Consider the following 72089-nt stretch of genomic DNA (forward strand, 5'->3'; position numbering starts at 1 on the left):
TGTGGCTTGGTAGTTAAAGGACAATAATTTCATTCTTAGTGTGTTGGTTCTTGAATCATCATTCTAAGACTGATTGTGTTACCTAGTCCTTATTTTCGGTGCACTCTTCGATCAATGAGTTAGGATAGTGTCAATCCTTGCTTATTCGATCGTATCGTCTTGCCCTGAAAAGCAAGATTGTTCTCGAGTTTAGTAACATATCGGTGGTTCATGATTTTCCGAATATCTTCTCGGTAGTATCACCAGGTCGTCACCTGACTGTTATGTTGAGCTCGTGATCAAGTTGGTTTTCTTATAAAACACCCCTTCTCCAAGAATCTGTGTTGGATACCCCTGAGCTAGTTGGATAAGCTGAACAGCAATTTGGAGAGTTGGAAGATAAAAGCTTGCCCGACTTAGTTCATGTTAAGGGATATCTTTTTGTGTGTGTGTGTGTGTTGAAGAAAGATGATATCCTCACCAATTGGCACTCGTGATCAGTTGTTGGATCTATCATCTTATCCGATCTTTGATTTGAGTATGGGCTATCGTCAAATCAAATCAGAACCAACGGTATTCGTAATGTTGTCTTACTCGTGGTTGTTTTCCCTCGAGCATACACCATTACATCCTTTGGGTCTGACCAATGCTATGTCCTTGCTCACATAATTATGGAATTCCATTTATATGGACATCCAGATGACTTGTTGTTGAGCCCATCAGCAGCATTTTATCTTCTCCATGATCATGTTGAACATCCATCTAGCGTTGGAAACTTTTGTAAACATTACCTCCATGTTCCATTCATGAGGTATATGTTCGGATGAAAGAAGTGACTTTCTCTAATTCACGTGCACTTGGTGTAAGTTGCCGCCGTGGATCCGGGAAAGATTGTTTTTGCTTCCTCTGGAATCCTCCCCAAGTTGTTCATGCACATGTGCGAAGTATTCTATGGTTTGGTAGGTTGGCCGCCTCCATTCTATATGTGTTCTTAGCATACCAAGCCACTGATTGAATTGTTCAAGGAGGAGAAGTCTATGCTTGGGATCTAATCCATGGACTTGCGTAAAGACTTCGAAACCCTCGATGAGGATTCCCCACCTGAACTCAGTAGTGTTTTTAGTATAAGACTACTATGTGGTCATGCTTGTCTAGGATAGCGTGTTCACACGTGGTAGCAGAACCAGCTCATGTTTTGGAGTTTGCTATCGTAGTTCATTCCCCGAGAATATCGCAACGTCATCTCGTCTATTTGTGTTGCAAACTTTCATTTTTCTTTCTAGACTCGATGAGTCTGGATTGTTCTGACACCAACCAGATCTGAATCTCAGGCACATATGATGGTTGGAACATTCTCGACATTTGCAATTTGTTCCCAGCTTGCACCGCCTTGTGCCAATCCCCCTTGGACTTCCCTTCTCAGCAATTGTTGTTTAGGATCATCTTCAGAAGTGGTCCTACCATGGGTCCCATCCATTTCCGATGATAAGAAAAATCATCCATCGCGTTGTCTTCAACAAGGTAGTCCACATCATCCATTCTAGCCCGAGTATGTCGTTCTCTCCAACTTCGTCAAACGATCCTTTGAGAAATGCCTTAGGCTGCTATAAAGAGTTTCAATGATCTCTGAATCAAAGGTAATTCTTTTTGGCACTTAAGGGGATATTTCTACAAGTCACCTTCCCTAAGGTGCCCCGTTATGGTATCATGGAAACTCAACTCCTCGCTACGTTGGCAATCGTTTACCACATTATTAAGTGTGGAATTGTTGTCTACCTAGTGAACCCTCGTCATCTGTTCCACTCCATTCATTTGGATAAATGTTTAGTGTCTCAGCTCGAGATAGGTTGCTATGTCTCATTCCGTGAGTTGATCCTGGGTTGTCCGATCTTCAAGAAGATCGATCCTTCTAAAGTTTTCTCTTTCCTCTCATTGTCATGTCAGTTAGAGTTCTCAGGACAAGATGACAAGACAAAGATGGTGATCGAATCAACGCCCTTATGAAGTGCAACCTGGATCTAGAAGATTGTGATAGTTTGTGTCCCCTTTGTCTACTTACCTCATGTCTTGAATCTCGGGACGAGATTCTTGTTTAGTGGGGGCGAGTTGTCACATCCCTGGTCTTGGTATGCAGTAGGCTAGCCCTTCATGTGTGCATCATGTTTAATTTCCAAATGAACATGAAATGGGGGATGTTCAAACCCTAGCATAAAAAGGAATTCACTAGGTTCACCTAAAATATTCTCAGTAAGTCCAAATGGCTTTCAAAAATGTTCATCATTTATGGTTAACATTGTAAACAGTAACCGGAGGTGTTGTACATTTTTCCATGACATATTTGGTCACTGAATTAAATCATATAGTATTTGCAATTGGGCATTTAAATGCTATATATTATTTAATGTGCTCAATTAATTCTGAACTTAAGTGTGGGCTGTTAGGAATAATCCCAACAGAGCCCACAATTATTTGCAAGATTTTTGGAAACGTTTTAGTATTTTTAGAAAAGCCCTAAATTTTATAGAAAATAGAAAACAGGAAATAAAACAGAGCAACCTTACATGGACTTACCTTGAGGCCCAACAGGGACACCAACCCACCTGAGCGGCCCGTTACTGTGCAGCCCAGCTGCCAGTCGTCTTCCTCCCCCTCGCCCTGAAGCAGCTGCGTGCTGGACGCATGCGCGTCGACGCTGGCCACCTCCTGCTTCGCGCTGGAGGCCTCTCCTTCGTCCTAATCCGCGTCTGGCGACGCCACGCACCCTTCTGGACCCCCTCGGCCGCTCTCTTGCCTCCCTGCTCTCTCCCTCTCACTCCCCTGCTCTTTTCCCCTCATGGCCGAAGCCGCCATGGCCACTCCGCTGAGAAACACCGCGGCCAGCCACTCCCTCGCTCCCTCTCCGCGTTCCCGAGATCCGTATCGTCGCCAGCTTCATCCTCGCCGAGCCAAGCATCACCGGACGCCCTGCAATGCCGGCGCCATCATCTTCTTCTTCCTCGGGCACCGAAGGCCGTCATCGTTGATTCGTCGCCGTCGTCGCTTCCCCGAGCTCGTTGACCATCTCGACGTGACCACTGTGAGCTCATGATCCATTTACCCCTATTAACGCACTCGATAGCGCTCCCTAGCCACGTATGTCGCCGAGCCCGAGAGCTCATCACCGCCGGCCATGCCGCCGCCGTCGTTGCAGCCGCTGAAGCTCCTGTCTGAGCGTGTAATCGTGCTCGGTATGCCCCCAGGATCCTAACACACCCATCCAGTGCTCCTGCCGCATGCTGCATCGCCGTAACCATCACCGCCCGAACTCCGGCGCCGCCGCGAGCTCCATTCCGGTGAGCTCCGGCCACCCCACGCCCAGCCGCGTGCTCCCCTGGATGCGGGTGAGCAAGGGCTTCCCCCTGGTGCCCTCCGCCACGCTTTTAGCCACTGGAGGAGCAACCCCCCAGTGCTTCGCCGCGTTTGCCGTCGCCGGCGTCATGCCGCCGGTGGCGTTGACCATTTTGACCGGGGGTTTGACCACCCCAGGTCATCTGACATGTGGGTCCCGCCCCTGACCAGTTTAGTTTAGGACTAATTACCCACCCTGCTGACACTAACAGTGGGCCTAGTGCCTTCTAATTTGATTAGTTAAATTTAATTAATACTGTTATATAACTATGTCACTGATGTGTGGACCCCACACGTCAGGTTTGACCTGGTCAACCGCAGTTGACCTGCTGACGTCACAGTGATGCTATGCTGATGCAGTTAACCATTTTTTGGATTTAAAATAAAACAGAAAATTCCAGAATATATCCAAAACTTCAAAAAATCATATAAATTCAACCGTAACTCAGAATGAAATAATTTATATATGAAAAATGATCAGAAAAATCCAATCTATCCATCTGTACCACTTTCATGCATGTTAGAACAACTTATGACTACTGTTTAGGACAATTCAATTAAATGGCGTTTAAGAAATCACATATGGAGTTTGAATTTGAACCTAGTGTTCAAACCAACTCCATTTAACTTGTTGTTAGTTGCATTAGCTCAATCAACAGCATATTGCCATGTCACATTCATGCATCATATTGCTGCATTGCATTGATTGTGTTTCGTCTTTGTTTGTCGGTGCTTGTCCCCTCTCAGTAGACGTGTACCGACGATGTGATCGATGACACCGATGAAGAACTATACTATCTTCAGAAGTGCCAGGCAAGCAAAACCCCCTTGTTCATTCCGATACAATCCCACTCTCTCGCTCCTGCTCTCTTTTACTGCATTAGGACAATAATGATTCAACTGTTACATGTTGCAGTTGTTGAACCCCTTTCCTCTGCATGACCTGTCATTGCCACAGTAAATAGATGAAACCCACTAGCATGAGTAGGAGTTGTTTGAGCCCTGATGTGCTGACTCATTCATGCTTGTTTGTCATGCCTGCTACTGCTTAGAGTTGAGTCAAGTCTGATTCATCGGGGATGAATCGGAGGTGTGTAAACATGTCCTACTGTGTGTGAGCTAAGTGTGTGAACACGATTTGGTAAAGGTAGCGGTGAGAGGCCATGTAGGAGTACATGGTGGGTTGTCTCATTGCAGCCGTCCTCAGGAACTGAGTTCTGTGTTTGTGATCCATGAACAGCTACTACCACACATTGGGATCCTTAATTGACTCTCTCGACTTATTAATCAACATGATCTCTGTCCAGGAGTTGCAACTAGTTTCTGGTGATTGTAGGTAGTGCTAGTAGTCTACCAAGTGGCACCCGGTACAGGTGGGCATGGGACAGACTAGGCATGGTGGCACGGTGTACCAAGTGGCACCCGGATGGTGGGCTTGGGAACCCTGGTCACATCGTTTGGGGCCGTGAGCGACACCCCGGCCGGATCTCCTTGCGGATGGAACCCGAATAGGCGATAAACCTGGACGAGAGACTTGTGTGATTAGTCAGGTCGTGGCCGACACCCTTGCTGGGCTTCCGCTTGAATTTGCCGAGTACATGTCGTGTAAATGGCGGTAAGTGGTGAGAGCGTGTGTGAAGAAGTACACCCCTGCAGGGTTAATATGATCTATTCGAATAGCCGTGTCCGCGGTAAAGGACTTCTGGGTTGCCTGTGCAGTTCATAGACAAGTGAAAGTGGATACTCTAAAATACGCAAGATAAGCATGAGTGCTATGGATGGCGTTCTCATAGGGAGATGGGAGCGGATCCATAGTGGTGTATTGATATGGCGAATATGTGGACTCGTGTGCGCCACCTCAAAAGAGTTACTCGCAGTCGTAGTTCAGGATAGCCACCGAGTCAAAGCTGGCTTGCTTCATTCAAACTCCACCATCCTCTTGTTGATAATGATGCATATGTAGCTAGATCTGATGTGAGTCTTGCTGCGTACATTTGTACTCACGTTGCTTAATTTATATTTTTGCAGAGAGACTTTAGTCTCGCTAGTAGTACCGCGTGGACTTCGACGTTTAGCTTGTTACCTCAGCTACGATCTTGAGCCCTTGGCAGGATCTGATAGACAGTCAGGCTTCTCAGCCTTTTTCATTTGTAGATGTCTGTACTCAGACATGTTAAGCTTCCGCTTGTGCTTTGACTTGTATGCTCTGAGTGTTGGGTCATGAGACCCATGTTTGTAATATCTCACTGCTCGGAGCCTACTGAATAAATACTTGAGTTGTAGAGTCATGTTGTGATGCCATGTTGTATTTGCACATATCGAGCATATTGTGTGCATGTTATTGAAATGCTTGGTATGTGTGGGATCTGACTATCTAGTTGTTTATCCTTGGTAGCCTCTCTTACCGGGAAATGTCTCCTAGTGCTTCCACTGAGCCATGGTAGCTTGCTACTGCTCCGAAACACTTAGGCTGGCCGGCATGTGTCCTTCTTCGTTCCTGTGTCTGTCCCTTCGGGGAAATGTCACGCGGTGTCTATCGGAGTCCTGTTAGCCTGCTACAGCCCAGTTTACCGGAGTCCTGCTAGCCCAGTTGCTACAGCCCGGATTCACTCGCTGATGACCGACACATTCGTTGCTGGGTCATGTATACCTGTCCCTGTAAGTTAGTGTCACTTTGGGTTCACGACTAGCCATGTCAGCCCGGGTTCTTTGTCATATGGATGCTAGCGGCACTATCATATACGTGAGCCAAAATGCGCAAACGGTCCAGGGCCAGGTAAGGTGCACCCGTGGGAATACCGTGCGTGAGGCCGCAAAGTGATATGATGTGTTACATGCTAGATCGGTGTGACTTAGGATCGGGGTCCTGACACCAGTGTAACCTGCTCTACCTCTTCGGGTCTCTAGATCGTCTTCTCGCCACCAGCGACCTCCCGCTGCTGGTCTCCGCTGCCGTCAACGGCAATTTTCCCCACTGTTGCCGCCGTAGCAAGTTCATCGCCGAGTTAGGGTATGAACTTGATACTTTGTGCTATTCATTAACTCCGATTCGTAGCACATTGCTCTGCCATGATTCTTACCACATATGAAATATTCCTGTCTAGCAAAAACATCATGTAGATTAGATTTGATTCGAAAAGTTAGGGCTAGGTTTCCGCCGAACTCTTCTCGGACCGACCGAGTTGTTGAAATTGGTCTCACCGATTTGTCTTAGGCCATTGCACATGTGATTTTCGGTCTGACCGAGAATTGCAAATCGGTGTGACCGAGTTCGATTCTCTGTGAAACCCTAGCAGTCTCGGTGCCACCAAACTGTGACTCGGTCTGACCGAGTTCACTAGTTTAGGTTCCAACAGCTGCTTCGGTATCACCGAGTTTACAAATCGATAGCTCCTAAATGCTTTTTGTGGAGAACTAAAACTAAGCTTTGAGTCATCTGTTTTGCAAAACTCTATACTTTGTGATGCTCATCTACTCTACCTCGTCTACAACCTATTCACAGGGTCTGCTGACAGTTGATTGCAAGATGTCTGACCAGAGTGACAGCCAGAACATGTTTGAACAACAAGGACAGATGAGTGAGGGCACTAGTCCCTCCAGCAGCTATGATGAGGGCAGCAGGAGCACACCTAGTAACTTGCCCAAGGCAGCTACTAGAACAAGGAAGAAGAGAACTTCTGATTCAGAGGATGAAGATTATATTGCAGCTGATGATGAGGCCATTTCCAAGAGGAAAGTTGTGAAGAAAGAATTTGGCACTGCTGCATCAACTAAGCCAGGCATGAACAAGAAGGCACCTGCCAGGAGAGTGCCTACATCCAAACCCAGGAAGGTTGCCACAGGTGAAACTATGAAGTTCACCATTGAATCTGAAGAAGAAGAAGCTGGTGAAGATAAGAAGAAGAAGAGGGCAAGAACCACTACTGCCAAAGTTCTTGGAAAGTCCACAATGGTGAGATCAAATGATGAAGAGGAAGAGGATGCTACTCCAGCACCCAAAGCTCAAAAGCTCATGGGAGATGCAATCAAATCAGGGGCTGCTCCATCTAAGCCCAAAGCTGCTCCCAAGACCGCTGCTCCAGCTCAAAAGCCTAAACCCAAGAGGAACACTCGAAGTATTCCTGCTGAGGAGAAGAACAAGGCCCCAGTGCCTGAAGCTGCAGAAGAGGAAGCTGAAGCCCAAGTGCTAAGAAAGCTAAAGACAAAGATCCCCGAGCATAATGATGCACAACCCGTTGAAGAGGACATGAGGATTAGGAAGGATGCAGGACTGAGATAGTGGAGAAAGGCTGACCGCTATGCTGTTAGGAGGAGAACTGCTGTGGATTACAGGTTCCGCACAATGGAACAACAAGATTTCTATGAGACAATCCTGCTCGACAAGAAGCCCATAGTGTGTGACATGAGATGGGTGGACTGAACCTACATAAGAGAAAATGAAGAGCACTTCCCGGGTGTATATGACAGCTTCAAGGCATGTGAGGTTGACAAGTTTGTTGGCCAGAAGCTTACCAAATGGAATGATGAGCTGATAATGCAATTCTATTCAACTTCTCATCCAGATGGAAAAATAGTGTGGATGTGAGAGGGTACAAGGTACGAATCTACAGTTGATGAGTGGGCTAGATTGATCAATGCCCCGGAAGCTCATGAAGATGACTTGGATGTCTATGCCAAGAAGAAGGATCACAACTCAATGGCTAGCATGTACATGGAGATTCCTGATGCAGACCTAGAGACTCACAAGTTTGGCTTAGTGAAGCACCTGCTGTCAGGGCTGCCAACAATCAACACCATTCTGAGGCACACTATGTTGCCAAAGTCAGGAGATCACAGAATGACCAGAGGACACTCCATAAACTTGCTGCATATATTTGATGTTCCTCAAAAGTTCAAGGTGATGAGTCTGATTGTGGAAACAATCAAAAGGACAACTGCAGATCAGAAGAGATCGGGTGGGTATGCTCCACAGATTCAGGTGCTCATCAAATCCAAGATGGGCACATGCACATATTTGTTGGACAAGGAGCATATACCCCTCAATCCAAACTTTGAGGACAACACTGTTGTCATGAATGAAGAAGATCCATCATCTGTGCAAGCACATGAGAAGAAAGAGAAGGCAAGGGCAGAGAAAGCTGCAAAGATGCCAACAGCTGAAGAAGCATCTCAGATATTCTTGAAGAGCAAGCAAGATCAGCTTGGATATATGATTGCCTCCACCTTGAGGATTTAGAAGGGCTTGGCCACTGAGGGAGTCCTGGATTAAGGGGTCCTCGGACAGCCGAACTATATACTTTGGCCGGACTGTTGGACTATGAAGATACAAGATTGAAGACTTCGTCCCGTGTCCGGATGGGACTCTCCTTTGCGTGGAAGGAAAGCTTGGATATTCGGATATGTAGACTTCCTTCTCTATAACCGACTCTGTGTAACCCTAGCCCCCTCCGGTGTCTATATAAACCGGAGGGTTTAGTCTGTAGGACAACAACAATCATAATCATAGGCTAGCTTTTAGGGTTTAGCCTCTATGATCTCGTGGTAGATCAACTCTTGTAATACTCATATCATCAAGATCAATAAAGCAGGAAGTAGGGTATTACCTCCATCGAGAGGGCCCGAACCTGGGTAAAACATCGTGTCCCCTTCCTCCTGTTACCATTAGCCTTAGACGTACAGTTCGGGACCCCCTACCCGAGCTCCGCCAGTTTTGACACCGACATTGGTGCTTTCATTGAGAGTTCCACTGTGTCGTCGCTGTAAGGCTTGATGGCCCATTCGATCATCTTCAATGATGCGGTCTAGGGGGAGGTTTTCCTTCCTGGATAAATCTTCGTATTCGGCGGCTTCGTACTGCGGGCCAACTCGCTTGGCCATGTGGAGCAGATCAATAGCTACGCCCCTGGCCATCAGGTCGGGTTTGGAAGGTTAAACTACACTGCCGACATCCGCGGAGACTTCATCTTCGATGGATTCGAGCCCATGACAGGTGCGCCAAATAGTCACGACGGACATGACTTTGATCTGCCGCCGGATAGTATTCGGGAAATCGCACCCGCGTTGGCACCGGGAATCAACCCGGAGCAGATCGCGCCTTCCAAGGACGGGTGGATGTACCCCGCCACGGGGGCCGCACACTCATCAGCGTTGGAGCTGAACACTGATTCCACCTCCATTGAAAGGGGTGTTATCGGACCCTCGGACTCTTCCCCGGTTGCAGAATCCAAACCGCGTGCGTCCGTGCCTATCGAATCAGATTGGGCACCCGTCATGAAATTCACCTCCGTGGATATTTTTCACCACTCACCCTTGGGTGATGTGCTGAACTCATTAAGGTCTCTGTCCTTGTCAGGAGACTCTTGGCCGAACTATGTCCTGCCCGAGTGGGGAGCGGACGACGAAGAAATTCGTCCCCCACCCACCACCCACTTTATAGCCACTGTCGATGACATAATCGACGTGCTTGACTTCAACTCCGAAGACGACGACGGTATGGACGATGATGCAGGAGAAGAACAAGAACCACCGCCTATAGGACGCTGGACCGCCACCTCCTCATATGATATTTATATGGTGGATACCCCTAAAGAAAACAGTGGCGATGAGGCAGTGGAAGATAACCCCTTGGGGAAGCAATCTAGACAACGGCATCATCAGCGCCACTCCAAGCCCCGCCATAGCAATAATAGTGATACCGGCACAAGGGATAACAATCCGGATGGTGCCGAAGACGAATACAATCCTGCCCAGCCAGGCTTCGCGCAGGCCGAGCAAGAGGAGGGTAAACTAGCCTAAAGAACAGGCAAAGGATGGAGAATCAGAGGACGATAACTACATGCCTCTCTCCCAAGACGGGGTCAGCCTTGGTGACGAAGAATTCATCGTGCCTGAGGACCCCGTCGAGCAGGAGTGCTTCATACACCGGCTTATAGCCACTGCAAAAAGCCTGAAGAAAAAACAACAACAGCTTCAAGCTGATCAAGATCTGCTAACTGACAGATGGACCGAGGTCCTGGCTGCCGAGGAATACGGACTCGAGCGCCCTAGCAATAGCTACCCAAAGCGCAGGCTACTAGCCCAACTCGAGGAGGAGGCCTTAAAGCCCTCGCTACCAGCGCATGATACAGCTGACCGGCCACCCCGTGGCCGTGACAAAATGGCGTACCAGCCGAAGTCCAGACCGCACCCCGCCGCCAATCAAGCGACAATACCAAGGCCCTGGGCTACACGAAGGACCTGTGAGATGTATTGGAATACGAAGCAGGACAGTCAAGATCGATTTATGGATCACGGGGACATGCCCCAAAGCGTGACAAGGATCGTCACGCCGGATACACTAACAAATCCGGCCAGGCCGAATACAATGAAGCCCGGCACAGAGGCGCCACACATCCTCTATGCTTCACTGATGAAGTAATGGAGCATGAATTCCCTGAGGGGTTTAAACCTGCGAACATTGAATCATACGATGGTACCACAGACCCCGCGGTATGGATAGAAGATTTTTTTCATCCACATTCACATGGCCCGCGGAGACAATCTACACGCCATCAAGTACCTCCCACTAAAACTAAAGGGACCGGCTCGGCATTGGATGAATAGCTTGCCGGCAAACTCTATCAGGAGTTGGGAGAACCTGGCAAACACATTCCTTGACAACTTCCAGGGCACTTATGTGCGAGCACCAGACGCTGATGATCTAAGTCACATAACCCAGCAGCCCGGAGAATCAGCCAGGAAATTTTGGACCCGGTTCCTAACCAAAAAGAACCAAATTGTTGACTGTCCGGATGCCGAAGCCCTAGCGGCCTTTAAGCATAACATCCGTGACGAATGGCTTACCCGACATCTCGGTCAGGAAAAGCCAAAGTCCATGGAAGCTCTCACAACACTCATGACCCGCTTTTGCACGGGCGAGGATAGCTGGTTGGCCCTTAGCAACAATACAGCAAACAACCCGGGCACATCGAAAGCTAAGGATAGCAACGACAAAATCATGGCGCAACAAACACAAGCGCCGCAAAAACGGTGATAATGCCGAAGACGCGTCAATCAATGTCGTATTCAGCGGCTCCAAGTCTGGTCAGCGAAAGAAACCATTCAACAAAAACAATTTAGGCCCGTCCAGTTTTGACCGCATACTCGACCGTCCATGCTAGATTCATGGCACCCATGGAAAACCAGCCAACCACACCAATAGAGAATGTTGGGTCTTCAGACAAACCGGCAGGTCAGACACCGAAAACAAGGGGAAGGGGTCTCAAAGCAACGACGACGATGAGGAACCCCGATCACCGAATATAGGAGGAAAGATGAAATTCCCTTCCCACGCGAAAATGGTGAATATGATACGCGCAAGCCACATTCCCAAGTGGAAACGTGCACTACGGGAGGTCTATACAATCGACCCCAAGTTCAACCCATGGTCCACTTACCTGATCACCTTCGATCGCAGTGACCACCCCACCAGTATCCGTCATAGCAGTTCGGCCACATTGGTCCTCGACCCCATCATCGACAGACTCCACCTCACACAAGTCCTTATGGACAGAGGCAGCAGCCTGAACCTGCTCTACCAGGATACAGTGTGCAAAATGGGCATCAACCCATCAAGGATCAGACCCACAAAAACCACCTTTAAAGGTATAATACCATGTGTAGAGGCCTGTTGCACGGGCTCAATCACACTGGAAGTGGTTTTAGGATCTCCGGACAATCACCGTACCGAAGACTTAGTCTTTGACATTGTCCCCTTTCGCAGTGACCATCAGGCACTGCTCGAATGAACCGCATTTGCTCGGTTCAATGTGGTGCCACATTATGCCTATCGTAAATTAAAGATGCCCGATCCACGCGTCGTCATCATGGTTAATGGCAGGTCCAAATTCCCCCTCACGGTCGAAGAGGCTACTACGGCTCTAACAGCAAGAACAACGGACGTCACCTCACAGTCGAACCTTGAGTCGAAGGCCATGCTCTCGGACACCACCAAAGGAGTCCGAACTACTGCACGGCAGGATAGCCTGGCCCGCCATAGATTAATTAAAAACACTCCAAAAAAGAATAATAGAAGCCACATACTGCGGGTCAACCGCTAGGTGGAGCAAAACCATTTCTTACGTTTTCTTTACAGGTTCACCTCTATGTAGGCCAGGACGGAGGGCGTGGGAACAGTTCGAGCGCATTAGGGAACCTCTAGATATTCCCCTATAATCGTCCGACTACACCATGGATCCAAACACAACTTTCCGCATGCCCGGTATCAGCAGGTTTTGCAGTCATATTTCTTTTTATCACATCATCGCTACTCATACACATTGACGTATTACTCAAATACAACATGTGGATTTATGTGATGCTCACCTACTGCCATTTCTCATTCAAAACTCTTTTTAAAAGCTGCTGCTTATCACGATACGCCTTAACATGCCAGGGGCTTCATCACGCCCATACTACGGCAAAAAAGTCCGGACACCTTTACGGTAGTCCGACACCCTGAACTTATAGCATTATATGCATCAACTCCGAATCATGTCTTGGGTCAATAGTTGGGTTTGCCCGGCTCCTACGTTTTGGTATCTTACGTTCCGCTATATCGTCTAAGGTAGCACTGGGAGAACTATTGCTATTGTGTCCTGGTTCTTCCGGACGAGCACTTCAGTAGAGAAAGCCGAAAGCTGACTGTCATGATGCAGCGAGAGCTGGTCAGCTGTTCGAGAGGTTCTAGAATCTTTCAGGATTATTTCCGCACAATGCTATAACCAATGCAGCGTGTGACGGATCGGACTTTTCCGATCAGGCGCTTATAAAGCCCCTAGTGCGGTTTTCTGAACACTAGGGGCTGCGCCTACCTTCCTCGAAACAACTCATATGGCTAAGTGAGAGCGATAAAGCCCTATAGTCCAATTGCCTGGTTCGCTGTGCTGAACACCTCCTTTAGGGACCCACAACTGGGATAAAGAGTGCTCAGGTTTATCCCGAACACCCCCGTACTCACTACGTGGGGGCGGAAGCCGACGACTGGCTGACTCTCAGAATTATTATATACAACGGCCGCACAGGATGAAAAACATTCATACGACAAAGCAATAGATGATAAGAATGCTCTTGTTCAAATATTACAACGGACGAACATGACCGTATTCATGGAAATATAATGTCCTTGGTGCATTGCTCCGCCGCAAGGAGGGCTCCTTTCAATACACATTCATAATACAGTTCAGGCTTGCGATGCTCCTTCCCCTCCGGCGGCCCCTTGGTCATCAGCTTCTCCGCATCCATCTTCCCCCAATGCACCTTGTCATGGGTGTAGGACCTTGAGAAGAAGTGTAAGTAAGTCTAGAGGGGGGTTGTCGGTGTCAAAACCGGCGGATCTCGGGTAGGGGGTCCCGAACTGTGCGTCTAGGCAGATGGTAACAGGAGACAAGGGACACGATGTTTTACCTAGGTTCGGGCCCTTTTGATGGAGGTAAAACCCTACGTCCTGCTTGATTGATATTGATATTGTGGATGTTTACAAGAGTGGATCTACCACGAGATCAAGGAGGCTAAACCCTAGAAGCTAGCCTATGGTATGATTGTAAGGGTTGTTGTTGTCCTACGGACTAGAGCCATCCGGTTTATATAGACACTGGAGAGGGCTCGGGTTACATAGAGTCGGTTACAATGGTAGGAGATCTACGTATCCGTATCGCCAAGCTTGCCTTCCATGCCAAGGAAAGTCCCATCCGGACACGGGATGAAGTCTTCAATCTTGTATCTTCATAGTCTTGGAGTCCGGTCGATGATGATAGTCCGGCCGATATAGTTCGGCTGATGATGGTAGTCCGGCTATCCGGACACCCCCTAATCCAGGACTCCCTCAGTAGCCCCTGAACCAGGCTTCAATGACGATAAGTCCGGCGTGTATATTGCTTGGCATTGCAAGGCGGGTTCCTCCTTCGAATGATAGAAGATTGTGAACACCAGGATAGTGTCCGCCTCTGCAAAATAAATTACACATTTCACCGTAGAGAGAATAATATATACACAAGTTCAATCTGCTGACGTTTTTTGCGGCATGACGTCACGCCACTACCAAGCCATTACTTGAATCATTTTTTACTCTACCACCTCAGCGCATTTAGCAAAGCGGTTTCCTTGGCACGTCTTGTCGAAGCAGAGATCGTGTTCCCCCTTAATTCGGGATTCTCATCAATAAGGACGTGGGTAACCCAACCGCGCCCGTCGCCACGCCCCCTCTATCGAAGGCGAGTCCCAAACGGTCACGGAGACGGCTCTTGGTATTCTCCCTCTTTATAACGGGACCAAGGCTTGTTTCTTTTCTTCAATCCTCCATCGAATCCTCTCCCCGCTCCAAGTTCCAGCACCTAGAGCTCCAGATTCGAGCGCTTCAGACCTTCAACAATGTCCGGTTCCGACCTCTAGGGCCGGTGGATGCCCTCCTCCGTCACGGAGGAGGACGTGCTAAAGCTGCGGGAGGCCAAGTACCTGGCTTATGTGATTTCACACAGGTTGCCTGCCGAAGGGCAGGCCATCCCCACCCCCGAGCCCGACGAGTATGTCGTTTTTGTATCCCACCTCCATCGGGGTTTAGGCTTCCCGATGGATCCTTTTGTGAGAGGGCTCATGTTTTACTATGGGTTGGAATTCCACGATTTGGCTCCGGAGTCCATCCTCCATATTTCCGCATTTATTGTAGTCTGCGAAGCCTTCCTCCGCGTCACCCCTCACTTCGGCCTGTGGCTGAAGACCTTCAAGGTGGCTCCGAAGATGATCGGGGGGCGTCAAGCGGAGTGCGGCGGGGCGGCCATAAGTAGGAGGGCCGATGCCCCGTGGCCCGCTGGCTCCTTCCAAGAGGAGCTCGGCCCGTGGCAGCAAGAGTGGTTCTATATTACCGTTCCGAGGGGCTGCAGACAAAAGCCGCCGCCCTTATTCCGCCCGGGACCTCCACGACGGTTGATGTTGTGGGTCAACCAAGGGCTCAACTGGGGGCCATCAAAGGACGTGCCCCTACTGCAGGGCCGGATTCGAGATCTCCAAATGAGGGAGGTTGATATGGTGGTGGTAATGCAGGTTATGCTGATTAGGCGTCTCCCGCCCTGCAAACGCCGCCCTCTCCGGCTGTGGGAGTTCAATCCGGAGGGCCCACGGATTCTTCAACACTTCATGGGTATGACACCCCTGGAGATGTACAAATTATTCTTCGGATCGCAAGAGGCGCGTCCGGAATTGACCGAGGATGCTGGCCTAAGCTGCAATCGCCCGGATACTCAAGTAAGTAGTTCCAAGTCCGGACATACCGTTTGTTTGCCTTTCGATAATTCGCCTTATGACCAACTTCCTTCTAAACAGGAGTGGATAGCGGAAGCAAAATTGATATGGTGTCCGGCCCCCCTCCCCGAGACCGCGCCGGATTCCGTGCTGGTTCGGATGCTTGAGGTTGCGCCTCCAGAGGAAGGCGAAGGGGAAAGCAGGAAAGCTACTGCCTCGCCTAAGGAGGCTCTTGAAAGAGGGGGGATCGAGAATCCCTCCCTCCAAGGGGAGAAGAGGACTGCCTCCGAGGACCCGGGGGCAAAAGCCCCTAAACGGGGGAAGAAATCTTCGCCAGAGGGTCCTGCGTCCGGGGAGGCCCCGGCCGCACAATCTCCCTTAAAGAGTCAGCCCTCCAACGAGCCGTAAGTAGAAAGAAAGGAGTTTTATAATAAGGGACATCCCTATTTGTGCTTCTGAGGATAACTAAAGTTTTTACGTTGTAGTTCGGATCTCCGTCCTTCGCAAATGAGCTCGTCTTCGGGGGACCTTCGTCCGGAGATGATGGAGAGCGAGACGCCCCCGTCCTGGGCGCCGTCGGATAGGGCAGATGAGCCTGAAGTGTCGTCACGGAGGGAGCCCCCGGGTTTGGCAAAGCCGGATAGTTCGGCGCCAACTGGTGTACGGCTGAAGGATCTGCTTGAGAAGGCGTCTATCTCAGAAGATCACCATGCATTGATGAGCATGGTGATTGAAAGGATTTCGTCCGCCGAAGGCGGGTTGCATAATGCCGTCAGGAGTTTGCTGGTGGGGTTTGAGGTACCTAAAAATGACGCACCTTTTAACAGTTTTGCATATAGAATGCGCCCTATACAGATAGTAGCCCCTGAGACTCGGTAGGTTGTCGAAATCGACAGCGTGCCGAGGATCAAAATCGCAGGTTTAAATTTCCGCCTGCCGATGCAGGTGGCGGGTCGTCCGGGGGCCAGCCGGACTGATGGAGTTGCTGAACTAAAGCGGCAACTCGCTGTTGCGGATGCGGACATCACGCTGGTCAACAGGCGACTTGATGAGTCACAAGGTAAGTGTTACTGTGCGGTCACTTGGTAAGGGAGCCGAAGCCAGCTCCTTACAACATGTGCGTGAAATGCAGATAGTGTCGCTGCTGTGGAGAGCCTTCGGACCGAACTTGCTCAAGCCAAGGAGTAGGCCAGAAGGAGTAATGCGGTAGCCTCGAGGGCGGCCGAGGAGTTAGCGGGCGAAAGGGTCGCACACTGCCGGAGCAGGGAAGAGATGGCCGAAATGGCCGTGAAGTTAAAAGATGCTACCGACCGCAATGAGGCTCTTGGGAAGGAGCGCCTAGCGGGGCAAGAAGACCTGGGGAAGGCCACCGCCGAAGACAAGGATGCCCGCTCTGCAATGCGGGCTATAAAGGAAGAGCCGCCCCAGGCCGGAGATATTGTAGCTGGCAAGCCTTTTCTGCTACGCCGAAGGTTTACGGATCCAAAGTATGCTTAGCTGGGCCAACTGTGGACCCTTATGTGTACTTAGCAGCGAGTGCGGCGGATGTCGTTGTGCATTTTCGAAGCCAGAAGGATCACAAGACGGAAGAGCTGTTTTGGTCTCAATTCCATAGTCCAGAGTGTTCACTTCCGCTGACCGACCGTTTGGCCGAGTGGGCTGAGCAAAATAGGTTGTCCGGGCTTGCTATGACGGATATAGTGACCCATGTCTGGCCGGATAGGCCCGAGCCGAAGAGTTACTTTGGCTTATTGCAGCAATTTCTTGGGGCGGTGCCGCATATCAAGGCGATGAAGCGGTCGGCCTGCATAGAGGGTGCGCGGATGGCACTCGCCCGTGTGAAGACACATTGGACAGAGATGGATGCCACCGCTGTTGCGACCCCGGGTTCGGACGATAACCGGTTACCCGCCGAGCACTATTTTGGCGAAGTGCTGCGTGGTGCTCGTGTAATAGAGTCGCAGTGCTCAAAAAATGTTACATTCGAATGAACGTTTTTATGATGTAAAACAATATTTATGATGTAAGCGCCTTTTATACTTGTGCGTTCAAGTAATAGAATATCTCCTATGCGGCCGTTCATGTATACGTGTGTATAACCTGAAAGATGGCAGTCGTCGGCTTCAGCCCCCACGCACAAGGTGCGGGGGTGTTCACAAAAAATAGCACGTTTTCACACTTAATCCGACGTCTCGGTCCTGTAAAGGAGGTGGTAGCATAGCAAACGAGGCAACCGGACTATAATGCTTTATCACTTTCACTTAGCCATGGAGTTCGAGGGTGGGGCTACGACATAGCCCCTGGGGGCACCGCGCTCTCCGAATTTGGGGCGCGTATGTGCCTGACCGGGAAACGGCCCTTCGTCAAAGCGGAGGAATTCTAAACATTCCCATGGTCGATCGAGTGGTTGACCAGTCTCTCGCTGTATCATGACAGTCAGTTTTCGGCTTTCTCTACTGAGGTGCTCGCCCAGCCGAACTGGGGCACAATCGCAGTAGTTCTCCTGGTGCCGCGTTAGCCGATGATACGGAACGTAAGGCAGCAAAACACAGGAGCCGGGCAAACCCAACATTTGACCAAAGACATGATTCGGAGCTGATGCATATAAGGCCTAACTCGAGACGCCGAACACTCCCGAAGGTGTTCGGTCTTTACAATAGCGGGCAAAACAATGCCCTAAGCCCCTTGTGTCCAGGTACGGGCAGGTTCTTCTGGCGCGGCCGATGCCAAAACGCCAGTCTCCACTCTGGTTATAATGAGAAACCAGGGGATTATAGCAACAAGAGACAGTAAGAAAGGTTTACGTAGGGTCTTAGTCTGAAAAGAGTCCTTGCAACGGGTCCCTACTGCACGTCTGCGCCTGTGTCTCCGTTGTGCCGTATCCTGGACGGGTGTGCACGCTGTTCATCTGTAAAAAGAGAGGAACTTAGTTTGGAAAAGAAATCGTGCGAGAAAGTGCATAAAAATTGAAATATAGATTAATAAAGCTGAGCCTATGCTAGCTCATTATGGCTTATATGTACAAACCCTTGTGAAGGGGTGTGCGGCTAGGTAGCCCCTAGCTTATTTATTCCGGACTCGTCCAGCCGTGTCCGGGGTCTCAGGCGACCTTTTAATGAAATGATGCCACGTGGACCGGGCATTTTAAGCGTAAGAGACGCGTAATGTGGTATTGCATTGAAGCGGACGAAAGCTTCCCGTCCCAGTGATGCTTGATAGCTACTTTTAAATGGGGCGACATGAAAGGTTAGCTTTTCTCGTCGGAAGTTGTCAGGTGACCCGAACACAACTTCTAGTAATAATGAACCTGTGCACCTGGCGTAAGGGCCTGGCGCCACTCCTTTGAAGGAAGTGCGGCTATGCCGAATTGTAGTGGGGTTTATCCCGACTTGCGGATTGTGTCCGGATATAGCAGGTTTAAGTCACTGCCGCCGTCCATCAAAACCTGCGTGAATTGCAGTCCGTCTATTATGGGATCCAATATCAGGGCAGTCTATCCTGCGTTCCGGATACTTCTGGACTAATCCAGATGGTCGAAAGTGATTGGTTTTGACATCCAATCTCGGTGTTCCGCTGGGGTGGACCGTGCGACACTTGTCTTAGCGAGTGCCGTGTTGGTTTTCCGTACTATCACATGAAGTGAGTTTACTGTTTTGACTTCTTGTGGGAAAGTCTTTTGACTTCCGGTGCTCTGCTGGTGGGGTTCGTCATCGTCCTCGCTTGGCGCATCGAGCCCCTTGTGTCTGGCGTTGAGTCTGCCGGACTGTTTAAAAACCCAACAATTTCGGTTGGTATGGTTTGCAGGCCTTCCGGAGGTACTGTGGATTTGACATATCCGATCTAGAATTTTGTTTAAATTTGATAGCTCGTCGCTGTTGTCCTTAAGAGGCAGTGTTTTATTGTTTGGCCGCGAGCTTTTGAATCCGGCGTTGACCGCCGTGCCCTTTGGGCTTTTTTCTTTATTCCGGCGCTGATCTTTCCTGCGCCGTGATTTTCCGTTTCCATCTCTGATCTCGGATGTACTCGGGTCGCTGGTGCTGCATCTTGCTAGCCAGCTGTCTTCTCCTGCGCAAAAGCGCGTCATGAGGCTTGTTAGCGCGGCCATTGTTCTTGGCTTCTCTTGGCCGAGGTGTCTGGCGAGCCATTCGTCTCGGACGTTGTGTTTAAAAGCTGCTAAGGCTTCCGCGTCCGGACAGTCGACTATTTGGTTCTTTTTGGTAAGGAACCTGTTCCAGAATTTGCGCGCTGACTCTCCGGGCTGTTGGGTTATATGACTCAGATCGTCTGCATCCGGAGGGCGGACATAAGTCCCTTGAAAATTTGCTCTAAACGCGTCCTCAAGCTCTTCCCAACTTCCAACAGTGTTTTCTGGGAGGCTTTTGAGCCAATGCCGAGCTGGCCCTTTGAGCTTGAGGGGTAGGTATTTTATGGCGTGGAGATCATCTCCTCTAGCCATGTGTATGTGTAGTATGTAATCTTCTATCCAGACTCCGGGGTCTGTTGTGCCGTCGTATGCCTCTATGTTTATGGGTTTGAACCCTGCTGGAAATTCATGATCCAGCACCTCATCGGTAAAACATAGCGGGTGTGCGGCGCCCCTGTATTTGGGTGTGCCGCTGTCTTCGAACACTTGTCGTGTTGTGTTACTTCCTGGGGCCCTCTTTTTTGGCCCGTAGATGGACCTAGTTGGGCCGTCCGTTTTCCCAGGATCATAAGTCGGCTTGTGTGCGGCGCCGCTTGTCGCTTTTGGCCTGTCATCTGGCCGTCTATCCGGCCAGGCGGCCTCTTTATTTTTTGACTGTGAGGGCTCTATGGCTTCCTCGTCAAATTCTGGCAGCAGCTTGCGCTTCGGGTAGCTCTTTGTTTGATGGCCATTGCCATATTTGTCTGCGGTCTTGAGTACTTTGCTCCACTTCATTCTGAGTATGTCTTCCGCTGTTTTGAGCTTCCGTTTTTCCTTCTTCAAACTTCTTGCAGTGGCGACGAGTCTTTTGTGAAGGTTCTTATGCTCCGGTGGTTGTGTCCGGACTGTTGATTGCTCCGTGAAGGGGTTGATTATCCGGTTCGTCCTGTTCGGATGGTTGCTTGGTTGTATGTTCGTCGTCCGCTGGTTTGCCCTGCTCTATCGCTGGGTCGTTAGGAATGCTGCTTTGATCGAGGCGGGACTTAGGGCGGCGTCTACGTCGCCGTTTTGGTTGTTTATCAGCAGGATTATCCTCTGCCGCGTCCCGTTGTTCCTCGTTATAGCTTCCCTTTGGGGTGTCCACCATATATATGTCATGTGACGAGGTGGCCTTCCAGTGCCCTGTAGGCGCTGGTTCTTGATCGTCTCCGGCATCGTCGTCCGTACCGTTGATGTCTTCGGAGTCGTAGTTTAGCACGTCGGTTAGATCGTCGATGGTGGCTACGAGTGGGTGGTGGGTGGGCTTTGAATTTCTTCATTATCCGCGCCCCGACCATCCTGGCCGTAGTTCGGCCAGGGCTCTCCGGATAGCGAGAGATGCTTCAGCAAATTTAAGATATCGCCGAAGGGTGAGTGCTGAAAGGTGTCCGCATCGGGGAATTCCATGATCGGCGCCCAGTCGGATCCGACTGGCAAGGGCGCAGGAGGTTCGGAGTCCGGCAGGGGTCCGGCACCTCGGAGTCATGAGCTTTATGCGGGACAAGGTAAGTGTTCGGCTCCATCGCCGTAGAAGTTGCAGCTCCCGAGGCGGTGTCCAGCCATCCGTCCTCGATCTGAGCGATCGGCTCCGGACTATGGGTCGGAGCGGATTCGTGTGCGGCCTCCAAGGTGCTATCCGGCGGTAGAGTTAGGTCGTGCCCATCGTGACAGCGCGGCACGCTCGGCTATGGCTCAGATCCATCGAAGATCAAGTCCCCGCGGATATCGGCCGTGAAGTTTAGGCTTCCAAACCTGACCTGACGGCCAGGGGCGTAGCTTTCGATCTGCTCCAGATGGCCAAGTGAGTTGGCCCGCAGTGCAAAGCCTCCGAATACGAAGATCTGTCCGGGGAGAAAAGTCTCACCCAGGACTGCGTCGTTGTCGATTGAAGAGGCCATCAAGCCTATCGGTGATGACACAGAGGAACTCTCAATGAAAGCACCAATGTCGGTGTCAAAACCGGCGGATCTCGGGTAGGGGGTCCCGAACTGTGCGTCTAGGCGGATGGTAACAGGAGACAAGGGACACGATGTTTTACCCAGGTTCGGGCCCTCTTGATGGAGGTAAAACCCTACGTCCTGCTTGATTGATATTGATATTGTGGATGTTTACAAGAGTGGATCTACCACGAGATCAAGGAGGCTAAACCCTAGAAGCTAGCCTATGGTATGATTGTAATGGTTGTTGTTGTGTCCTACGGACTAGAGCCATCCGGTTTATATAGACACCGGAGAGGGCTAGGGTTACATAGAGTCGGTTACAATGGTAGGAGATCTACGTATCCGTATCGCCAAGCTTGCCTTCCACGCCAAGGAAAGTCCCATCCGGACACGGGACGAAGTCTTCAATCTTGTATCTTCATAGTCTTGGAGTCCGGTCGATGATGATAGTCCGGCCGATGATAGTTCGGCTGATGATGGTAGTCCGGCTATCCGGACACCCCCTAATCTAGGACTCCCTCAGGGGTGATTAGACTAGTTGACCAAATAAAAATTAAGCCTTTTCCCAATTTTAGTTTTTGGCAGATTTTAGCAATCTTAGCACAAGTCAACCAATCTTCACACAATTCAAGCAAGCATGCAAAGAGTATATGAGCAGCGGAAATTAAAGCATGCAACTTGCAAGAATGTAAAGGGAAGGGTTTGGAGATTTCAAACGCAATTGGAGACACGGATGTTTTTGTCGTGGTTCCGATAGGTGGTGCTATCATACATCCACGTTGATGGAGACTTCAACCCACGAACGGTAATGGTTGTGCGAGTCCACGGAGGGCTCCACCCAAGAAGGGTCCACAAAGAAGCAACCTTGTCTATCCCACCATGGCCGTCGCCCACGAAGGACTTGCCTCACTAGCGGTAGATCTTCACGAAGTAGGCGATCTCCTTCCCCTTACAAACTCCTTGGTTCAACTCCACAATCTTGTCGTAGGCTCCCAAGTGACACCTAGCCAATCTAGGAGACACCACTCTCCAAGAAGTAACAAATGGTGCGTTGATGATGAACTCCTTGCTCTTGTGCTTCAAATGATAGTCTTCCCAACACTCAACTCTCTCTCATAGGATTTGGATCTGGTGGAAAGAAGATTTGAGTGGAAAGCAACTTGGGGAAGGCTAGAGATCAAGATTCATATGGTAGGAATGGAATATCTTGGCCTCAACACATGAGTAAGTAGTTCTCTCTTAGAAATAGCATGATGGAAGTGTAGGCTTGTTCTGATGGCTCTCTCCACAAATGAAGAGGAGGTGGAGGGGTATATATAGCCTCCACATAAAATCTAACCGTTACACACAATTTACCAATCTCGGTGGGACCGAATTAACAAACTTGGTCGGACCGATTTAGTAAACCATGTGACCGTTAGGGTTTTCGGTGGGACCGAAATGCAACTCGGTGGGACCGATATGGTTAGGGTTAGGGCATAACATAATCTCGGTGAGACCGATTACACAAACTCGGTGAGACTGAATTTGGTAATTAGCTAACCTGAGAGTTGGTCAGGCAAACTCGGTGGGACCGATTACTCAAACTCGGTGGGACCGATTTTGGTAATAAGTTAACCAGAGAGTTTGCATTGTAATCTTGGTAGTACCGATTGCTCAAACTCCGTAGGACCAATTTTGATAATGGACATACACAGAGAGATTACAATCCCATATCGGTGAGACCAAGATCCCTATCGATGAGACCGATTTTCCTAGGGTTTGTGGCGGTGGCTATGACATCTGACCTTGGTAGCGCCGGATAGAAAGAATCGGTGGGGCCGAGTTTGGCTTTAGGTTTAGGACATATGTGTGGATGTGGGAAAGTAGTTGAGGGCTTTCGAGCATATCATTAAGCACTATGGAGCAAGAAACTCATTAAGCAACACCTCATCCCTTCTTGATAGTATTAGCTTTTCCTATAGACTCAATGTGATCTTGGATCACTAAAATATAAAATGCAGAGTCTTGGTCTTGAAGCTTGAGCCAATCCTTTGTCCTTAGCATCTTGAAAGGGTTTCCACATCCTTTAGTCCATGCCACTCCATTGTTGAACTTGTCTGAAATATGCTAGATAAAAGTGTTAGTCAAACAAGAGATATGTTGACATTAATTACCAAAACCACCCAGGGAGCACTTGTGCTTTCAATCTCCCCCTTTTTGGTAATTGATGGCAACATACATCACAGCTTTAGATAAAGATATAGAGAATAGTAAGCAAAGCTTTGGAAAGACATGCAACAAGCATAGGCTCCCCCTACATGTATGCAATCATGCGAATATGGAATATAGAAGCATGTGAGAGCATAACCATGATAGAGTAGGCAATGTGTTACATGTATCTTGGCCATATGCATCAGAGTGAAGAATGTTAAAAAAAATACTTTCATCTCATGAGTCCTTCTTGCAAACAGTATGTACATCAGCAAGAATTCCTCATACACATGATTGTGATGCATATACTTACCTTGTGGTCTTGAGTTGGCTTAGGATGGAATGAACATGTGTAAACAAGGTTAGATAACACGGATACACCTACTAGCCAGAGCAAATAGAAGAAACCACAAGAATACCAAGACTGGGATGACATGTAGAGAGTGAGTACCAAGTACCACATTGAATTAGACATGTCCCCAAAGGTAAAGATATGAAATGAAATGAAATGATTTCTTTCCCTTAGATGTCTTGCTCCCCCTGAACCTAGCATGGGATACTGGGAGAAGATAGGGAACAGAAAATCCGAGCTGAAAGGAACAAATGAACAGAGCAAATGCAAATAAGCACATAAGAACATGTCTTTCCCCTCAAGAAGGCATGTGGCATCTCTCCTCTTGAACACCAAGCATCTAGGATCCTTGAGAATTACTCTCTTCTTGAGTATTCTCTCCCCCTGGAGATCTCTCTCTCCCCCTGTGGAAGTGATACTCTCTCTCCCTTTGGAAGTGATAAGCTTGGATGTGATCTCTCTAAGTGATAAGCTTTGATGTGATCTGTCTCTCCCCCTTTGACATCAATTTCCAAGAAGGGCCTTCTGGACTTTGTCGTGAATGGGTTTGATCCTTGAGTCACAGTACAAAGCACTGATAAAAATGTGATGCTTGTAGAGGACAAGATTCATTGAGTGGAGTTGGATCATAAGTAAAGATGAATAAGTGGCAAAGTGTTTTTCCTGTTGTGAAGTCGGTGGCACCGAGTGGTATGATTCGGTTGCACCGAAAGGATTCGGTTGGACCAAACTTAACAAACCGGTGAGACCGAGTTCATCACAGAGAAAACACTTGTCACCTCAGCTAACTAGACTAGTAAGATCTCACAATGATTTGCAAGGAATTAATTAAATGATATGCAATGAATTTGATGCAGGAAAATGCAGAACAAATAAGAAAAGAAAGAAATCTAGATGAAGTTTTTTTGAAAGGGGAAACAAATATGCATGAGCACATAAAGGAACATGAGAGAACTTCATCTAGAGATGGTCGGCGACAAAGTCACCTATGTTAGAGTAGATTGACTTAGGAGTGAATTGAGATCACTTGATCATAGGTAATACTCATCGTTTAAGCTCAAAATGGGGTTACCATTTTTTGTTAAGAATCTTGATGTATTCACATCTTGTCGAGTTGCTTTAGCTCATGACTCAGAGTAAAGCTTCTCTAAGATGAAATGACATACCTCGGGTGGTGGTGTTGATCATGTAGTTGAACTTGTGTGGGTTGCTCAAGGTTGATGTAGCTCATCAAGAGTTGGGAGCACCACTTGGAATTTGAGTTCATCTTCCTACATGGTTAGTTCTTGCAAGGAAGAGCACTTGTGTATCCAAAATGACTATCTTGAAGCTCAATAATAATTTTTTCAAAGGATATGTTCGAACTGTTTCGTGCTTCCTTGTCTTCAACCACCATAGCGTAGAGACTTGGTGATGTAGAGATTGCTCAAGATATGATGTGGGGACCAAGACTCATAAGTCGAGATCACCGAATGCACGTGTACAGTGATCCCAGAGATCAATGCTCACTGAACACACAGAAGCTGAATAACAAGAGTCTTACATCCATACATACCGTTTTACACAAGTAGGACCATTATGGTTAAGTCTTGAGTGTATCATCGCAGCAGAAAATCTTCAATAACAACTTGGACCCATGCCATCTGCCTTAACCCTACAGGCATTCTGATTGGGAAGCGTCCTAGCTCACACGATCGTCACCAAAGTCTCTTCTTCATATACCTGCTCTTTCAAGCCTGGCCAAGTAAATAGCCAGGGACAAGCCAGTGAGTACGTTTGAATGTACTCGCAAGCAACCCAAGAGTGATAACAAAATAATTATGCAAGGCTCTGCTGCTGAATTGGCATTTTTGCGGAAAGCTAGTTTTCTCATGCAGGTATGATCAACATTTATCAAGGACATGAATGTGTCTGCAACAAGTATCAGGAGGTTACAGACATCAACATCGTGAAAGAGTTATAAACAACTCATGCTCAAGCTCATCGTGACTTCCTCACGAGCCGCATCATCAATATCACCAAACTGTGTTGTTTTTCAGAAACATATGGACGTAGCCCAAGAGCGGTTATCCAACTGTCCTTGACTGTGGACATGCCTATTCGAATAGTTTTACACTCTGCAGAGGTTGCACACTTTACCCACAAGATCCGGGGAACTTCCGTGTCATCCACGACCCGCGATACCTCAAGTACCCGGGGTAAGCACCCGATCACTACCTTTCCCTAGACGACACTAACGTGGAGTCCACTCGATTGGTAGTAACCCCCGTGCCTAACATTTCACATCATAAAGTTGTGGAGCCTCGCTCCCATATTCATCACATACCACAAGCACGGGGTACCAACGGTGTGTCCGGTGCCCTGTGAAAACAGTCATGGCCGCCCTACCTGGCATGACCCCGTCCTGAGAGAGCGCACCAACAACTCTCCAGTCACTAGTAATGCGGGCTCCAAGCTAGTATCGGTCTAGGTAATCAATAATGCCCTTTCCCATATAAGGGTAGAGTGGTTGCGCATATAAGGTTGGAATAACAATCGCAACTTAAACCAATCCATTTTGAAAACAACGCACACTTGCCTCGGTACACAACTTCGTCATCAAGTGGCTACCCAACTCATCATCTCCCCCGGGCATAAGTGGCACCCGATGGGGTTTTCAAAAAGTCCTTTGAAAATACTTTGTCTCCTTCACCATGCATATACCCGTCCCTTTTTGCGTAGCATCTACTTTAGCATCCTATCTACTCCTGTCGGCATAACCCTCATAAGAAGGTAGGGTCGTGCATAATGCAAGTATCAATGAGGAAGTACGGTGGCAAACCATCAAAGGGGTTACCACCTCATCATTATTCCGCTGCAACAACAATATGGTGCCATATGACATGCATAAAAAGGGTTTCATAGACATGGTCAAAGGGCTGCTTGCCTGGTTCATCAGTCTTGAAATCTCTGGTCCTTCTCCAAATACTCCGTCTACTTCGTCAACTAACGCCGGAAACAATCACAATAAGCAACACAACAAGGCAGAACGTAAAAGTGCTCTAAAAATATGAGTTGGACTTTTCTAGGATACCTCTGGTCATATGAGGGATGACCAAAGTGGTTCCATTAGGATTTGATCAATGGACATCTCTAAACATTTCAATATGATGGAATCAAGGGATTAATGGGTTTGCAAGAAGTGTACAGAAACATTATTTTCAAAAATGAGCAGAGGCACCCATTTAACAAATGATGATTTTAGAAGCATCTAGGAACTGGTTTCACTGGATTTGGAGTTCAAATGATTTCTCTATGAATTTGCAAAGTTGGCTATACATGAAGAAATAGACCATTATTTGAGGTGGTAGAGAAAGTATTAGTAAAAATGTTCAAAAATTAAGTTTTGAATTTATAAACATCTAGGAATTTGAATCATGGAATTTGGATAAAAAATGGGCTCTCTGTGATTTTCTAAAGTTCACTACAGAATGGAAAAACGAGATTTTGATGAATGTTTGTGAAGAAAAAGTTTCTGGAAAAATGTGCATGTTGCACCAACAGGTAGATCATGAATTTATGAGTTACCAGAAATTTGAATAATCCAATTTGGAGGTGATATGAATATTCTATGGATTTTACCAGTCCACAGAAAAAGAAAAAGAGAAGGGATTTACCTAAATGGGCTGGATCTAGGGAGGCAGCTGCGTGCACAGGGCGAGAATTAGCGGGGCAACGCAATGGGCCTGGCCCAGCCTCTCGCGCATGCCCGCTGGGAGGCCACGTCGAAGGCGGCTTCGCGGGGGTATGCCTTCGCGCAGAGGAGGCGGATCCAGCCGAAGCCGTTTCTACTTAAACGGACGGGCCCGCCTGCTGGGTCGCTGATGTGCGGGACCTAGCAGCAGGTCATCTTCCACCTCCCGCACACATTCTGGCCGCGAGGAGGAGCGGCTCCCGCCGGCGATTGCCGGGGCTACAGGGCTTCTCCGGCGACGCCCCGCCCACCGGCGTGCTCAGGAGACCACGCCGCACCCATCCATGTGCTACACGTATGCTGAGGATGGCTGTAGTGGCGACGGCTTGGGTGGTGGCGGAGGGGCCATCGACCATCTTTGGCCGTGAGCGCTTGGCCTTCTCCGGGCAAATGGAGGAGATGGAGGACCTTGCGATGATGGTGGAGGTGTTCTAGTGTGGTCTAGGGGGTTGGAGGAGGAGTGGTGGGTGCGAATTTAGGCGGAGGTCGGCGGCATTGCTCCGGCCATGGAGGTGCAAGGAGGGCACGAGGAGGGAGGTGGGTTGGTCCAAGGGGTGCACGGAAGGGAGAGAGAGCCGAAGGAGTGGAGAAGAGGCTCGGGGGTGGCCTTAAATAGCCGTCCCGTGGCTCACCGTGGATGCGGCGCACGGGGGCCGTGGCAACTGCTCGGGCGGCCAGGGGAGAGAGCGAGGGGTTGTCTTCGGTACTCGTGGGGGTGGTGTAGAGCGCCGGGAAGGGAGAGAGGGAGTGGGGACGAGTCTGAGGCATCGCGCGTGTGAGGCTGCCCATTGGAGCTCTCGGGCGGCCGGTGCGCATGCGAGAGGAGGCAGCAGGAGGAAGAGAGAGGAGGGGGGCAGCACGGTGGCGTGTTGCGGACATCTAGGAACATCGACTGGCGCGAGGGGGAGGCTTGAGGTGGTCGAGGGACGCGGCATCAACGGTCGAGAGCACGCTGACGTGCTCTAGAGCGCGCAAATGGCCGGCACCTGCGGCTTTTCCTCGCGTCCTCACGCGCCCACTTGTGTCTAATGGCTGCACAGGGGAGTAAACAATGTGGGAAAATGCATTGGATTCCTTGGGGCTCGCCAGGAGTGAGAGAGAGATGAGAAAGGGAGGAAAAAGTGGCTGTCCAGAGAACAAAAATGGATCCCTGCCCCCCTTCATCATTGCCTCTCGGGCAGGGAAGCACACCAGAGGTAGAGGGGGACCAGGAGGGGCTGTGGTAGAAAGGATAACTCTTGGAGATTAGTGGAAGGGGTTAAAACATGAATTTTGAGATTCTGCCAGAAGGTGTTTGATGTTGGTTTGGGCAATAAGATGATTTCCATTTGTCATGAGGCTCCACAGGGTGAAATGGCGCATATAATTAGGGCCTTCCACCCATTTTTAGCTCATTTGGGCAAAATTGCCAATGCAACTTTTGTAAACCCTAGAAATCAATAGAAATGGACTTCCCAAGATTTAGTCATGCATACCTATTCTCCTTGATGCACCACTTGGTGTAGTGTCATCATTTGAGATTCTGAACATGTCCACAAAAGTTTAGATGAAAAGGATAAAGTTGCCAATGTAGAGTTGTTCAAATTTGGTTCTGGGCAGGAAGGATTTTGGGGCACTTTGATCAAGTTAACTTGTTCTCCAACTTGTGCCACTTGGTCTAGATGATTTATTAGACCATTTTAGCATGTGGACCAATCTTGAGAGTATTTGGGCAAGTTTGCTAATGCAAAGTTGTTCAAACTTGGAAAAGGGTAGAAATAGTTTTGAGAGGGTTTCATGGGGTTATACTATTCTCCATGACATGAGGCTTGGCCAGATCATCAAATATGTCATATGTGACATGCTAGAATTTTCTTGGAATTTTTGGGGAATAATTCCTTTGTAAATATTTCAAAAGCTTGAAATATCCAGAAAGGGTTTTTGAGGGGTTTGACCAATATTTTGAAAATGACCATGTGTTGAAACTCATATATATGGACAATATATGTCCACTGAGTTTCCCTAAATTAACACAAATATTTTTAAAGCATTAAAATAATTTAACCTATTAAATGCCATTTCTGGTCTAAAGAAAAATCCTTTAAATAAAATAATAAAATAACTTTTAAAAAATATATTTTCTGGTTTTTGGGAGTCCTATACCTAATAGGTTTCAAATATACTCTTTGAAATATTTTTCATACCCCAAATCAAGTACTTGTAGTGCAACCTTAATCCAGGGGTTTTTGGAAAACTAAATTTAGAAAAATACTTTTTAGCCAAATTATTTTTATAAGAAAATTCTATACTGTACTATACACATGGCATGATCATTGGGCAGAAGTTTTGGATCAAGGAGATGAAGTATAGGAGTTGGAGGATTTATTTGATTTTTAGAGCACTTGCAAACAACAGACAAAATCCAATCAAGGTAAAGTCCAAAACACACAAAAGTTTTTGTCAAACCACATTTTATCATTATTTATTACTTTAAGTGTTGTGCCATGAAAATCAGGGTGTGACAGACCTACCCCCTTACAAGAATCTCGTCCCCGAGATTCCCAGACTAGGCGCGGAAAGGAGTATGGAAACTTGGAGCTAGGGTAGTCTTCATGTCCTCATACTGCTTCTGCTTCCGAGTGGTGCTCCATTGAAGCTTGAAGTACTTGATGATGTGGCTTTGTGTATGACGCTCTTCTTGATCCAGGTTGCTAATGGGTAGCTCGTGGTAGGTTAGATTGGGCTAGGGGTCGATGGCTCGGTGGTCAATGCCCTCGTAGAGATCGGGCAAGTTAGGAACTTGGAAACACTTCTGGGGTTGTGATGCATGGAAAGCATTGTGCACATCAGGTAGCTCAGGTGGCAACTCCAGCTGGTAACTATCTTCTCTTCGTCTCGTAGTGATCTCAGAGGGGGTTGTTACATCTTGGAGTGATCTCGAAGGGGGCCGATGAATCTTGATGTGGGTTCCCTTGTCATGGAAATGCTTGGTTCCTTGGAGAGAAGTGGCTTGCAGATACACCTGGTCTTCGACGCGGGGGTTTACTTCTTAACGATGGTGGTTGGTGTAGTTCTTCCTCCTAGACATGACGGTCTTCAGATGTTCCTTGACCAGCTCAACGATTCTTCTTTCGTCTTCGGGTAGACAAGTATGTCATCAAAGAAAGATGGCAACTAACTTGTCCAAGCACTCCATGAAGTCTATGGGGTACGTAAAGTGGGTTGAGGCATTGGTGATGGTCACGGTTGAGTATTGGCCAAGGTCTTATCGATCTAGAGCCAAAGCCCAAGGTCAGGATCCGACCATGTTGTGGCTTGGTAGGGCGTAAGGGTTTCAAGGATTCTAGTGTGCGAGTGAATGTTTATCATCCCATCCTTGAGCACAATTTCTGAGATGCCAATACTTCTACCTAGTCTTCACCTCATATTACCAAGTTTTTGTCAAACCACATTTTATCATTATTTATTACTTTAAGTGTTGTGCCATGAAAATCAAGGTGTGACATATGAGTAGGTTACAATCTCATGGAATTTGATTCAATCAAGTACCAACATGGGTTAGATAACATGCAAGGTGCAAATATATCCAAGACATAAGATTTTCATCATAAGAAGAATATCAAGGATTAGTCATAAGCTCATGTCTTGCATGTATCCAATGGAGTTTCTACTCCAAGTTTGAAGCATCAATGATGTTCAATTCTCCTCTCAACCTGCAAAACACTTTCTCATCAAGAGGTTTGGTGAAAATATCTGCTAATTGCTTTTCGGTGCGAACATGCTTAAGATCAATGTAACCCTTAGCAACATGATCTCAAATGAAATGATGACGAACTTCAATATGCTTAGTTCGAGAATGTTGCAAAGGATTATGAGCAATTTTGATATCACTTTCATTGTCACAAAGTAATGGAACATGTTTCACATATATCCCATAATCTTTAAGAGTTTGGGTCATCCAAAGTAATTGAGCACAACATGAACCAGCGGCAATGTGGACTAAGGATACCGAGTTTTGTTTCTTGTAAGACCAAGACACAAGAGATCTACCAAGAAATTGACAAGTACCTGAAGTGGACTTTCTATCAACCTTGTCTCCGGCATAGTCCGAGTCGGAGTAGCCAACAAGATTGAAAGAGGCCCTCTTAGGATACCAAATGCCAAAATTTGGCGTATGGATTAAGTATATCACTATCCTTTTCACAACCTTAAGATGACATTCTTTAGGAGCAGCTTGATATCTTGCACACATGCACACACTTAGCATAATATCGGGACGTGAAGCACACAGATATAACAATGAACCAATCATAGAGCGATAAACCTTTTTATCAACCGGTTCATCGTCTTTGGTCAAATCAAGATGTCCACTAGTAGGCATGGGTGTAGGTATACCTTTGCATTCTTGCATATTGAACTTCTTGAATAAGTCCTTAGTGTACTTTGTTTGAGAGACAAAAGTACCTTCCTTAGTTTGCTTGATTTGCAACCCAAGAAAGAATTTGAGTTCACTCATCATTGACATCTCAAACTTCTCCGACATTAGCTTTACAAACTTCTCACTAAAGTGAGGGTTAGTTGATCCAAATATAATATCATCAACATAAATTTTGCATACAAATAATTCTCCATTAACCGTTTTAGTACAAAGTGTAGAATCAAATTTACCAATTTCAAATCCTTTTTCAAGAAGAAACTTAGTTAAGCATTTGTACCAAGCTCTAGGAGCTTGTTTAAGACCATAAAGAGCTTTGCGAAGTTTATAGACATGATTGGGTTTCTTAGGATTGATAAAGCCGGGAGGTTGTTTAACATAAACTTCCTCCTCTATTTCACCATTTAGAAAAAGCACTTTTAATGTCCATTTGGTACAAGGTGATATCATGGTGATTAGCATAGGCAAGTAAGATGCGAATGGACTCAAGTCTAGCAACGGGAGCATAAGTGTCACCATAGTCCATACCTTCGACTTGTGTGTAGCCTTGGGCAACGAGACGTGCTTTGTTGCGAACTACTTGTCCATCTTCATCTTGCTTGTTGCGAAACACCCATTTGGTACCGATGATGTTGTGGTTGTTGTCGGGCTTCTCAACCAATGTCCAAAATTGATTTCTCTCAAAGATGTGTAGCTCTTCATGCATAGCATTTTTCCAATTCGGATCTTCCAGTGCTTCTTTAACCTTCATAGGTTCAATGCTAGAGATGAATGAATAGTTTTCACAAAAGTTAGCTAAACGAGTTTTAGAGCGAGTGATTCTCCCGGTTTGAATATCATTGTAGATTTGCTCGACGGGATGGTCCTTAGCAATTCTTGCTCGAACTCGTGAAAGCTTTTGCTTGGGTCTTGGTTGAACATATTATTCATCTTGTTCTTCTTCTTCTTGGCCTTCTTCATTATTGGCGTTGTCATTCTCTTGTCGTGGTGGAGAAGGAGGTTGTTGACGTTCTTGATGTACTTCCTTGTTTTCTTCATCTTGTTGTGTCCCACTTGTGGATGCTTCCATATCAAATCTTGGTTCACCTTGTTGTGAAGTAGAACCTTCCACTTGGACTGACGAGGTACTCTCCTTCACCTCCGTTGGATGAACCTTGCCAATAGACAAGTCTTGGATTGCTTCTGAGGGGTCTTTGTCTGCTACATCAATTGGAAATTGCTCTACTTGCGAGCCGTTAGATTCATCAAACTTCACATCTACAGTTTCTTCAACCTTTCGGGTGAAATTGTTGTAGCCACGGTATGTGTGAGAGTTTGAGCCATAACCAAGTAGGAAACCTTCATGAGACTTAGGAGCAAATTTAGAACGGCGATGCTTATCAAGAATGTAGCACTTTGAGCCGAATACTCGAAAGTATCCAACTTGGGGTTTGTTACCGATGAGGAGCTCGTATGTCGTCTTGCCGAGTAGCTTGTGAAGATACAAGCAATTTATTGCATGACAAGCTGTGTCAACCGCTTCTGCCAAAAAGTGCTTCGGCGTCTTGTACTCATCAAGCATCGTTCTCGCCATTTTGATGAGCGTCCGGTTCTTCCTCTCAACAACTCCATTTTGTTGAGGTGTGTACGTAGCCGAGAACTCGTGAAATCCCTTCTTCGTCAAGAAAGGTGTCCACATTTTCGTTCTTGAACTTCATTCCATTGTCGCTGCGAACCTTCTTGATCTTCACTTCAAACTGATTTTGAGCCTTCCTGGTGAAGTTTTTGAAGATCTTTTGGACCTGCGATTTGTCATTGAGAAAGAACACCCACCTAAATCTTGAAAAAGCATCAACTATAACTAGACCAAAAGAATTTCCACCGAGGCTTTTGTAAGCGTTGGGACCAAAGAGATCCATGTGAAGTAGCTCAAGTGGCCTCCTTGTGGTCATGATGTTCTTCACGGGATGCCTTCCTCCAACCTGCTTACCTACTTGACAAGCACTGCAAAGTCTATCCTTATCAAATATGACATCGTTAACACCAAGGATATGATTTCCTTTATAAGATTGTCAAGGTTTCTCATGCCAACATGACCTAGTCATCTATGCCATAACCAACCTTTAGAGGATTTAGCAATGAAGCAAGTTCTAGGTTGAGCCTTTTTAGTGAAATCAACAATGTAAAGATCACCTCTATGTATACCGGTAAAGAACATTTTATGATTGTCTCTACGAAACACTTGGCAATATACTTCAGTAAATAGGACATTGAAACCAATATCAGCAAGTCTAGATACTGAAAGTAAGTTGTAGACAAGAGATTCAACGAGCATAACATTCTGAATGGAGCTATCATGTGATATGGCCACCTTACCTAGGTAAACCACCTTACCCTTTGAGTTGTCACCGAAAGTGACATACTTTCGAGGATCATCATTTTCAGCAAGCTCACGAAACATGTCTTTATCTCCGGTCATGTGATCGGTACATCCACTATCAAGGACCCATTCCTTTCCTCCTGCCATATATCCCCGAAGATTTGCCATAAGACCAAAGTGTCTCATCGCATCATCAAGATCAAAGTCGTCATCATCATTCTCATCATAGTATCCATGTTCAACATCGTCATGTGGTGGATCAATTCCTAGTGAGAGTGATTCATTAGTATGAGTTTGACAATAATCTCCTCTATGAATTCTAGTAGCTGGAAATGACATCGCTAATAATTCCAACATTTCCTTTGGCAGCATAAGATTTGTAAGTTCAAATAGACAGTTGGCAAACATAGGATCATTGGAATTCATCTTGCTCAAGGCAATAGACTTATGAAGAATTTCATCCAGATTTTTCAAGGAATAAATAGGAAATCGTTCCTCAAGAAATTTCCATATAGTGTAGGCACACTCAAGAGTAGGCAGATTTCCAATCAAGTTTCAAGGAAAATCTCTAGTGATAAGATTAACAGTTCTAACATTTCTAATCATGTCAATCGACTCATCAAGGGTAGGATGCATCGGATCAACATAAGGTGCACAAGGACTAGCAATGTACTTGTTCAAATGATATTGATTGAAAATTACAAGCATCTCATTTTTCCACTCATGAAAATACTCTCCATCAAGTATAGGCACTCTATGTCTAAGACTACCCAAAGTAGACTCATCCATATTCCTCCAATGGTGATTAAACCAAAGCACTGGAGACCAATGCTCTGATACCACTTGTAGGACGTTGAGAAGAAGTGTAAGTAAGTCTAGAGGGGGGGGTGATTAGACTACTTGACCAAAAGCCTTTTCCCAATTTTAGTTTTTGGCCGATTTTAGCAATCTTAGCACAAGTCAACCAATCTTCACACAATTCAAGCAAGCATGCAAAGAGTATATGAGCAGCGGAAATTAAAGCATGCAACTTGCAAGAATGTAAAGGGAAGGGTTTGGATATTTCAAACGCAATTGGAGACACAGATGTTTTTGTCGTGGTTCCGATAGGTGGTGTTATCGTACATCCACGTTGATGGAGACTTCAACCCACGAAGGGTAACGGTTGTGCGAGTCCACGGAGGGCTCCACCCAAGAAGGGTCCACGAAGAAGCAACCTTGTCTATCCCACCATGGCCGTCGCCCACGAAGGACTTGCCTCACTAGCGGTAGATCTTCACGAAGTAGGCGATCTCCTTGCCCTTACAAACTCCTTGGTTCAACTCCACAATCTTGTCGGAGGCTCCCAAGTGACACCTAGCCAATCTAGGAGACACCACTCTTCAAGAAATAACAAATGGTGCGTTGATGATGAACTCCTTGCTCTTGTGCTTCAAATGATAGTCTCCCCAACACTCAACTCTCTCTCATAGGATTTGGATCTGGTGGAAAGAAGATTTGAGTGGAAAGCAACTTGGGGAAGGCTAGAGATCAAGATTCATATGATAGGAATGGAATATCTTGGCCTCAACACATGAGTAGGTACTTCTCTCTCAGAAATAGGGTGTTGGAAGTGTAGGCTTGTTCTGATGGCTCTCTCCACGAACGAAGAGGAGGTGGAGGTGTATATATAGACTCCACACAAAATCTAACCGTTACACACAATTTACCAATCTCGGTCGGACCGAATCAACAAACTCAGTCGGACCGATTTAGCAAACAAGGTGACCGTTAGGGTTTTCAGTGGGACCGAAATGCAACTTGGTGGGACCGATATGGTTAGGTTTAGGGCATAACATAATCTCGGTGAGACCGATTACACAAACTCGGTGAGACCGAATTTGGTAATTAGCTAACCAGAGAGTTGGTCAGGAAAACTCGATGGGACCGATTACTCAAACTCGGTGGGAACGATTTTGGTAATAAGTTAACCAGAGAGTTTGCATTGTAATCTTGGTAGTACTGATTGCTCAAACTCGGTAGGACCGATTTTGATAATGGACATACACAGAGAGATTACAGTCCCATCTCGGTGAGACTGAGATCCCTATCAGTGAGACCGATTTGCCTAGGGTTTGTGGCAGTGGCTATGACATCTGAACTCGGTGGCGCCGGATAGAAAGAATTGGTGGGGCCGAGTTTGACTTTACGTTTAGGAAATATGTGTGGATGTGGGAAAGTAGTTGAGGGCTTTGGAGCATATCACTAAGCACTGTGGAGCAAGAAACTCATTAAGCAACACCTCATCCCTTCTTGATAGTATTGGCTTTTCTTATAGACTCAATGTGATCTTGGATCACTAAAATATAAAATGCAGAGTCTTGATCTTGAAGCTTGAGCCAATCATTTGTCCTTAGCATCTTGAAAGGGTTTCCACATCCTTTAGTCCATGCCACTCCATTGTTGAACTTGTCTGAAATATGCTAGATAAAAGTGTTAGTCCAATAAGAGATATGTTGACATTAATTACCAAAACCACCCAGGGAGCACTTGTGCTTTCAATGGGCGAAGGCCATTCGCGCACCCTCTATGCAGACCAATCGCTTGATGACTTCGAGTCGATGGCAAGCACCTACAAGCCTCTTAATGAGCCCGAAGTAGCTGCTTGGAATCGGCTCAGCAGGCCACAGCCGGATAATTAAATCCTTCATGGCTAATTCGGCCGCCTTGTGCAGCTCGACCAGCTGCTTCAGCTGATCGGAGAAAGGAACCGGATAATTCGGCGCCAGATACTGCATCCAGAAGAGCTTATCTGCAGTATTCCCCCTTCGGCACAGTAGAATTGGGCGGCATCAGATATGCTGCGCGGCAGCTCCGCAAACACCCTTGTATACATCAAAACTCAAGATTGTCAAATTCGGTTTTCTCAACCCCTATACTTGCTTTTTACAGAAAAAGCGTTACCAGCCGCAATCTTCCTCACCTCCTGGATTTCCTTCAGGGCACCTTGGGCTTCCCCCCGGGCATCACTTGTGGTTTGGCGAGTCTGGAAGAGTTCGGATTCTTTCCCTGTTAAACTCTCCTCGAGGGTCTCACGTTTCTGCACAGCCTCTTGAAGCTCTTGCTCAGCCTCAATAACCCTGGCCTCGTGCTTCTCACGGAGCATCTGCTCCGCGGCTGCTTTCTTCTCGGCTTCGGCCACAACCTTTTTCAAGGCCTCAATTTCGGCTGACGCCCCTAGAGCACATTATCAAAAAATTCTTATCATGCACACTCATCCTTTTGTGCTACATAAACAAGGTTTCTATATACCTTGATTATCCCCCACCTGTCTCTTCACTTGGCCAAATTCTCCTTCGGCCCGCTTCAGACTACGCCTCAGTTCGGATACTTCCGCAGCTTGAGAGGCCGCATTCGCTACAGATGCCTGCTGGTTAAACAAAGTGATAAATATCATCAAGTGAGTCTCCTACGAACCTGTCTGGTTCTCTCTTTCACCGAACAGTGTATCAGGGGCTACTATCTATTCCATGACATTCTCCCAGAAACTCATAAAACATACCTCAAAGCCTCTTATGAGGCTGACACAATATTCATTCATTCCACTCTCAGTAGACTGAATCTTCTCAATCACCGCACCCATGAGGGCACGGTGTTCATCAACGATGGAGGCACCCTCCAGCGCCGCCAATAAAGTACCTGACGCCCCTGGCTGGACAGAGGTGGCCGGTGGATGGGACTCTGGGACCTTTTGGGTCTCTACAATAGTGTCCGGCTTGGGTCCGGATTCAAGATGACCCTCGCCATCGACACCCACGGGATTTTTCTCTCCCATGTAATCGGCCCTGGAAGTATGGCCTCCTGGCGCCGCCTTCACGACCTTCTCCCCCCCCTTCGTGGCCTGGGTCCTTCTAGGACGAAACCTCGGTTTCGTTCCTACATTTGGAGGAAGAGGCCTTCAGGGGTGTCCCGCTCCCCATAACTTCCGAACCCAGCAGATCCTCTAACGAGGATTGCTCGGCGCGGGGCTTCACCGGACTGAAAAAGAGAAACACGGCTTAGATTAGAATGTGATGCCACGATAAGGCCGGACGCATGAGCCTGTTCGGATTTTATACTTACAAGTTCACCAGGGGCTCGGCCCTGGGATCCCACTCCAGGCTGCTATCGATGGCGCCGGTGGACTCCTCTTGAAGAAGAGTTTTTCCCCTCTTAGGCGAATCAACCTCCAAAGAGCTGGAGGTCGTTCTTTTCTTCTTTCCCCCTGCAGGGGATTCGTCCTCCTCCTCCCCGTCCTCTTCGGAGGAAGAAAGGGCATTAGAGTCTTCGGATTTCGTGTCCGTGGTATCACGGTGATGAAGGCCGCCCCTGGTCTTTTTGGCCTCCTTCTTGGCCTTCTTCTTCGGCGCTTTATATGGCGCCGGGACCAGCATCTTCGTTAGAAGTGGGCCGGACGGTTCTTCTGGTAGAGGGGCAGGACAATAGATCCGCCCCGCCTTCTTCGCCCAACCCTAGGAAAAATGATGGGAAATATGTTGAGTATCTCTCTGAGGATGTACGGACAGAATGTATGAATTATCAGACATTCAGTTGCTTACCGAACTTGCGGGGCGGGACAGTTGATATCTGCGGTCCTCGGTGGAGTCCGGCCACGGTTTGCCGGACTTGAAAAGCACCTTCTAGATGTCCTTGTGAGGAGAGCCAAAGAGCTCTAGGAGGGTCTGGTGCTTGGCCGGGTCGAACTCTCATAGATCGCAAGCTCGGTGTTGACATGGTAGAATCCGGCGAACCAGCATCACCTAGACTACATTGACGAGCTTGATGCTCTTGTCTTCCATGTCTTGGACGCGCGTCTGGAGCTCTGATAGCTCGTCACACAAAGCCCATCTCAGGCCCTTCTCGTGCCATGACGTAAGTCGCAGGGGGCACCGAATCTGAACTCCGAAATGGGGGTCCACTCCTTGCCACGCGGCTCAGTGATGTAGAACCACTGCTGCTTCCACTCCTTGATGGAATCATTGAAAGTCCCTGTCAGCCACGTGACATTGGGCATCTTGCTCACCATGGTGCCTCTGCATTCGGCATGCTCGCCGCTCACTACCTTGGGCTTTACATTAAAAACCTTCAGCCATAAGCCGAAGTGCGGCGGAACGCGGAGAAAGGCCTCGCACACGACTATGAATGTCGAGATGTTGAGAAAGGAATTGGTGATAGATCATGGAAATCAATCCCGTAATAGTACATGACGCGGAGAACAAATGGATGTTGGGAAACCCTAGCCCGCGGACAAACTGAGGGAGAAATACCACCCTCTCATGGGTTTCTTGGGTGGGGACTATATGTCCCGCCGTCGGAGGACGGTGGCCAATTCTCTTGGCCAGATACCCGCCCCCCCGAAGATTTTTGATGTCCTTCTCCCAGGCGGTAGAGGCCATCCACCTGCCTCCTGCTCCAGATCCGGACATCTTCGGGAAGCCTTTTTCGGGCGAAGAAGAGAAACGCGTGGGCACTAGGGCTCGGGCAGAAAGGAATGGATGAATACGAAAGGGTGTGGGTAAAGAGGAAGACTCTCCTCCCCTTACAAAGGCAGCGAATATCCTGTACCCCCCCCCCACTCGCCCACTAAAATCGCTTAATCCCCAAACGCCATGTTTGATGGCACGCTTGGGTTACCCACGTCTATATTGATGAGGATCCCGTGATAAGGGGACATGATCTCTGCTTCGTCAAGATGTGCCGATAAAACTGCTTCGCGATATGCGCGGTGGCTGGTTGTGAGAAATGGTTCGAATAATGACCGGACCATAGCATGATGTCATGCTATAAAAAGTTGTCAGCAGATTAGATTTGTGGAATATTATACTCTCCATGATGGAATGTGGAGTTCGTTTTGCAGAGCCGGACACGACCCTTGTGTCTTAAATCTTCTATGGAGCATTCGGAGATGGAACCCGCCTTGCAATGCCGATGACAATCTGCGCGCCGGACTCATCGTAATTGAAGCATGGTTCAGGGCTACTGATGGAGTCCTAGATTAAGGGGTCATCGGACAGCTAGACTATATACTTTGGCCGTACTGTTGGACTATGAAGATACAAGATTGAAGACTTCGTCCCGTGTCCGGATAGGACTCTCCTTTGCGTGGAAGGCAAGCTTGGATATTCAGATATGTAGATTTCCTTCTCTGTAACTGACTCTGCGTAACCCTAGCCCCCTCTGGTGTCTATATAAATCGGAGGGTTTAGTCCGTAGGACAACAACAATCATAATTATAGGCTAGCTTCTAGGGTTTAGCCTCTATGATCTCGTGGTAGATCAACTCTTGTAATACTCATATCATCAAGATCAATCAAGCAGGAAGTAGGGTATTACCTCTATCGAGAGGGCCCGAACCTGGGTAAAACATCGTGTCCCCTGCCTCCTGTTACCATTTTCCTTAGACGCACAGTTCGGGACCTCCTACCCGAGATCCGCCGATTTTGACACCGACAGTCACCCTGACTCAAAACCAGGAGAGATGGAGAGGATCATTGAGCAGAAATTCTATGATCTTGATGTCAAGGTAACTGAGATCCAGTCGGCAGTTGAGCAACTTTAGGAGGAAGTGGAGGAGAAGAAGGGCAAGTCTACTACAGATGCTTTCACTAGAGTGCCCAGGACTCAGAGATCTGCTGCAGTGCATGTTCCAGACACGAACTACTACATCTGCACTAGCAGACACAACTTCGGTACCACCAGCTCCAGCAGCCACTCCACCAGCTCCAACCACATCTACAGACGCTTTCGTCCTTGGAGTCATCTCTACGCCACCTCATGAAGACCAAGCCTGAGAATCGTTCAGCACTATGAATTTTTTGAACTTTTTGGTAACTAGTTGCCAAAGGGGGAGAAAATGTATAGATCATAGGCTTCGAGAGAGAGTGTTGCTTTTTTATCTCTCTTGTTTTTGGTTGAACTTCTTGATTGTGTGCTTCTGAGCTACTTGTTTACTTGTTCGATCATGTGTTTGATCATATGCTACCCTTAATGCTTGTTGGATGATATTATCTCTTATATCCTTATATGATCATTCACTTTGCTTGGTGATGAGTGCATGTGTTCAATTATTATCATTTTGAGCACTCCACCAAGATATATGTGACATGAAAGAGTAACCCATGATCCTAATCGATTGTGCATTTGCATTCAAAAGCAAATCTTAAATAATGCACAAATTTAGGGGGAGCTCTTGCTTATCACATACTTCTCAAAGCGACGATGTTTTTCAATCTTATTATCATTTGTCGAAGCTTTGATCTATATGTTGTCATCAATTACCAAAAAGGGGGAGATTGAAAGTGCAACTATCCCTGGGTGGTTTTGGTAATTCCTAACAACATATAGCTCATTGAGCTAATGCTATTTCAAGATAAATATTTCAGGAAAGCTCAATGTTTGGCATGGCATGGATGAGAAACGTGGACCCCTAAAAATGCTAAGGGCAAAAGGATTGGCTGAAGCTCAAAGCACAAGACTCTACATTTTTCATTTTAGTGATCCAAGATCACATTGAGTCCATAGGAAAAGCCAATACTATCAAGAGGGGATGAGGTGTTGCTTAATGAGTTTCTTGCTCAAAGTGCTTAGTGATATGCTCCAAAAACCCTCAACTACTTTCTCACATCCACATATGTCCCAAACCAAAAGTCAAACTTGGCCCCACTGAAACTTTCTATCCGACGCCACCGAGTTCAATTGACATAGCCACTGCCAGAAACCCTAGTCTTTTTAGTCTCACCAATAGGGATCTCGGTCTCACCGAGATGGGATTGTAATCTCTCTGTTTCCCTTCATAATTTTTCGGTCAAACCGAGATGAACAATCGGTACCACCGAGATTGCAATGCAAACTCTCTGTTTCCCTTTTGTAACGTTTCGGTCCAACCGAGATGAGCGAATCAGTCCCACCGAGTTTGCCTGACCAATACTTTGTTTGTCTATTACCAAAATTGGTCTCACCGAGTTTGTGTAATCGGTCTCACCGAGATTACGTTATGCCCTAACCCTCACGATATCGGTCCCACCGAGTTGACATGTCGGTCCCACCGAAATGCCTAACGGTCACATTATGAACTAAATCGATCTGACCGAGTTTCATGATTCGGTCCCACCGAGTTTGGTAAATTGTGTGTAACGGTTAGATTTTGTGTGGAGGCTATATATACCCCTCCACCCACTCTTCATTCGTGGAGAGAGCCATCAAAACATGCCTACACTTTCAAATTTACATTTTTTGAGAGAGAACCACCTACACTTGTGTTGAGGTCAAGATATTCCATTCCAACCACCTCCACCTAAGTTGCTTTCCACTCCAATCATCTTTCCACCAAATCCAATCCTATGAGAGAGAGTTGAGTGTTGGGGAGACTATCATTTGAAGCACAAGAGCAAGGAGTTCATCATCAACACACCATTTGTTACCTCTTGGAGAGTGGTGTCTCCTAGATTGGTTAGGAGTCACTTGGGAGCCTCCGTCAAGATTGTGGAGTTGAACCAAGGAGTTTGTAAGGGCAAGGAGATCACCTACTTCGTGAAGATCTACCCAAGTGAGGCAAGTCCTTCGTGGGCGATGACCATGGTGGGATAGACAAGGTTGCTTCTTCGTGGACCCTTCGTGGGTGGAGCCCTCCATGGACTCGCGCAATCATTACTGTCGGTGTCAAAACCGGCGGCTTGTTACCCATTACGAATTACCTTATCACAAAACTATCTGTTACCGATAATTTCAATGCTTGCAGAGAATACCTTACTGAAAACCGCTTGTCATTTCCTTCTGCTCCTCGTTAGGTTCGACACTCTTACTTATCGAAAGGACTATGATTGATTCCCTATTCTTGGGTGTCATCATTGCGCTCAGGGTGGCGGCCAAGGAGCCCATCTTGGATAGCTCTGAGCTCTTGGCAGTCGTTGGTGTTGTGGCGGTTGCGCTTGGAAGACTTGGGGTGATCGCAACCGCGCTTCATCTTAGGCTCGGCCGCGAGCACTGTCAGGCCCTTGCACTTCACGTCCTTCGCCTTGGCCTTCTTGTCTTCAGGGTCGGTCTCTGCAAGCTCGAGGAGCGAGAGATGGCTTTCCTCTGCCCTCGCGCACCTGGTTTCCATATTGAACATCTCCAGAGCCGAGCACAGATACTCGTGTATGGCGAGCTCCTCTTTCACTTTGACATCTCGAATACCATCAGTGAATGCTGAGATGATGGCCTCGTCCGACACCTTGGGGATCTTGAGGCGAAGGTTAGTGAAGTGCTGCATGTATTTGTGCAAGGTCTACCTGGTTGCTACTTGATGCGTCGTAGGTCGTGCGCACCTGGGGCGCGGTCGCGGGTCCCTTGACAGTTGGAGATGAAGCGTTCACGCAGCTCATCCCAGGAGGAGATCGAACCCACCGGGAGATTCAGGAGCCACGAGCGCGTGGCATCATTGAGAGCCATGGGAAACTAGTTTACCATGACCTTCTCATCGCTGTTCACCGCCTAGATGCTCAGCTCGTAGAGTTGGAGGAACTCGGCTGGGTTAGGGCTATCGTCGTAGCATGGAGGCAGATCCGTCTTGAACTTGCCAGGCCAGACGATGCGACACAGCTCCGGAGTGAACACTCGGTAGCTTGCCATGCTCAAGGGAGCCCACTATGGAGGGGGAGCGTGGTCTTGATGCCCACGTGCTGCCACCTCGGGTGGCACACGGTCTTGGCACGGAGGTGATGGAAGCGCCCGTGCCTCTCCTTGGGGCCGCTGCACCACCTGGCAGCTTTCTTTGTCCCACGTCCGTGCCCTGTGCGGCGGGTCACACTAGGGGGCCTCATGCCTTGGCTCGGGGACGACATCACGACGGAGAGGAGGAGGAGGCGCAGTGTGGGCCACGTCACCCGCCTGAGGCGGCGGGGATGGCAACGAGCGAGATGGCACAAGAGCCTCTCCAGCGGCGCTGATGAGCTCGGTGATGCGATCCAGCTAGTCCTCGTAGAGGTCATCGACTGGGAAGATGAAGCAGCAGTCGAGGTCAGCAACGAAGTGGCGGTGCGGCCATCACGTCATACGGAAGGCGGCAGCAATGATTCATGCTACTCGTGGGCCACGGGGCTGGTGGCAGCGTTAGTCGTAGCCTCGCGGGTGACGGGGAGTGGTGGGGAGCACCGTTACCCACGGGCGCTATTTGAGCGACGCGGGTGGCCAGGGCTGCCCGACGCTTAGCACGAACTCGACGAGTGTCCGCCATGAGAACGGCAGAGCGGTGGCGAAACAACCGACGAAAGAGGTGCTTCGACACGCCCCTACCAGGCGTGCCAAATGTCAGATTCAGGGCTACGTAGACCCAAGAAAGGTTCAAATTCTGGGGCATGTGCAAAGAACTCAACCTCTTCGACCGGCCAACTCGTCGCTCTCACAGGCTAGCTCGATGAACAGGAAATGAAATGGACTCTGCAGTTTTACCCAGGTTTGGGCCACCTTGCGATGTAAGACCCTACTCCTGCTTTGTGGTGGAGTGGCCTCGCGAGGGGCTGAGGATGAACTAGTATAGAGGAAGAACAACCTCAGGAGGCTCGTTCTTGTGTTGGTTACATCTGGAGAAGTCTCTCTCCTTCCTAAGATGGTGGCTAAGTTATATTTATAGTGGCACCGGTCCTCTTCCTCTAAAACAAAGGCTGGAAGGGATCCCACAATGGCCAATTTTGAAAGGGGACAAGTAGTACATCCTATCTTGACGAAAGGTGGTCTTCGCCTACAAAGCTTCTAGCCATGACATCGTGGTGGGCTCGACAATGACATCCATCCTGCCGTCCTGGCAGTCTTGGTCTTGTTGCACGAGAATGGAAACCATTGGCTGATTCCTCGGACCCCGCGCCTGCTCTTGCCTCCTTAGCACCAAAGAGGAAACCTGCCGCTCTACGCCCGCCCGGCCTTGTTCGTCATGGCTTGCATCACCTCAACCTCATGGGGCGAGCACTTCCATAGGAATCTCCGCTCCTCTAGAGGCCACCTGGCAAGGCCGCTCCCTCCGGAGGTCCTGGTGTCGTCTGCCTCGCGAGGCTTGGCCCCCTCGCGAGGGTCTTGTCTTGTTGATGTTGAAGATGGGTTGTACCAGGCCGCTGATGGAGCCACGCCGTGGGCCGCAGGAAGGCAAGTTTGGGTACCCTAGTTCCCAGAACGCATACACATGTTGGCACGCAAGGTAAGCCATTATAAACGCCTAGCTAATTAAGCATGGCACGGGTAACTATAATCTTTGATTGTCATTGCAAACATGTTTCATTCATAATGAGTTGAATCAAGAACGATGGACTAATCATATTTACTAAAACAAAATTGGCCGAGTTCATACCAGCTTTTCCTCATCTCAATCATTTCATCATATATAGTCATTATTGCCTTTCAATTGCACGACCGAATGGTATGGATAATAATAAGAGTGCATGTGCATTGGACTAAGCTGGAATCTGCAAAATTCATTCAAAGGAGAAGACAAGGTAATATGGGCTCTTTGTTGGATCAACAATAATGCATATGAGAGCCACTCGTAATTTTCATCGTGGTCTTCTCCTCTCTACCCAAAGAAAAGGAAAGAGAAATTCAAAGAAACACACTAAATTTTTTTTGAATTTTTTTTGAAGAAAGTAAAACAAGAACGAGAAAGACTATTTACACGGGAAAGCTCCCAACAAGCAAAAGAAGAACGAGAAATCTTTTTGGGTTTTCTTTAATACTACTACTAAACAAGGTAGGTAAACTAAAAAGAAACTACAACTAACTTTTTGAATTTTCTCAAAGTTTTTCAAACACACAAGAAGAAAGGGAGAAAAAAGAAAATAACTAACATGGATAATACAATGAAAGAGTATGAACACCGACAACTGGAACGAGTGTGTGAACATGAATGTAATGTCGGTGAGAAATGTGTACTCCCCCAAGCTTAGGCTTTTGGCCTAAGTTGGTCTATGCCCATGGATGGCCTGGCGGATAATCAAAGTTGTAGTGCAGGTTGTACTCGGATGCGGCAGCTACTGCCTGAAGGGCTGCAACATGGAGGCGAGCAGCCTCCACCTCCCTATCATACGCGTTCGCCTCCTTCTCCCTGGTTATAAAATATCTCCATTTTACCTAAAAGTTAAAGAAGGCAGGAGCAGGAAGGGTAATGTGGACAGCCCGCTGTCTGTCAAAGATTACTCGGTACAGGAGGGGCTATTCGTTCCTCTCAAGAAACTGGTAGCATACCTTAGCATTATAATCAAGAAAAGCAAGTGGTAACTCAATGTCATTCCAACTTATGGGTACCCCAAGATAATTAGCTAAATGGGTGGCATAAATCCCACCAAAGAAATCTCCATCTTTAGCATTAAGATGCAACCTCCTTGCAATAATAGCCCCCAAATTATATCGTTTATTACCCATTACCTCACACTTGAGGACACTAAGATCCGACGCACAAAGGTGGCTATGATCATGTTTACAATTAATGCATCTACCTAAAAAAAGAGAAAAGTAATGTATGGCAGGAAGGTGAATGCTCCCTATGTTAGCTTGTGTAATATTTCTAGTTTCTCCCAAACTGATGCTAGCAAGGAAGTCATTATATTCAGTTTTGTGAGGCTGACTATGAATGCCCCGTTATGGGATTTTGCATGCATCACTAAAATCTTCTAGGTCCATGGTATATGATTTCTCATAAGGATGAAACAGGACAGAATGAGTTTTGCGTTGCGATGTAAATTTAAATCTTCGCCAGAATGAATCAGTGAGGTGATAGTACTGCCGAGACATATCTGACATGAAGTCCTCTAGGTAAGCATTTCGTACGTACACATCAAATTCCTCCTTGAAACTAGCATGAACCATGAATTCATCCAACGGCCATTCGCAAGGACTTACTGAAGCTTCTCTTGGTTGTTCAAGGTCCGGTTCACGTATCGCGAGCCTTGGGGCTTGCTTCCTTGAGGAACCCCCTTGATATATCTTCCTAAACATTTTTCTTCCTCTGAAAATTTCTGAAGTGTTTTTAGTGACTCAAAATAAAAGTAAACCAAACTCAACAAGATTGATAGCAACTACTCCTACAAGTGTCTAGAGGTTATATCATGCATCAAAACAACTTGGGACCATATAAATTTTACATGCAAGCTCAAGAACAGGGTCACCTTAGAAGCAAAGATTTGCAATATATAAAGCACTAGAACAAAAACTAATTGGACAATTAGAGGAGTCACATACGAAAGAACAATCCCCCAAAACAATTTTGCAAATGGAGCTTTGCACAAGGAGATCGAAAATGGCAGCAAGATGAGCTAGAACACGAGTTTGAGCAACGGGGTGATTTTTCTGGAGGAAGACGAAGTGGATTGGTGCTGGAATAAATGAGGGGGACCCAAGTGGGATCCACAAGGCAGGGGGGCCTAGGGGGTAGGGCGCGCCCTCCACCCTTGTGGTCCACTGCTGTAGCCCCTTGTGTGTTCTCAGTGCCAAAAATCCTTAAATATTCTATAAAAATCATACTAAATTTTCAAGGCATTTGGAGAACTTTTATTTTCGGGATATTTTTTATTGCAAGGATAAATCTAAAAAAAGGCGGATAATAGTATTTTTTTCTTTAATTCCACTAAATAACAGAAAGTAAAAAGTAGGTATAGGAAGTTGTGCTTTCTAAATTAATCCATCTCATGCCCATCAAAAGGAATCCATTAACAAGGTTGATCAAGTCTTATTAACAAACTTCTTTCGAATAACATGAAATCGGAGAATTTTTGAATAACACTAGGTTACCTCAATGGGGATATGCATGTCCCCAACAATAAGAATATCAAATTTATTTTTGATAGTAAGAATAGGGAATTCAAAACCTCCAATAATAATAGTTGCAATTTTTCCAGTAGAATTTATACTACGAACTTAAGGTTGTTTCTTCGGAAAGTGTACCATATGCTCATTACCATTAACATGAAAAGTGATATTACCTTTGTTGCAATCAATAAAATCCCCTGTAGTATTCAAAAAGGGTCTACCAAGGATGATTGACATACTATCGTGCTCGGGAATATCAAGAATAACAAAGTTCGTTAAGATAGTAATGTTTGCAACCACAACAAGCACATCCACACACATACTAATGGGTATAGCAGTTCATTTATCGGCCATTTGCAAAGAGATTTCAATAGGTGTCAACTTATTCAACTCAAGTCTATGATATAAAGAGAAAGGCATAACACTAACAGTGGCTCCCAAATCACATAAGCAAGTTTTACCATACTTTCTTTTAATGGAGCATGGTATAGTTGGTATTCCTGGGTCTCCTAGTATCTTTGGTATTCCACCCTTAAAAGTGTAATTAGCAAGCATGGTGGAAATTTTAGCTTCCAGTATCTTTCTTTTATTTGTAACAATATCCTTCATATACTTAGCATAAGGGGACATTTTCATAATATCAGTCAAACGCATACGCAAAAAGACATGTCTAAGCATTTCCACAAAGCGCTCAAAATCCTCTTGATCTTTTTTCTTGGATGGTTTAGGAGGAAAGGGCATGGGTTTCTAAACCCATGGTTCTCTTTCTTTACCATGCTTCCTAGCAACGAAGTCTCTCTCATCATAACGTTTATTCTTAGGTTGTGGGTTATCAAGATCAACAGCAGGTTCAATCTCCACATCATTATCATTACTCAATATATTATTCCGTAGCAATTCAGCTTGCTAAATAGCTCATTCCCTGAAAACACAACCAACACAACTATCTAGGTGGTCCCTAGAAGCACCGGTTAGTCCATTATAAAAGATATCAAGTATTTCTTTTTTCTTGAGAGGATGATCAGGCAAAGCATTAAGTAATTGGAGAAGCCTCCCCCAAGCTAGTGGGATCAATTTGCACAAAGTTAAATAATTTTTTAAAGCAGCTTGTTTCTTATGAGCAGAGGATCGCAACAATTTTTTAGGGTAGAGTATTCAACCAAAATTTACTGATTCGACACAAGGGGAGCTAAAGAATATTCTCAGGTATTAGCAGCTGAGTTGTCAATTCAACCACACATGAAAGCCCTAATATCTGTTGCAAAGTTTTTAGTAGAAAAGTAGTATGGAAGTAATGGTAACAGTGGCAAAGGAAACCGTAGTTGTTTTGTAGCAATTGTAACAATGGCAACGGAAAAGTAACGTAGCAAAGATCAATATGTGAAAAGCTCGTAGGCAATGAATTAGTGATGGATAATTATGTCGGATGGTATCCATCATGCAACCGTTATAACCTAGGATGACATAGAACTAGCTCCAATTCATCAGTATAATGTAGGCATGTATTCTGAATATAGTCATACATGCTTATGGAAAAGAACTTGCATGACATCTTTTGTCCTACCCTCCCGTGGCAGCGGGGTCCTAATGGGAACTAAGGGATATTAAGGCCTCCTATTAATAAAGAATCGTACCAAATCATTAGCACTTATTGAATACATGAACTCCTCAAACTACGGTAATCACCGAAAAGAACCCCAATTATTGTCACCTCGGGGTATGCGGATCATAACTCGTAATAAGTGTCTACAACTTGCAAGATAGGATCAAGAACACAAATTTATTCATGAAAACATAATAGGTTCAGACCTGAAATCATGGCACTCGAGCCCTACTGACAAGCATTAAGCATAGCAAAGTCATATCAACATTAATCTCAGAACATAGTGGATACTAGGGGTCAAACCCTAACAAAACTAACTCGATTACATGATAAATCTCATCCAACCCAGCACCATCCAGCAAGCCTATGATGGAGTTACTCATGCACGGCGGTGAGCATCATGAAATTGGTGATGGAGGAAGGTTGGTGATGATGATGGCGATGGATTTCCCTCTCTAGAGCCCCGAACAGACTCCAGATCAGCCCTCCCGATGAAGAACAGGAGGCGGCAGTGGCTCCATATCATAAAACATGATGAATCCTTCTCTCTGATTTTTCCCCCGAACATGAATATAAGGAGTTGGAGTTAGGGTCAGAGGAGGTCCAGGGGACCCACAAGGCAGGGAGCGCGCCTCCACCCTTGTGGACACGTGGTGGGTCCCTCTAGTTGATTCTTTAGCCAATATTTTTATTTATTCCAGAAATATTCTCCGTGAATTTTCAGGTCAATCCAAGAACTTTTATTTCTGCACAAAAATAACACCAAGGCAATTCTGCTGAAAACAGCGTCAGTCCGGGTTAGTTCCATTCAAATCATGAAAATTAGAGTCCAAAACAAGGGCAAAAGAGTTTGGAAAAGTAGATACGATGGAGACGTATCAACTGGCTCAACCGTGTGTGATGCAAGTGCGCTGTAAAATCACCATGACTATGCAAATGCGAGCAAAGGTGGAGGTACTGTCTTAACCGTGTGCGATCCAGGTGCGCTGTAAAATCACTACCTGTGCAAGCTAAAGGCGGGTTGTTTATTTAGATTGAATTTCTGGACTGCATATGAAAATTAGGACGAACTGTGTGTGATAGACCAGCTAGCTAGAAGTCTAAAAACAAACTACCTGCCTTGAGCATTGCAAAAATTGGTGATTCTACCACTTTTCCTTATTACCATACATGCATATTCTTATTGGACCGTGCGTGATCTTGGGTACTCCCGCCCGGCATCAGTTCCTTTACCCAAATTTTAGTAGCCGCCGTACTTAAACCGTCACCCACACTCCTCCAACACCGACCTTGTAGTAAAATTGCAGTAGCTGAGGCATTGAACTGTCGCCCTCCCTCATCCAGCACCATCTCCACACGCCGTTACTAAAATTTACAGTAGCCGCGGCGTATCCTCAAACACCACCCCCCTCCATAGTCCCCAACCCGGCACCTTCCCCCCCCCTCGAACCCTAGCTCACCCGCCAGTAGCCGCGGCGTATCCTCAAAGACCACTCCCCCCCTCCATAGTCCCCCACCCGGCACCTCCCTCCCCCCCTCGAACCCTAGCTCAACCGCTGGTGCCGCCGCCACCACCACCAACCCCAACCGATCTGCCCGTTCCTCCTAGAATGTCGTAGCCTAAGCTTGCCCACGTATCTCGGGGAGCCCGACGAGCGTTCAGGAAAGAAGAGGTTTATCATGGCCTCTCTAGTGGACATTGGAGAGGTGGCCGCCGTTCGCCCCGACCTTTCGATCCCGGAGCAACACGTCGTCATGGAAGCCGGAGAAGACGTTGACTACGTTGCCATGCTGAAGGTTTCATGTCAGCGAGCTAACCTATTACTGCATGTCAGGAAAGCTGGCTATGACAAGAATGACGGCTTCACGTGGGCCATGCCACAGGTTAAGTGGTCCATCCCCAACCCCTCTGGTTCAACTACCGTCGATCTCTTCGACGGCCCTGCCGCTGATCTCCTCCGCCAGCGGTCAAGGACTTGCGATCCTTGTATGCCATCGAGCCCATTTTGTCATTTCTGAAGGACACATGTAGGATCAAAAGTATGTCTAGAGTGGGGGTGATTAGACTACTTGACCAAATAAAATCTAGTCTTTTCCCACTTTTGGTTCCTGGTAGATTTTAGCAACTTAGCACAAGTCAAGCAATCAAGCTACACATGCAATTCTAAGAGTATAGCAGCGGAATGTAAAACAATTGCATATGAAGGTAAATGGGGGAGTTTGAGGAGGCAAACACAATGATGACACAGAGATTTTTTATCCGTGGTTCCGATAGATGCTGCTATCGTACATCCACGTTGATGGAGACTTCAACCCACGAAGGGTAACGGTTGCGCGAGTCCACGGAGGGCTCCACCCACGAAGGGTCCATGAAGAAGCAACCTTGTCTATCCCACCATGGTCATCGCCCACGAAGGACTTGCCTCACTAGGGTAGATCTTCACGAAGTAGGCGATCTCCTTGCCCTTACAAACTCCTTGGTTCAACTCCACAATCTTGTCGGAGGCTCCCAAGTGACACATAGCCAATCTAGGAGACACCACTCTCCAAGAAGTAACAAATGGTGTGTTGATGATGAACTCCTTGCTCTTGTGCTTCAAATGATAGTATCCCCAACACTCAACTCTCTCTCATAGAATTTGGATTTGGTGGAAAGAAGATTTGAGTGTAAAGCATCTTGGGGAAGGCTAGAGATCAAGATTTGTGTGGTAGGAATGGAATATCTTGATCTGGACACAAGTGTAGGTGGTTCTCTCTCAGAAAATGTATGTTGGAAGTGTAGGCATGTTCTGATGGCTCTCTCCACGAATTAAGAGTGGGTGGAGGGGTATATATAGCCTCCACAAAAAATCTAACAGTTACACACAACTTACCAAACTCGGTGGGACCGAATCATGAAACTCGATCGGACCGATTTAGTAAATAATGTGACCGTTAGGAATTTCGGTGGGATCGACATGTCAACTCGGTGGGATTGATATCGTTAGGGTTAGGGCATAACGTAATCTTGGTGAGACCAATTACACAAACTCAGTGAGACCGATTTTGGTAATAGACACACAGAGAGTTGGTCAGGCAAACTCGGTGGGACTGATTCGCTCATCTCGGTTGGACCGAAACGTTACAAAAGGGAAACAGTGAGTTTGCATTGCAATCTCGGTAGGACCGATCACTCATCTCGGTTTGACCGAAATGTTATGAAGGGAAACAGAGAGATTACAATCCCATCTCGGTGAGACCGAGATCCACATCGGTGAGACCGAAAAGACTAGGGTTTCTGGCAATGGCTATGACAACTGAACTTGGTGGCGTCAGATAGACAGTTTTGTTGGAGTTCTGGGAACGGGGGTCCCCAGACTTGCCTGCCTGCGGCCTGCGGCGTGGCTCAAGGGGCGGCCCAGCATGGCCCATCTTCATCAGCACGAGCTCAAGACCCTTGCGAGGGGCCGAGCCTCGTGGGGTGGACGACAGGAAGCTTCCTCAGGCACGGCCTCGTCAGGCTGGCTCGCGTGGAGGCGGAGAGATCAAGGCGGGGTACCTCACCAGGTGCCCATGAGGCAAGCCATGACGACCAAGGGCGCCAGGCGAGCACCAGCCCGCGCAGTGTCCTTCTTTCCTCTTTGGTGCAAAGGGAGCAAGCACAGGCGAGAGCATCAAGCAAAGGCATCCATTTCGGTGCAACAAGACCAAGACCAGCAGAACGGCGGGATGGATGTCATCATGGAGCCCAAGCCGGCGTCACCACCAGAGCCTTTGGCAGGCGAGGACCAACTTTAGTCAGGGTAAGTGTACTAGATGTTCCCCTTCAAAATGGCCAATTGTTGGCGCCCTTCCCGCTCAATATTTGGGAAGAGGCCCAGGGCTTTTGCCTATAAATAGGGCTAGCCACGACAAGGTAGAGGCATCGGGTCATCATTAGGAAACCAGTAGAAAGAGCGACTGAACTCCCCCTAGCAGTTCATCGCACCAGCCTAGAACAGACCCTCGCTAGGCAGTTATTCCTTGTATTGTTCATCATCAACCCAAGAGGCAATCCACCACACCACACACTAGAGTAGGGTATTACACCACAATGGTGTCCTGAACCAGTATAAACTCTGTGTCTCTTGTGTTGTTCCTTTGATTGCTTAGATCATAGCGAGGCGGTCAGGAGCAGGTAGGTAGTGGGCGAAATCTCCACGCGCACCCCAGTGTTCGAATCTAGAGGGTCTGCCGGAACCCGAAATCCGACATTTGGCGTGCCAGGTAGGGGTGCGCTAGAATTCGTTTTCCGCTGCCCTTTTCTTCAGCGACCATCACGTCCATGTCAGACGCTCGTCAGGCCGCGCCGAGCGCCAAGCCACTCTCGCTTCCCGCGTCGCCCAGACGCTCGTCAGGCCCGCGCCGAGCGCCGAGCCACTCTCGCCGTTCCCCGTCGCCTGCCGTCAACGCCGCCACTGGCCTGGCGGGGAACGAGCAGCAAGCATCGTCCCAGCATCCATCCATGAGGCGAGACGGCCGCACTGCCACTCCATCGCTCGCCTCGGGTGGTTCTTCGTCCCACGCGCCCCGAGCGGCCATGGAGGCTCGAGCTGCGCTCATCGCGGCAAACGAGCTCCTGCGCTACCGCCCAGTCAACGACGTCTATGAAGAGTGGCCAGACCGCGTCGCCGAGCTCATCCACGCCGCAGGGGGCTCCCCCGCGCCATCCTTCTCGCTGCACCACGCCCCGCCCTGCGCGGGAAATGAAGCTCCGGGGGCGCCTCAGCCGCCTCCCCCTCAAGAAGGCGCCCTGGCCCCAAGGCGTGTGGCCCCTGGGCAGAACCCGCTCCGTCCGGCGCCAGCGCAGCAAGAGCGGAGCTGCCAAGAGGTCCCTCGTCCCCAAGAATCTGCCCGAGTGCTCCCCGCTCCGGCCCGTCGCGGCCACGCTCTTGTTCCAGCACGCCAAGACCCCGTGCTGCTCCCAGCTGCAGTGCATGGGGGGCCGCAAGACCAAGCTCCTTGTCACCAGAGGCCTCCCGTGGCCACAGCAGGCTGCCGCGCCTTCACCACCGAGCTGCGCAGCGTCGTGTGGCCCTGCAAGTTCAAGCCAGACCTTCCTCCTCGCTATGATGGAACGGCCGACCCTGTGGAGTTCCTCCAGCTCTACGAGCTGGGCATTGAAGCCGCCAACGGGGACGAGAAGGTCAAGGCGAACTGGTTTCCCATGGCACTCAAGGACGGGGCCCGCACCTAGCTCCTGAACCTGGCTCCGGGCACGATCTCCTCCTGGGACGAGATGCGCACCCGTTTCATCGCCAACTTCCAAGGTACTCGCGACTGGCCACCTGCCGTAAGCGACATGCTCCGCATCAAGCAGCAACCAGGGGAGACCCTGCAGAAGTACATCCAGCGCTTCAACAATGCACGCCTCAAGATTCCCAAGGTGACCGAGGAGGCCATCATCTCAGCCTTCTCCGACGGCATGCGAGACGTCAAGATGAAGGAGGAGCTGGCGATGCATGAAGATCTGTGCACTTCCTTGGAGCTATTCAACTTGGCGACCAAGTGCGCCAGGGCCGAGGAAGGGCGCCTTCCCCTCCTCAAGTTGCCAGCCGCAGACCCAGAAGAGAAGAAATCCAAGGCCAATGACGTGAAGAGCAAGGGGGCTGCCGTGCTCGCGGTAGAACCAGACACCAAGCGGGGCAGAGATCATCCCGAGTCTCTCAAGGGTAGCCGGTACTGTGTGTACCACGACCGCCACACCCACAACACCAACGAATGTCAAGAGCTCCGAGCCGTGCGAGAAGGGAGGATCGGCCGATGCCCCGACCGCAACGATCGAGGCTACGGACGAGGAGGAGGAAGAAACGCGAGACGCTGGGAAGACCGCTGCCCTCGCCAAGGGTGGCGCGACAGACCTACGGCTTGCTGAACGCGGCTGTTGTGCGCTAGCGCCTCATGAATAGCCTCCTGGAGGCTCAGGAGGCCAGGTGTTCCGCAGTCCTGGCAGAGATGGAGACGGTTCGCGAGAAGCCACCAGCGGCTCCGAAACCTCCCGAGGCTCCTAGGCCTAGGGGCTCGTGAGGACCGGCTTCCGCAGGCCACGACGTCCGCTACTTCAACACCACTTCATCGTCAACACTATCAGGTGACATCTTTTAGGTTTTGTTTCTAGCTGGGAGCGCCCCTAGGGTTGCATTATTCCCAGGCCGCGTGTGTCCGTCCCTGCGGCATGTACCCCCTTTTTTTTACCTTATGGTCCTAGCTTACTTTGTTGGGGGCGCCCCTCGGGCTACATCATCGCCAAGTCGCTCGGGCCAGACCCAGCGGCGTGTACCCCTCTTGCGTTTATTTTCGGGCCATGCATTCGACCCATCATGCCTGTTATTTGATGCCTGTCCGTGGCACCTCTTCTTCCTTCATGTCGGCCGCTTGCGCGTTAAAGGGGGGGGCTACCTGAGCATCGCAACTCAGGGCTCCTACTGGCTCTCCAGCCCTCACCCTCTGGCTTTGTCCACGGCATCGCGCCCTGGCAAACCAGGGACGGCTGAGACCCGCTCGAGGGCCGGGACCCGAGGATGTAGAGCGTCGACATCTAACCAAGATTGCGCGTTAAAGGGGGGGTACCTGAGCATCGCGACTCGGGGCTCCTACTGGCTCTCCAGCCCTCACCCTCTGGCTTTGTCCACGGCATCGCGCCCTGGCAAACCAGCGACGGCTGAGACTCGCTCGAGGGCCGGGACCCGAGGACGTAGAGCATCAATTTGCAGGAACACATCACAGGTTAAGGCCCAGTGCCAGGCGTAACCCACCTTGAGGTAGGGCCACGTGAGTTATGCACTGGCTCGCGGGTGCCCGGATGCACCTTGTCAGGCCTTTAGTGCCTCGTCGCCACTCCAAAGCAACTAACGGCTGGCTGCCGCTTGTCATAGCGGACTTTTGGTTCTTCTTGTGGTGGGCCTAGAGGATCCCTTCAAGGAGCAGCGCCAGGCGAGGCCCTCACGGCGTCCTCTTCACTCTCGTCCACGCAAACCACTTGCACGTTAAAGGGGGGGTACCTGAGCATCGCGACTTAGGGCTCCTACTAGCTCTCCAGCCCTCACCCTCTGGCCTTGTCCACGGCATCGTGACCTGGCATACCAGCGACGGCTGAGACCCGCTCGAGGGCCGGGACCCGAGGACATAGAGCAGAAAGGGGAGCAGAGGAGGGAGAGAAGAGGCACGCGGGGACCACGCCAGGCAACCCCTCGCCGGCCGATGCGCGGACCAAGCGCCGCACCAGGAAGCGGTCCCTGACTCGTGAGATAAGTCACCCTCCGGAAACACTAGCTATCGTAGCACCATCCTTGCATCCAATGCAATCCCGTGTTAGCGACGTCACGCTCCTTTCTCACCGAATGATGGCTGCTTGAGCGCTAAAGGGGACCTCCTAAGCATCCCGACTCAGGGGCTCTTACTGGACCAAGGGCTGCTCACCTCCTGGCCTTGACCACGGTATCGCGACCTGGCATACCAGCGACGGCTGAAGCTTGCCTTGGGACCGGGACCTGTCGGCGCAGAGCATCGAGCCCTCGCAAGGTTCGAAAGGAGGAACTAAGCTAAGGCGGGACGAGCATCTCATGCTACTTCATGATAAGGACCATACTAACAAAAGGAACTACAGACACCTTACAAGTCCCCACGGGGTGTGTTCTTGGCTCCTCGCAGGGACAAAAGACGCGTATCCTAAGGAGTCCTAACTACAGGAACCATCGCGGCAGACGCCATCATCAACAGTGGGCCGTCAAGCACCAGCGCCAACCTCATCCAGATGAGAGATGGTGGCGGCCTAACGAGCCTGTCCTGCTCCGAGAGCGGCACAGGCTCGGGGGCTCGTAGCTGTCGTCGCTTGTCTCCGGAGTTGCGAAGAGCTCGGCGGAGTCGCTGGATCCTCCGGCACCCCCGCCGCTTGAGGAGCTGCTGGAAGAGCGTGCAACGGCAGGCCTGGTCCCTGCCACTCCAGAGCTTCTGTCGCTGCCTCTGGGACAGCACTCTAGCCGACGCCCATCTTTGTCGAAGACCTTGAAGAGCATCATGGAAGCGCCATTGAACTCCAGGTGGATCGCGAGGGCGCCCCTTGTCCTACAAACCCGGGCGATCTCGCCCCAGCCCTGGGTCATGAAGACCTTACCTGGAGCGACGACCTCAACATCCGCATCGGTCACAGGAGTCTGGCAGTCGGCGTGCTGCAGCCAGAGCCTGAAAGGCCCCCTTGGCGGGATCTCGAAGGCGAAGGAGGGAGGAAGGCGAATCCAAGATTGAGTAGGCATGGCGGCGTCGAGCATAAACTCTCGGGAGGAGCCCTCGACGTGAACTCCAGGAGGGACAATGCGCACCGCCGTGACCCGTCGGCGCCGACGGCGGCATCGTCTGTGGCGCTCGACATCAACCCCTGCAGGGCCCTCCAGGTGGGTGAACAAGGGCAGCGGGAACCCTGGCGGCGGCCGCTCGCACCAAGGCCTCGACACCTCCTGCCGCGCGCCCTCATCTTGACGGCAGAGGACCAACCGCTTCATTGGCGGAAGCGGGTCAGGACCCTCTCAGGGGCCTTTCCTTTCTCTTCTGCGGAGAACTGGCATATCGGAGCCATTGCGGCAAGGCGGAGCAATGGCGAAGATGAAGAAGAGGAGGAGTAGCAGAGGAAGATGAACTGGAATGGCTCGCGCTGTTCCGAACTTATATCCGGAGGAGGCCAACCGTCGGCTTCCATGATCGCAGGTAATCATGACCCGCTTTGCATGCAGGGACTTGTCAGTTCGCGCAGTTGCCGAGGCGTCCTGGGGGAGCGGAGCCGCCCACGTCCAATCAACCTCCACGCGGCGCCCAAGGCCGCAGGTTGTTAGGGCCCACGATGCTTCGCACTTGCCCCTTCGCTTCTCTGCTCAGCCAAGTCCGGGCGCGCCTTGGGCCCGGGGGCTATTGTCGGCGTTCTGGGAACGGGGGTCCCCAGACTTGCCTGCCTGTGGCCTGCGGCGTGGCTCAAGGGGCGGCACAGCATGGCCCATCTTCATCAGCACGAGCTCAAGACCCTTGCGAGGGGCTGAGCCTCGCGGGGTGGACGACAGGAAGCTTCCTCAGGCACGGCCTCGTCAGGCTGGCTCGCGAGGAGGCAGAGAGATCAAGGCGGGGTACCTCATGAGGTGCCCATGACGCAAGCCATGACGACCAAGGGCGCCAGGCGGGCGCCAGCCCACGCAGTGTCCTTCTTTCCTCTTTGGTGCAAAGGGAGCAAGCGCAGGCGAGAGCATCAAGAAAAGGCATCCATTTTGGTGCAACAAGACCAGGACCAGCAGAACGGCGGGATGGAGGTCATCGTGGAGCCCAAGCCGGTGTCACCACCAGAGCCTTTGGCAGGCGAGGACCAACTTTAGTTAGGATAAGTGTACTAGATGTTCCCCTTCAAAATGGCCAATTGTTGGCGCCCTTCCCGCTCAATATTTGGGAAGAGGCCCAGGGCCTTTGCCTATAAATAGGACTAGCCACCACAAGGTAGAGGCATCGAGTCATCATCAGGAAACCAGTAGAAAGAGCGACTAAACTCCCCCTAGCAGTTCATCGCACCAGCCAAGAACAGACCCTCGCGAGGCTGTTCTTCCTTCTATTGTTCATCATCAGCCCAAGAGGCAATCCACCACACCACACACTGGAGTAGGGTATTACACCACAATTGTGGCCTGAACCAGTATAAACTCTGTGTCTCTTGTTTTGTTCCTTTGATTGCTTAGATCATAGCGAGGCGGTAAGGTGCAGGTAGGTAGTGGGCGAAATCTCCGCGCGCACCCCAGTGTTCGAATCTAGAGGGTCTGCCGGAACCCGAAATCCGACAAGTTTCGGTGGGGCCGAGTTTGACTTTTGGTTTGGGACATATGTGGATGTGAGAAAGTATTTGAAGGTTTTAGGAGCATATCACTAAGCACTTTGAGCAAGAAACTCATAAGCCACACCTCATCCCCTCTTGATAGTATTGGCTTTTCCTATGGATTCAATGTGATCTTGGATCACTAAAATGGAAAATGTAGAGTCTTGTGCTTTGAGCTTGAGCCAATCCTTTTGTCCTTAGCATTTCGAGGGGTCCACGTTTCTCATCCATGCCATGCCAATCATTGAGCTTTCCTGAAGTATTTATCTTGAAATAGCATTAGCTCAATGAGCTATATGTTGATAGGAATTACCAAAACCACCCAGGGATAGTTGCACTTTCAATTTCCCCCCTTTTGGTAATTGATGACAACATATAGATGAAAGCTTTGACAAATGATAATAAGATTGAAAAACATTGTCACTTTGAGAAGTATGTGATAAGTAAGAGCTTGATGTGGAGCATCCTTTGGTCATCCCCATGGACCTTCCGTCGTCTCACCAAGCACCAAGAGGACCCCATGACTAGAGCACGAGCTCGATCTCTCGAGACCGAGATGACTTCTCTCCTTAGTGATATATCATATGATCCTCTTGAGACATGGCTACTACCTCAATTCGGAATGTTGTGCATGATTAGGTACCAAGAGGACCCTCCCGAGGATGCACATGAAGATGGACAAGACCCCAAGTCCAAGGAAGAAAAGAACCAATGGAAGAAGGCAAAAGCAGCCTCCAGGCACCGGACATACAGCCGGGACCCCGGACATCCGGCCCCTGGAGATCTACACGGCTAGCCCACTGCAGAAGAAACTACAGCCACCGGACATCCGGCGTCCAGCCCGCACATCCGGCCTCCCGCCCGGATATTCGGACACAGCGTCCCGAGTGCTCAGAGGATGGCCCCGACAGCTCGGACATCCGGCCTACGCACCGGACATCTGGCCCCTCCAGAAGCACTGGACATCCGGCACCTCCAGCCCAGACATCCGGCACCTCGCGAGCCACCGGATATCCGGCCCGACGCCCGGACATCCGGCACCCCCTTCCTGCGTGCTGCTCCTTTGGGCCGTGACCCATGTATCCCTTCGCCCCTTTGACTATATATACTCCCTCCTCCCGTACGTTTTAGGGTTACCGTTGACTTAGCTCATTTGTGAGATAGAGCCTCGCTCATCCATCAGATCTCCTCCTCGTGAGAGACCGCGGCCTCCTCGGAGAAGATCCACATGGATTCAAGACCCCTTTACGGGAAGATCCCCTCGCGGATTCAAGACCTCCTCTCGGAGAAGATCGGTTCCCTTTGTATCCTTACCTTTGTTGATTTTGGATCATGTATTACCTTATGCTTTCGGTGATCTAGCACTCGTGTGATTGATTCCGTGTCGGTTTAGTGATTTCTCACATTCTCCCTGTGTTTTCCCTCGAGTTCTTCCACGTGTTCTTCGTGATTCCCCATATGATCCACTCCAAATGTGAAAGATCATCACCATAGGGTTCCGCCCTACATCATCTTGGTATCATGAGCCATGTTGATCATGTTTTTGGAGCCCCTACCCCGTGTTTTCTAGCTTGATTTTGTTGTTTTCGTCCTAAATCCAAAAATTCCCCACCAAAAATAGCCTGAATTTTTTTTGTGATTTGTTGGTGAGTTGAGATTTTGTTGGATTTGGTCCATGGATTTGTGTTGCTGCGTGTGGATCTAGCTTTCCCCACCCTCCCCACCCTTTTCCATCCACCAATTCGTCCGAATTTTGCCCCGGAGTTGCGATTTTCCCGTGGAGTTCATCGTGTTCGTCCCCGATCCAGGAGCCCGGACATCCGCTGAGTCCACCGGACATCCGGCGTCCCAGACATCTGGCGGCTGGCCCGGACATCTGGCCCCTAGCAGCAGCAATTCCACCCCCCGCACCACCATCCACCATATTTTTGCCCAATTTTGCCCGGAGCCCACGTCTACTTCCGCATACCCACACCACTTTCCACAAACACCACCACCGCTCATCGCTACCTCCTATGTCGATTTTGAAATGTTTTGGTCTCTGAGAGTTTGGGTTGTGGTTCCCGTGTCCTATTGTGTTTCGGCTATCTAGGTACGGTTCGACTTCAACATCACCACCGCTCATCTCCATCGACTATTCACCATCGCGAAGGACGGTAACCTCGACGACATCTTTGTCATACCTTGCAATTGCATTGATACACCACATGTCCCTACTTTCGCCTAGCTTACCCATCAAGACTAGCCATTGAGTATTGCCGGCAACGTGACTTGTGCACATTAGTGATCATACTCCCGAGCATACATACCATACCATAGTGGAGCATATCTTGAGATCAACTTGTGTGTCACAAAGTTGTCCTCGCATACACAATTGTTATCTTGGTTCGTAAAGCTTTGCATGAGAAAAGAGCTCAAAAGTGAAAGAGCCACCCAAGCTTTTAAGCAAAGAGGAAAGATAATCAAAGAGCTTATGAGCAAGAACCATAGCATCATACAACATTAAGATTGTCATATAAGATCATCTTGGATCATAGCACCAAAACATCATACTTATAGCATACTTGGGATAGAGATCATTGCATTTTTGCCTAGTAGGTTGTGCACAAGTTTACGTATCCGCCTATTGTGCAATCGTGCTAGCGTCTCTCTAGTATTGTGCAACAAGAGCATTTTCGTGGTTTCCACATTTTGGCTCACTTTTGGTTTGTACAATCCCATCTATCTATTTGCGTGTGTGTTTCCGTGTACAACAAATTGCTTGGTCTACTTGTTGCATTTGCAAATTTGTGAATCTTTTCCAACATTATCGAAGCTCACTTACAATTGCATCAAATTTTGTGCCACTATCCTAACCAAGCTCCACCATAAGCTTCTATTTGTGTAGGGGTGAGAACCGACAAGAATTGGTACCAAAAGTGCTATTTCATTGTCCGCATTTGAGTGAACTTGATTCATCTTCAACTTTGGTTAAGGTACATTTGGTGTACGTTCTTCTCCATCTACCACTCACATTTTGTTCGGAATGATGGATAGGCCAAGTTCTTCTACCAATCCACCACTCATCGAGAACGACGACGACATGTCATCATTCGTCACCAAGAGCCACCTATTTGGATCTCAAAAGGCATTGCACCAAGAGCAACAAGCAATGAGGGACTACTTCGACAACAAATTCGACGCTCACAAGCAAGAGAATGATGCAAGAATGGACGAGATATGCGCCTTCATGAGGAACCGCCGTCCTTCCACTTCTTCATCCTCAAGACGGAGCCGCTCAAGTCGACACTCCGACGACACCTTCTCCGACTCAAGTACACCGTCATCGAACACTCTTCGACGAGCCGCGCGTCAATACCGTCATGCATCTCGCAACCCGCTACATGACAAGCATTCACAAGAGCAAGTCGACGAGCATCTACCTCATCCTCCACCACACCAAGTTGCTTTTGCACAAGCTCAAGAACGACAACGACTACAGTGCCAAGAAAAAGAACGAGCGCGTCTACACAAAGAGGAACAAGACGCCGAGGCTCAACGTCTTCAACAACAACAACGTGAAGCGCAAGCTCTTGAGGCGCAACGTGCCCTTCAAGAATCAAGTCGAGCCATCGCCAACCTCAATCGCGAAAGGCGCAATCAAGAGGAAGCCCTTCGAGAAGAAATCCAAGAGAGGAACTACCACCCTCGAGTACAATGTCAAGTTCCTCAAGCTCCTCCACAAGCTCGTCAAGCTCCACTTCAACCTCAAGTTCAACAAGAGCAAGTTGATCATGGACTTCCTCCGCGCCAAGAGCAACATGAAGATGATTATCCTCCACGTCAAGGGCGTCATCATCACCATCGCCAACAACACAATGAGGAGCAACACTATGGCAAGCTCAAGTTTACAATGCCCAAGTTCAATGGAAGCAATGATCCCGAAGAGTACCTCTCATGGGCATTGAAGGTCGACAAAATCTTTCGTTTGCACAACTATGAGGAAGGGAAGAAGATCGCAATGGCATCACTTGAGTTCCAAGACTATGTGCTCATCTGGTGGGAACAAGTCATTGAGCACCGACAAGCAAGAGGTGAACCTCCAATCACCACTTTGGCACAAATGAAGGATGTCATGCGAGCATGCTTTGTGCCAACCTACTACAACCGTGATCTCTTCAAAAAGATACAACTTCTCAAGCAAGGAACAAAGAGTGTTGAAGAATACTACAAGGAAATGGAGATAGCCATGATTCGAGCCAATGTCACAGAAGATGATGAGCAAACTATGGCACGTTTCTTGAATGGACTCAATCATCCCATCAAGAAGATTGCCGACTTCCAACCATACTCCAACCTCATTGAGCTCGTACATCAAGCTACCAAGGCCGAACGTCAAGTGCAAGATGACTTAAAGTACGCCAAGTACTCATCCAAGACCTACAGTTTCTCCAACAACCAAGCTTCAACGACTCCTCCAACATCTACATCAACCAAGCCTTCTACAAGCAACGACGATAAGTCAAGTTACAAGAAAACTTCGGCAAGTTCAAGTTGTCTCCGTCCTACTACAAGAAACTTCAAGACGCGTGCTTCATCATCTACTCCGACCAATGAGACCGTCAAAACAAGCTCCTTCGGCGGCCGAGGCCACAAGTCCTATCAATGCATGAAGAAGCGCACCCTGATCCTCAACGACGATGGTACCTACGACTCTATGAGTGATGAGGAGATGGAAGCTCTTGAGCAGGTGGCCATGCACCGGCGCGTGAATGAGGATGAAGATGATCAAGTCTTTTGTGATGAGGATTCGAGCCCCACTCTCGTTGTCTCCAAAGTCTTGACTCTTAGACATCAACAAGAAGAAGACCAACGATGCCACATCTTCCACACAAAGGCCGGCATCAATGGAAGTCCGTCAAGGTCATCATCGATGGAGGTAGTTGCCACAACTTGGCAAGTGAAGAACTATGCTCCAAGCAACAATTGGTCAAGAGGAAGCACCCGCACCCCTACAAGGTTCAATGGCTAAGTGACTCCGGCACTATACGAGTTGAGCATACGGTCCAAGTATCCTTCAAAATTGGTGCATATGAGGACACTTTGGAGTGTGATGTGGTCCCAATGACCGTTTGCCACCTCCTTCTTGGTCGACCATGGCAATTTGACCGTGGTGTAACCCACAATGGGCGTACCAATCACTATAGCTTCAAGATGAAAGGGAAGGAATATGTGCTACGACCTATGTGTCCTAGTCAAGTGATAGCCGACAAGCAAGCCACCCATCACGGAGAAAAGAGTGAGAAAGTGATCCACCCAAAAGTGAGTGAGAGCCACAAGCCAAACTTGAGCGCCTCTTCGCCTAAAGAGAAAAACCTCATCCTATTTGCCACAAAAAGTGAGATGAGAGAAGTGTGTGAGAACCCATCTAGTGTTATGCACTTTGTCCTTGTGTGCAAGGATGGAGAACAAAAAACTAACACCTCTCACGAGCTACCTTTAGTGTTTCAATCTCTTTTGCAGGAATTCCAAGATGTTTTCCCCGATGAGCTACCTCCGGGTCTACCTCCTCTACGAGGCATTGAGCATCGAATCGACCTCATACCAGGAGCGCCACTACCAAACAAAGCTCCATACTGAGTCAATCCCAAAGAAACAAAGGAGATTCAACGGCAAGTACAACAACTCATCGACAACGGTCATGTACGTGAAAGCTTAAGCCTTTGTGCCGTTCCCGTTATACTTGTGCCTAAGCCCGATGGAAGTTTCTGCTTGTGTTCCGATTGTAGACCTATAAATGCTATTACCGTTCGCTATAGGCATCACATTCCTCGCTTAGATGATATGCTTGATGAGCTTAGCGGAGCCAACTTTTTCTCAAAAATTTATCTTAAAAGTGGCCATTATCAAATCCGCATACAAGAGGGTGATGAATGGAAAACTGCTTTCAAAACAAAATTTGGCTTATACGAGTGGTTAGTAATGCCTATGGGTTTATCGGAAGCTCCCAGTACTTTCGTGCGTCTTATGCATCATGTGCTTCGACCTTACATTGGAGTCTTTGTTGTGGTTTACTTTGATGATATTCTTGTGTTTAGCAAAACCATGAAAGAGCATATTGATCATGTTAAATCTGTGTTGCAAACCCTTCACACGGAACATCTTTATGCAAACTTGAAAAAATGCACGTTTGGTGTTGACAAAGTGGTTTTCTTGGGTTTTGTTGTCTCTTCCAAAGGTGTCCATGTTGATGAAACTAAGATTGAGGCAATTAAAACTTGGCCCCAACCCACCAATTTGCAACAAGTGTGCAGTTTTCTTGGTCTTGCAGGATATTATCGCCGCTTTGTGAAAAACATTAGCACAATTGCCGCTCCTTTGCATGCCTTGAGTAAGAAGAATGCTCCTTTTGTTTGGGGATCTTTGCAATCCACCGCTTTTGATGAGCTCAAGTCCTTGCTTAATCATGCTCCGATTCTCGCTTTGCCCAACTTCGACAAAACTTTTGAGGTTCATTGTGATGCAAGTGGTACCGGAATTGGCGGTGTTTTGATAAAAGAAAAACGAGCCATTGCTTATTTTAGTGAAAAACTCTCTGGTGCTCAACTTAACTATCCCATCTATGACAAAGAATTATATGCTTTAGTGCGTGTGCTACATGTTTGGGAACATTACCTTAGACCTCATGAGTTTGTCATACACACCGATCATGAAATGCTAAGTACTTAAAAGGTCAAACTAAGATGAACAAGCGTCATGCCAAATGGAGTGAATTTATTGAATATTTTCCATATGTGATCAAGTACATTAAGGGTAAGGAAAAGGTAGTTGCGGATGCACTTTCACGCATATGCACACTTATCACTAAACTTGAGTTGAATGTTATTGGTTTTGACCATATAAAAGAATTGTATGAGCATGATCCTTCTTTTGCTACTCCTTATGCTAAGTGTTTGACACACACGTCTTGGGAACAATACTACATAAAGGATGATTATCTTACGAGACCTAACAAACTTTGCATTCCCGAGTTTTCTCTTCGTCTGCTCCTTTTGCAAGAGGCTCATGGAGGCGGACTCATGGGACACTTTGGACGCGACAAGACATTCGCCACGCTCTCCAAGAACTACTTTTGGCCCAAGATGTTCCGTGACATCTCACGCTTCACCAACCGTTGCTCTACATGTTGCAAAGCTAAGTCTAAAGCTCAATCCCATGGTCTTTACATGCCCCTTCCTATTCCTTATCAACCTTGGAAAGACATTAGCATGGATTTTGTACTTGGTTTGCCTAGAACTCAAAATGGCAAGGATTCCGTCTTTGTTGTTGTGGACCGATTCTCTAAGATGGCACATTTCATTCCTTGCAACAAGATAGACGATGCTTCACATATAGCAAATCTCCTTTGTAGGGAAATCTTGCGACTTCATGGAGTGCCAAAGACGTTTGTATCGGACCGCGATGTCAAGTTCTTGAGATACTTTTGGAAGACCCTATGCGCCAAGCTCGGAATCAAGCTCTTGTTCTCTTCGGCATACCATCCTCAAACCGACAGCCAAACGGAGGTGACGAACCATACACTCTCCACTCTACTTCGCGTGTTCATCAAGAAGAACATCAAGGAGTGGGAGGCGTGTCTACCCATCGCCGAGTACGCCTACAACCGTGCAAGACATTCGACGACCGGCAAGTCCCCCTTCAAGGTCGTCTACGGATTCAACCCGTTGTCCCCATTGGATATTCTACCTCTTCTCTACAAGAGCGCACCAACCTCGACGCAAGTTCCCGTGCAAGCTACATCAAGAAGATGCATGAAGATACAAGGCACACCATCGAGCGCCAAGTACAACGACTCGCGACCAAGCTCAACGTCAACAAGAATCCCATGATATTCAACATTGGAGACCTCATGTGGCTACACCTCCGCAAGGACCGCTTCCCCAATGAACACAAGTCCAAGCTTCTCCCTCGAGCTCACGGACCCTTCAAGGTGCTAGCATGCTACAACAATAATGCTTACAAGATCGATCTCCCACGCGACAAGTACAACATGAGCGACATCTTCAACGTCTCCGATCTCTCCCCGTACCATGGTGATGAGGATTTCGATCCGAGGTCGGATCTTTCACAAGGGCAGGGAGATGATGCGGAGCATCCTTCGGTCATCCCCATGGACCTTCCGTCGTCTCACCAAGCACCAATAGGACCCATGACTAGAGCACGAGCTTGAGCTCTCGAGACCAAGATGACTTCTCTCCTTAGTGATATATCATATGATCCTCTCGAGACATGGATACTACCTCAATCCAGAATGTTGTGCATGATTAGGTACCAAGAGGACCCTCTCGAGGATGTACATGAAGATGGACAAGACCCCAAGTCCAAGGAAGAAAAGAACCAATGGAAGAAGGCAAAAGTAGCCTCCAGGCACCGGACATCCGTACGGGACCCCGGACATCCGGCCCCTGGAGATCTACATGCCCAGCCCACTGCAGAAGAAACTACAGCGACCGGACATCCGGCGTCCAGCCCGGACATCCGGCCTCCCGCCCGAATATCCGGACACAGCATCTCGAATGCTCAGAAGATGGCCCCGACAGCTCGGACATCCGGCCTACGCACCGGACATCCGGCCCCTCCAGAAGCACCGGACATCCCGCACCTCCAGCCCGGACATCCGGCGCCCCCTGCCTGCGCGCAGCTCCTTTGGGCCGTGACACATGTATCCCTTCGCCCCTTTGACTATATATACTCCCTCCTCCCGTACGTTTTAGAGTTAGCGTTGATTTAGCTCATTTGTGATATAGAGCCTCGCTCATCCATCGGATCTCCTCCTCGTGAGAGACCGCGGCCTCCTCGGAGAAGATCCACTTGGATTCAAGACTCCTTTACGGGAAGATCCCCTCACGGATTCAAGACCTCCTCTCAGAGAAGATCGGTTCCCTTTGTATCCTTACCTTTGTTGATTTTGGATCATGTATTACCTTATATTTTTGGTGATCTAGCACTCGTGTGATTGATTTCGTCTCGGTTTAGTGATTTCTCTTGTTCTCCTCGTGTTTTCCCTCGAGTTCTTCCGCGTGTTCTTCGTGATTCCTCGTAGGATCCACTCCAAACGTGAAAGATCATCACCATAGGTTTCCGCCCTACATCAGAGCTCCTCCTAAATTTGTGCATTATTTAAAATTTGCTTTGGACTGCAAATGCACAATGTGTTAAGATCATGGGTTACTCTTTCATGTCACATACATCTTGGTGGAGCTCTCAAAATGATAATGATTGAACACATGCACTCATCACCAAGCAAAGTGAATGATCACATAAGGATATAAGAGATAATATCATCCAACAAGCATTAAAGGTAGCATATGATCAAACACATGATCATCCAAGTATCTCACAAAAGACATAGTGTATCAAGCAAGCACACAATAAAGAAGTTCGACCACCAAAAACAAGAGAGATCAAAAGCAACACTCTCTCTCGAAGCCTATGATCTATACATTTTCTCCCCCTTTGGCAACAAGTTGCCAAAAAGTTCAAAGAATGCATAGTGCTAATCGACTCTTAGGCTTGGTATTCATGAGGTGGTGTTGAGATGACTCCAAGGACGAAAGCGTCTGTTGATGTAGCTAGAGCCGGTGGAGTGGCTGCTGGAGCTGGTGGCACTGAAGCTGTGGCACTTGGTGCAGATGTTGTAGCTCTAGTATTTGGAACAGGCACTGCAGCAGATCTCTGTCCTCTGGGCACTCTAGCAAAAGCATCTGTAGTAGACTTTCCCTTCTTCTCCTCCACATCCTCCTAAAGTTTCTCAACTGCAGTTTGGATCTCAGTGACCTTGACATCAAGAGCATAGCATTTCTGCTCAATCATGCTCTCCAAACTCTCCTGGTTTTGAGTCAGGGTGGCCAAGCCCTTCTCAATCCTCAAGGTGGAGGCAATCGGATATCCAAGTTGATCTTGCTTGCTCTTCAGGAATACTTGAGATGCCTCTTCAGCAGTTGGCATCTTTGCAGCTTTCTCTTCCCTTGCCTTCTCTCTCTTCTCATGTGCTTGAGCTGATGATGGTTCATTCTCATTCATAACAACAATGTTATCTTCAAATTCAGGGTAGATAGGCAGATGCTCATTATCCAATAGATATTTGCCTTTTCCCATCTTGGAGTTGATGAGCTCCTAAATTTGTGGGGCATACCCACAAGTGCTCTTCTGATCAGCTGTTGTTCTTTTGATTGTTTCAACAATCAGACTCATGACTTTAAACTACTGAGGCACATCAAACAAATGTAGCAAATTGATAGCATGTCCTCTGATCATCTTGTGATCACCTGACTTGGGTAGCAATGTGTGCCTTAGGATCCAGTTGATGGTAGGCAGACCAGACAGCAAGAAATGGACAAATCCAAACTTATGAGCCTCCAAAGCATCATCTTGGATCTCTTTGTACATGTGAACCATAGTGTTATGGTTTTTCTTCTTTTCAGCATAAACATCCAAGTCATCTTCAGTTTCTTTTGGAGCATTGATCAACTGAGCCCATTCTTCCATAGAGGATTGGTACCTAGTGCCTTCTGACATCCAGATGATCTTCCCATCTGGGTAGAAGTGGGAAGCCGAGTAAAACTGCATGATCAGCTCATCATTCCACTTGGTGAGCTTCTGGGCAACAAATGCATCAACTCCACATGCTTTGAATCTGTCATATACTCCTGGATAGCGATCTCCATTCTCCTTGATGTACTCCTAGTTGACCCATCTCATGTCACATACAATAGGCTTCTTGTCAAGCAAAACTCTCTCATAAAAGTCTTGTTGTTCCTTAGTGTGAAACCTGTAGTCAACAACAGTTCTTCTCTTGACAGCATATGGATTAGACTGTCTCCACAATCTCAGTCATGAGTCCTTTCTGATTTTCATGTTCTCTGCAACTGGATGTGCATCATTGTGGTCAGGGATCTTGGGTTTCAGCTTTCTCAAAACAAGAGAATCATCTTCTTCTGCAGCTTCAGGAACTGGGGCCTTGTTCTTCTCCTCAGCAGGTATACTTCTGGTATTCCTCTTGGGTTTGGGCTTTGGTGCTGGAGCAGCAACCTTGGGAGCAGCTTTGGGCTTAGATGGAGCAGCCCCTGATCTGATTGCATCTCCCATGAACTTCTGAGCTTTGGGTGCTGGAGCAGCATCCTCTTCCTCTTCATATTCCTGATCAGAATCTCTCCTCATAGAGGGCTTGCCAAGGACTTTGGCAGTAGTTGTTCTTACTCTCTTCTTCATCTTGTCTTCACCAGCATCTTCTTCTTTAGACTCAATGGTGAACTTCATAGTTTCACCTGTGGCAACCTTCCTGGGTTTGGATGTGGGCACTCTCCTGGCAGGTGCCTCTTGTTCATGCATGGCTTTGTGGTAGCAGCACTGCCATACTCCTTCATCACCTTATTCTTTGAGGTGGACTCATCCTCAACAGCAATGTAGTCCTCATCTTCAGAATCTGAGGTTTTCTTCTTCCTTGTCCTGGTGGCTGCCTTTGGCAAGTTGTTGGGTGTGTACTCCTGCTACCCTCATCATAACTGCTTGAGGGACTAGTGCCCTCACTCAACTAAGCTTGCTCTTCAGACTTGTTCTGGCTATCACTTTGATCAGACATTTCTGCAAACTCACTAATAGCAGACCCTGTGAATAGACATAGATGAGGTAGAGTAGATGAGCATCACAAAGTGTAAAGGTTTTGCAAAACAATTGAGTCAAAAACTTAGTTTTAGTTTTCCACAGAAAGCATTTCGGAGCTACCAATTTGTAAACTCGGTGATACCAAAGTAGCTTTTGGAACCAAAGTTAGTGAACTCGGTCAGATCGAGTCACAGTTCGGTGGCACCGAGACTGCTAGGGTTTTACAAAGAATCAAACTCGGTCACACCGATTTGCAATTTTTAGTTTGACCGAGAATCGCATGTGCAATGGCCTAAGCCAAATCGGTGAGACCGATTTCAACAACTCGATCAGTCCGAGATGAGTTCGGTGGAAACCTAACCCTAAATTTTCAAATCAAATCTAATCTACGGGAATTTTTTGCTAGA

This window comes from Triticum aestivum, chromosome 6B (genome assembly GCF_018294505.1).
Source record: "Triticum aestivum cultivar Chinese Spring chromosome 6B, IWGSC CS RefSeq v2.1, whole genome shotgun sequence".
In the NCBI taxonomy this organism is placed as follows: domain Eukaryota; kingdom Viridiplantae; phylum Streptophyta; class Magnoliopsida; order Poales; family Poaceae; genus Triticum; species Triticum aestivum.